The sequence below is a fragment of the Thalassophryne amazonica genome, chromosome 6 (genome assembly GCF_902500255.1).
Source record: "Thalassophryne amazonica chromosome 6, fThaAma1.1, whole genome shotgun sequence".
NCBI lineage: Eukaryota > Metazoa > Chordata > Actinopteri > Batrachoidiformes > Batrachoididae > Thalassophryne > Thalassophryne amazonica.
In genome coordinates this window covers 63,303,282-63,373,112 of record NC_047108.1, presented here as the reverse complement: position 1 = coordinate 63,373,112, position 69,831 = coordinate 63,303,282, and the positions used below count along the sequence as shown (strand labels likewise).

The 69,831-nt window shown below is 43.2% G+C and overlaps 1 protein-coding gene across 1 annotated transcript; it reads right to left on the bottom strand.

The window, feature by feature from the left end:
* Positions 1-9,231: 9,231 nt before the first annotated feature.
* On the bottom strand, positions 9,232-65,925 carry LOC117512293 (ATP-dependent 6-phosphofructokinase, muscle type-like). The gene is made up of 22 exons (XM_034172306.1): positions 65,749-65,925; positions 64,818-64,891; positions 49,386-49,463; positions 46,214-46,403; positions 45,823-45,988; positions 45,645-45,689; positions 43,480-43,588; positions 43,280-43,375; positions 43,120-43,212; positions 42,901-43,026; positions 42,479-42,543; positions 42,245-42,308; positions 41,967-42,113; positions 40,902-40,972; positions 39,180-39,267; positions 19,185-19,337; positions 18,942-19,106; positions 18,786-18,847; positions 11,494-11,605; positions 11,226-11,325; positions 9,678-9,783; positions 9,232-9,557 (listed from the first exon to the last, which is right to left on the bottom strand). The coding sequence occupies exons 1-22, from the start codon at positions 65,837-65,839 to the stop codon at positions 9,416-9,418; spliced, it is 2,343 nt and encodes a 780-aa protein (XP_034028197.1). The 5' UTR covers positions 65,840-65,925; the 3' UTR covers positions 9,232-9,415.
* Positions 65,926-69,831: the final 3,906 nt, after the last annotated feature.

Below are 69,831 nucleotides of genomic sequence, written 5' to 3'. Positions count from 1 at the left end.
ATTAATACAGGTAACAGGTGGAGGACAGAAGAGCTTCTTAAAGAAGAAGTTACAGGTCTGTGAGAGCCAAAAATCTTGCTTGTTTGTGGGCAACCAAATACTTATTTTCCACCATAATTTACAAATAAATTCTTTAAAAAAATCCTACAATGTGATTTTCTGGATTTTTTTTTTTCTCATTTTGTCTCTCATAGTTGAAGTGTACCTTTGTTGAAAATTACAGACCTCTCTTCTTTCTAAGTAGGAGAACTTGCACAATCAGGGGCTGACTAAATACTTTTTTGCCCCACTGTAAGTTCTGTGTCCATGTGTGAAAAGTTCAGCAGGTCACACTGTTGCAACCTGCTTGATAGCCGGTGCTTTTAAATGTGTTCACGGAGCTGATCATGTTGATGATGTGTTTGTCTTTACCCTGCAGCTTTAGATTCAAGTTTTTGAGCTTGTAAGTCTCTTGGATTTAGTCTATCAGTAAGAAAGACTAAATCCAAGAGCCATTAACTGTTTTCTAGCTGTGCATATTCAGCATGGTTTGAATGTTTCAGTAACTCTTTAATTTCGGGCAACAATTCAGAAAAACATTCCAGAAATTTGCCTCTGTGTGCAGCAGCAGATCTGTGTGTTCTGCATCTGTCTCCTCCAGTTGCACACGGAATGCTCACCTCTGCAGACTCCTGGCCCAAACAGAACATGCAATCTTGTTAGTCACATCCATCACATCTTCCATATTTATGGACTGTTTTGCTGCCTTCCGACTTTTCAATTCCTGGACTTTTTTTATGCGCAGAGGTGATTTAGCCGGAAAGCATTCATCGTAGGTCTTGTGGTTTGTATTGAAATACCACCACATTTGCATTGCAGGTAAGACAGATGGACTTGGCATTCAAAAAGATTAAAAAATCATCCTCCTCTCACTCTGAATGAAAATGATAAGGTTTAGGTTTTTTAGTTTCCGCCATTGTTGTATCCACTCGCTCTAGTTTAGCTTCTGGCACCCTTTCAAGCCTGTGAATGCACAGAGAGAAAGAAACTCGTGAGATTTGTTTTTTTCATGTGATCGACTGGAACTCAACCCGCGATCGAGTGGTAGACCACTATTGACTGGCTGAGCATGCTCAGTGATCGACTGGAACTCAACCCACAATCGACTGGTTGACCACTATTGACTGGCTGAGCATGCCAGATGTAGACTGTATGTATATTGCTCCTCAAGACAATCCTGTCTCAGTGGTCTACAGACAATTCCTTTGACTTCATGCTTGGTTTGTGTTCAGACATGCACTGTCAGCTGTGGGACCTTATATGTAGGCAGGTGTGTGCCTTTCCAAATCATGTCCAATTAAGTGAATTTACACTCCAATTAAGCTGTAGGAACATCTCAAGGATGATCAGTGGAAACAGGATGCACCTGAGCTCAATTTCGAGCTTCATGGCAAAGGCTGTGAATACTTATGTACATGTGACCTCTTAGTTTATTATTTTAAATACATTTGCAAAAAAAAAAAAAAAAAAAAAAAAAAAACTTTTTCACATTGTCATTATGGGTTATTGTGTGTAGAATTTAAAAAAAAAAAAAAAAAAACAATTTCTGCTGCTTTGAAGGTCCCAATGAGCACAGTGGCCTCCATCATGTGTAAACGGAAGAAGTTTGGATTCACCAGGACTCTTCCTACAGAGCTGGCCGCCCGTCTAAACTGAGCGATCAGGGCAGAAGGGCCTTAGTCAGTGAGGTTACCAAGAACCCGATGGTCACTCTGTCAGAGCTCCAGCACTCCTCTGTGGAGAGAGGAGAACCTTCCAGAAGAACAACCATCTCTGCAGCAATCCACCAATCACGCCTGTATGGTAGAGTGGCCAGATGGAAGCCACTCCTTCATAAAAAGCACGCGGCAGCCAACCTGGAGTTTGCCAAAAGGCACCTGAAGGACTCTCAGACCATGAGAAACAAAATTCTTTGGTCTGATGAGACATCGATTGAACTCTTTGGACTGAATGACAGGTGTCATGTTTGGAGGAAACCAGACACCTTCCCTACAGTGAAGCATGGTGGTGGCAGCATCATGCTGTGGGGATGTTTTTCAGGAGCAGGAACTGGGAAACTAGTCAGGATTGAGGGAAAGATGAATACAGCAATGTACAGAGACATCATGGATGAAAACCTGGTTCAGAGTGCACTTGACTTCAGACTGGGGGGACGGTTCATCTTTCTGCAGGACAATGACCCTAAGCACACAGCCAAGATATCAAAGGAGTGGCTTCAGGACAACTCTGTGAATGTCCTTGAGTGGTCCAGCCAGAGCCCAGACCTGAATCTGATTGAACATCTCTGGAGAGATCTGAAAATGGCTGTGCACTGACACTCAATAAAGTTTGAGCAAAGGGTGTGAATACTTATGCACACGTGATTTCTTGTTTTTTTTTTAATTCCTAATGAATATGCAGTTTTTTAAAGCTTTTTTTATGTTGTCATTATGGGGTGTTGTGAGTAGAATTTTGATGGAAAAAATGAATTTACTCCATTTTGGAATAAGCCTGTAACATAACAAAATGTGGAAGAAGTGAAGTGCTGTGAATACTTTCTGGATTCACTGTATACATATCCCAGATTTGCTTTCGCACCAAACTTTAATGAGTTCTTTCACTATTCCACTAAGCTTTGTGAGAATCAATCCATAGTAAGTTTTTGAGCAATCATTTAAACAACAAGTCAAATGTCCAATACAGGTAAAAATCTGTTTTGAGATAACAACAAAGGCACTCAGATCATATGCCACCACTTAGGTACAAATCATGGTCAAACCTTACTTCTACCAACCATAAAAAGGGAGCACAAGAAAGGACTTTTTCACCCATCAATGCTTTGTGAAGATATTTCATGTTTTGTGTAGTCATCTTCATTTCATTTGTTAATCCATTCCTGCATTTACAGCCTGCAACATATTCCAAGAACGGTTGTGACGCTGATACTGTTCCTTATCACAACAATTTAAAGCCATTTTGGTGTTAAGGATACCAGTAGATGAAACATATTGGGTGTTATTTTGCCCTATTCGTCTTGCAAATATGTCTTAAAGTGTAGGTGACACAATATGTAATTTCTTTTGAGTATTTAAGACTAAAATTAAACAATAGTTTGAAATGTATCCTTTCCTGGTGCTGAAGAGATAAATATTTGGATTTTGAACTGAGCGCCACTAAAAAGACAGGAACTTCCTGGCGAGTCCCGACATTGGAGAAGGAAGAGGAAGTGACATCGGCACCAGAACTATTGTCTTAATAGCCCCATTCATTTATATATTAATTTATGGATTTTTACAGGCTACTGACAGCCCCGTTGCCACCGAGTGGTTCGGGTCAGAGCATCGTGTTTTCGGTGTGGGAATGGTTAATTCTCACTGGCAGAATCCTTTTGATTGGCATTTGGCAAGTGGAAACACTTATATTGACAAGCGCGCACTTGCACAGTGACCGTGGCTTCTCCACTTGACACAGAGGCAAAACTGAGTATTTTCAGATTATTTATTTTATTGCTTTGTGGATCACGGCATAATTTTGTCGTGTGAGACGTTATGAGCAGATGAGGGACTCTGAGAGTCTTTTAACTTGCAGCACAAAGTGGCTCATTAAGAGCAAAGACTCTATCCATCAGCCGCAATAACATATTACAGCCGGCGAAGTGTGCATTACACAGAAGTGTAAATTACTTTTGCCAAGGGCACTGGCCCAGCCTCATACCATACAGACCCTTGCTTTTGGATTTGTTATTGATATCAGTCTGGATGGCCCATTTCATCTTTGGTCTGTAGCACATGGCATCCATCTCTTCCTAAGAAGATCTGGGCCTATCCACAAAGCAGCTTAAGGCTAAAAGTAGCTCCGAGTGATGTTATTCTAAGAAAAATCTTTGAATTCCTCGAATTCTTAGACATTTCAATCCTTTTTTTCCCCTGTAAATTAAGTAATTTCTTATGTTAATTTACTGTCTTAATGTATTTATAAATTGTTTAGGTTATTGTTAATATGTACCCACTTTTAATATTATTATTATTATTATTGTATTTTATTATTACTTCTGTTTTGTCATTTGATTTTTAAATGGATGACAATGGAAGTAAGTGTTTTCGCTTTGTTGTGTCATGCATGTATTTTTAACACATTTACAATTATGTACTTACAATTGACTTACTAAATAAACTCCCACATGCGCACATTTTTCATATATAGATTATCTGCATGTGAATGATGTACATTCAAACATTTAGAAGCTGTGTAACAAATCATTTAATTTTGCAGAGTTTCATCATCATGACATTAAGTTATCCTCACTATTACATGTCTTAATACATCCATCCATCCATCCATTTTCTTCCGCTTATCCAGAGTCGGGTCGCGGGGGCAGCAGCTCAAGCAAGCAAAGCCGCCCAGACCTCCCGATTCACACACACCTCCCACAGCTCCGCCGGGGGAACCCCAAGGTGTTCGAGACGTAGTCCCTCCAGCATGTCCTGGGTCTTCCCCGGGACCTCCTCCCAATGGGACGTGCCCGGAACACCTCTCCAGCGAGGTGTCCAGGGGGCATCCGGAAAAGATGCCCGAGCCACCTCAACTGACTCCTTTCGATGTGGAGGAGCAGCGGCTCGACTCTGAGTTCCTCCCAAGTGACCGAGCTCCTCACCCTATCTCTAAAGGTGTGTTTACACATAACCAAGACGTGTTACGAATGTCATTTTTCTGTCATTCGTGACACATTCCTGACATTTTTAATGTGACTTAACGCATCTCAATAGGTTTCTTAATAGTGCGTGTTGGTGCGTGATATTCTTGATATTCGTGGAGCATGTTTTTGCCTGTCAAAAAATCTTCCACGAATGTCACACACCACCCTCATTTTGTCTCACGTCGTGGAGGTCGCAACTGAGCGTATTGATCCGTCTTGATGAGTAGTGATCCTTAATAGAACGTGACAACGTTCATAGTGGTTCCTGTGATGGTTCTTGGAGCCCAAACTGTCACGCATTATTACAAAGTGACACGGAAACTGTCAAGTTTTGACACGACTTGTTATGCGGCATCACATTTCACTGCGCCCCACGACGAATCAGTTTTCTGTCACGTGCGCACAATTAAACTCGGCTCCAAGTGTCGTTCCACAGTTCCTGCTAAAGCTCCTCAGGACGCTCCTGCAGGTGTTCCACCTGCTGTTGTAACCGATGTGTGGGAGAACGAGTCTGAGCAACCAGAGGAGCGAGGCGAGACTCACATGCAGCCAGACATCTCTGCACCTCATCCAGTCCGGCGGAGAAAGAAGCGTGCGCACAATTAAACCCTGCTGCACCCCATTCAGTTTGATTGCTGACACCAAGTCAGCTAAAAGACTAATTTCAGTGCTCTTCAACGCGCTCCTGCAGGTGTTCCACCTGCTGCATGTGCCTGATGTTTAGGAAAATGCGGGAGACGAGACCCGCATGAAGCCACACATCTTGCTCTGTCCTCCTCCTCCTCTCTGTGCCACTCCATGGCACAGAGCCCAACTACGCATGCAGTCACAAAGTTCTTCTGAAAAACTGGAGCGATCTGAATTCGGTTGGATGAATATGGGTGTGTGTGTGGAGACAATTCATCTCATTCACAACGTGACAGAACTTAATGATGCGGTTACGCGCAATAGGGCACTATAGCGCGCAACAACGTGGAACACTATTCTTGACCGTGCGTAATGGTTCCTGATAATTCTCCAGCAACACGTGCCATTAAGAGTAACGTGTGGTAACAGGTTGCAGCAGTTCCTGAGGACACCTGACGCCTCTGCCCCGAATAATCACATTTGTGTTCAGCGGCCAAGAATGTGTACTTTGTGGCATTCATGACTTGTCGTCGTTATGTGTAAACGCAGCATAAGGGAGCGCCCAGCCACCCTGCGAAGGAAACTCATCTCGGCCACTTGTACTCGCGATCTCGTTATTTTGGTCATGAGCCAAATCTCATGTTCGGAACGTGGATCGATCGGTAAATCGAGAGCTTTGCCCCCCTACTCAGCTCTCTCTGAGTAGGGGGGCATTCCATTCGGAAGATTCAGACGGCTTTCGGTGGGTTTTCAGTCGAGTGAGTATCCGAGAAATTATGTAACAGCTGGGCATGCCACAACATGTCCTGTGAGACTTCCAACACAGAGGTGTTTTTTGTTGCACGCCATGAGCGGCTCTGTCCCGACGTGCGAATTCCTCCACGTCTTTCATTACAAAATCTCCTGTAACAGTGGAATGTGCTGCAAAAGTGCTGATGTCCACATTTTCTGCGATTTCTCTGGTAGTCACACGATATCCCGGATCAACACAACCTTCACTTTGGAAATGATCTGGTCGTTTCAGCCTGTCGATGGCTGCTCGAAGCGCGGCGCACTCTCCGCCGCTGTGGGCCGTCTTTAATCTGGTTGTAATCCTCCTTAATCTGTGTGACGCCGATAGAATCTTCACCGAAAACCATCTGAATTTTCCAAATGGTTTCCACCTGGCTGTCTCACACAGTTTCTGAAAAAATTTTCATGGAGCAAAGTGGCAGTCGCTCAGCCATTTCCCTGACAATGAAAATCCGATGAGGGGGCTGGACCAGTGCTCACTCAAAGCCTGCTCACAGGCGAATGACGCAACCGACAGGCGTGAAAAAACTCACGCATGCGCACGAAGGTTCAAGCTTGGCTGATGCAATCACACGTGATTCAAATCTATATAGTTTTTGAAAAAATAAAAAGGTCCTTTACTTTTCGGACAGACCTCGTAGACCTTACCAGGGAGGCTGAGGAGTGTGATCCCCCTGTAGTTAGAACACATCCTCCGGTCCCCCTTCTTAAACAGAGGGACCACCACCCTGGTCTGCCAATCCAGAGGCACTGTCCCTGACCGCCACGTGATGTTGCAGAGGTGTGTCAAGCAAGACAGTCCCACAACATCCAGAGACTTAAGGTTCTCAAGACGGATTTCATCCACCCCAGGAGCCTTGCCACAGAGAAGCTTTCTAACCACCTCGGTGACTTCAGTCTGGGTGATGGATGAGTCCGCCTCTGAGTCCCAGTCTCTCCTTCCTCTTCGGAAGACGTGACGATCGGATTGAGGAGATGCTCGAAGTATTCCTTCCACCGCCCGACAACATCCCCAATCAGGGTCAACAGCTCCACACCCACACCGTAGACAGTGCCGGTGGAGAGCTGCTTTCGCCTCCTGAGGCGTCGGACGGTTTGCCAGAATTTCTTCGAGGCCGACCAATAGTCCTACTCCATGGCCTCCCTCAACTCCTCCCAGACCCGAGTTTTTGGCTCTGCGACCACACGGGGTGCAGCATGCTTGGCCTGCCATTACCTGTCAGCTGCCTCAGGGGTCCCACTTACCAACAAAGACAAGTAGGACTCCTTCTTCAGCTTGATGGCATCCCTTACTTCCGGCATCCACCACCGGGTTCGGGGATTGCTGCCGCGACAGGTGCCAGAGACCTTGTGACCACAGCTACAAGTGGCCGCATCGACAATGGAGGTGGAGAACATGGTCCACTCGGACTCCATGTCTCCAACCTCCCCCGGGATCTGGGAGAAGCTCTCCCAGAGGTGGGAGTTGAAGAACTCGCTGACACAGGGTTCCGCCAGTCATTCCCAGCAGACCCTCATGATACGTTTGGGCCTGCCAGGTCTGACCAGCTTCCTCCCCTCCCAGCGGATCCAACAGCTCAGCCCCTCTCTTCACCCGAGTGTCCGAGACACATAGCTGAAGGTCAGATGATACAACTACAAAGTCTTAATCAACTGATCATATAACCCCCATTTCAGGTTATATGATCAGTTGATTTTACTCTCCATTCATAACTAGGAGTGCTTTTGTTTTGTTTTTATTTCTCCTTCCCTTTCTGTGACAACCAGTCACAGCTCTTAGAGGACTGCATCATACCTAGCAACTGGATATGATGCAGTCATCCCTCCTCCTCACAAAGATAAGAGTCTGTCCCCTCCTTGCTCAGACTTGCTCTCAGACACCTCTAGGACCTCTCTTGTGCTAGGAGTCCTTGCCAGGAAAATTTAGGCTAAGTTAGGAGCTCTTTGACAGGACTTTGAGTTGCTTTGCGGATACGGTGACTGGAATACTGTTTTGTCTAACTACACTACACTTTTGCATTGTGGAAGGTCCAACCCAGATGCCTCTTGAGCCCAGAGACATTGACACTGCTTCTGGACAAGGTTAACATAAGGCTTTTTTCCCCCCACAGTAATGTTTTAAAAGCCATTCATGAATGTAACTATGTGCTTGAGAAAGTATTCTCAAAGTAATGCCTTGCCCACGTGTTGATATCACCTGTTGAATGATGTCTGAGGGATCGGAGATCATAGGTGTTCTTTTTAGGCTTATGTCTTTGTCCTTCATGTACTGAAATTCTTCCAGATTCCTTGAATCGTTTAATGATATTAAGCACTGTAGAGGGAGAAATATGCAAACGCCCTCCCATCTTTCTTTTAGGAACATTGTTTTTCACCATTTCAAACCTGAGACTCTGCAGATCTTTGCTTCTCAGGCTCAGCCTTTTGAGGATACTGCTTTTGTACCAAATCATGATTGCAATCACCTTTTGACATGACCTTTTTGAAATAACTTAATCAATTACTTAATTAATGATGAATAAACAAGATGACATTTCCAGTCTAATACTATCCATCCATCCATTTTCTGTACCCTTTTACTCCAATTAAGGGTCACAGGGGGCCGGATCCTGCCCCAGTAGTCACAGGGCATGAGGCAGGGTACATCCTGGACAGGACGCCAGTCTGTCGCACGGCCAGTCCCATGCTAATATACAAGAAAATGGCTAGTTTTATGTACATGAGTTCACACATTTGATTGTTGGTGAACCTGAATGTTTAAAAGGCCATTTAATATTTTATGTGCCTTATACTTTGAAAGGTGGGTGGGTTGCTCGGATCTTTGAGCACTTCTATTTTCCCCCATGCTTGTGTTCAATGCCAAAGGTCACATACTTTAAAAATCAGATTGTACCCTGGGGGCTGGCTGCACAGCTCCTCAACTTTGATTTGGGACTAATCAATTATACTGTAGAGCAAAGATACTGGAGCTAGTATCTCTGCTGGACAGTGGTCCAACTGTGATTTGTTTATAATATAGTTTATACACAGTAAATAATTGACACTGGTGTTTCCTTTGGCTGAGGGCAATTCCCATACTTTTCCAATAAACACAAGTACATTTTTGAACATTATAATTTACTTCTTTAATCTGAATGAGAAAGCACACACCAGTGATAAAGACATCAGTTCTTTTACTGAGGCATGTGGTCAGGTCGTGAGACCAAAACAAATATTTTGGTAACTGAATAGAAAAATGAAATGCCTCCATCTGTCCAACTGCCCCTAGGGAGCAGATGAAGTTTACTTCATGAGAGGGCCCCTTTTCTTGATCACATGCTCCATGTCTGCACATTCAGATGTGTCCAGCTTGATTTTGTACTTGGCCAGGATTTTCATGATGGGCCTGATCTTCAACCACCACTGTGTCTTTGGGATACGGTGCCTGCAGCAAACAGCAACAGCGTAAAGGATCCGTAAAATCCAGAGGACTCAGTATGTCCACCTCATGTATGTAAAACGTTGTTTGTGGTAGCCTACTTTATAAAAAATATGCAAAGCTTACTCAAAATCTGTGTCTCCTTTCAGATCTGCAAGAGGCTGGAAGGTGAGGGCCCTCTTCCTCATGCCCAGCAAACAGACAGAATCTGGTGTGTTGGCAAAGATGCGACCTAAAGAACCCAGGAGTGAAGCCGCTTGGTGAGGAGTCTGTGCACCATTACCAACATTCAGCAGAAACAAGGTTACATTTGTTAAGGGTACACATAACACAATTGAAGCCAATGAGTGCATGAAGGAGGAATTGCATGCCATTCGTGAAAAATCTGAGCCGTCGCTAACACCTCGTACGCCTGCTGCTACTAGAATTCGCACACTGCAGTGGCCAAAAGAGAGTGCCCTGTGAGTGCCCATTTGATCCCTCTCTCGGCAGATGTCAGCCAAATTCCAGGTGTCACACATGAACATCCAATACCATTTGTGGAGCACTTAGGAAATGTGGTGTCATTCACGTAGTCAGCATAAAAACAGAGAGCAGACAACCATTTTCGAGTTGGCTGTGAAATTTGTCTTAGGTGCCCCACGAGTGTGGCGTCGGCAAGCAACACACGTGGTGTGCCAGAGTGTCGCTCCCCCCTCAACACGTGGCGTGCGTGTGTATCACACATGTGCGCATGTGACACGCTCCCCCCATCTCCCCGCAACACATGTGGCGTGTGTGTGTTCACACTTGCATGAAATGCTGATATGGATGTACAGACATGATCAAATGGGGGCCAGCCAGCCACGTCTGAGCGCACACAGCATAGCAAAGCCCCTCTCAGCTGATCACCACACACTGACAGCTGGAAATGACGGCTCAGTGCACACGACGTGTAACACTACAAACACAGAGACCACAGCCAGGACAGGTATATAAATAATTACTACAATAACTACATACACAATTACATGCCAAATAACTAAAATAAATGACCACATAACACAGAAACAGAGACTGACACTTTGGTCTGGGCGCTGAACGGACAAGGGCGCGTGGCCCCAAACAGCAGCAACTGTTGAGATCTCTGGTCCTGGACGTCACAGCTGTGGAACACGTACCGTGTTTTGAAGGACATGACCTAACAACTGTCCTCTGTGAGATGTGTGTCTGTGCCTGCTGTCCTCACGTGGAAATACATAAAACATCTTTAGCCTTTGTGCCTGGCTGCAGCGGCAATGCACACAGCACACCTCGTCAGGCTGCTCTATGTGACCATCAGGTTATGTGAACACGCAGCAGGTGACATGCCCACGGCCCCGGCCTGACATGACACTCTTGTCCTGTGAGCAGCACGCCACAGGACAGACACCGTGTCATGTAGAACATAGTTCACGTGGGTGACGTGACATTCAGATCGCCTGCTGCGATTATTAATTATTTTAGTTATTTGTTATGTAATTGTGTATGTAGTTATTGTAGTAATTATTTATATACTCGGCTGGACATAGTAAGACATAATAAGAGCACACTGCTTCATTCATGTTTTTTCATGACTGTGTGTCTATGACCATGGGTCATATACAGAGGCACAGACTGACAGCTCTAATGCACGTTTTAAAAGTGACTACATACCGTGTCTGTAGCATTCTTTGAGTTTGTCGGTCAGCCACAGAATAGCCTTAGCTCCCATCTTTGTACCAAAGTTTCTGTCAAATGGTGTTGGTGTGCCACCCTGAATATGACAGACAGATATATGAGTCAAGTAATTTGTTGTAACATAAAGAAAAAACATATACTCCTTAACTAATACAGTACTTTATACTCTGTATAAAACATAAACTATAGCTTTATTTGACACATTTTGACCCATATAGAAACTTCTACTACATTGTAAACAAACCTGTTGCATGTGTCCAAGAACATTCTTACGGCAGTCAAAGATGCCTTTGCCTTCCTCTGAATACAAGTTGAAGATGAAGTCAGTGGTGTAGTTGGAATTGCAGTTCTCATTCCTATGAAAGCACAAACAGAGATTATAGTTCTGCCATTGCAAGGTCAGATGTTTTGGGAGGCTGGAATAAGCAGGAGGATATTCATAACAAGGTGTGTACCTATGCATTAACATTGATTATTCTTCTCATAATGGATTCACTTGGAATTTATTCTCTACAGGGCGATGGAAAGTGCGGGCCATATTCTAAGAGTTTATATGCAAGTCATTCTGTTTGTCTGGAGCTACATCTCTGCAACTGTTTAATGAATTATCTTCATATTTGTTATTGAGGCTTTTGAGGTTTCAAATCCCGTAAAAACCTCGGAGAGGTCGCCACGCTGCGAGATCTCAGTAACATTGAGAACTGCATAGAGACGCTCTGATCACGCTGCACTAACCGCTGCACACGGGCAACAGCATTAACATCGCAACATAAAACTATTTTATATTGTGCCTAAAAATCTTATGAATATATTCTCTGGGTTTATAGACGTTGTTATTGTGTTTGTTTTATGTAAACATGCGAGAATCACAGGCTGTCTCTCCGTTATTTTCAGTGGGAGCTGCTGTGAGTTACGCTCGCTTCCTGATCATGTTGTTCTGGGGGAAAGTGAAGTTTGCTCTTTAATGTCTTGATTATTGTTCTTTACAACACTATTTGTCCTCTTTGTTCCAGACTAATATATATAATATGTCTGAAATTTGGTTTCCGTTTATTAAATTCCACGCAGATTAAACACAGCAGACACAGATTATTTGTTATAATTGTTTTAGCAAGTTTTCAGGGTATCATGCAGCAGTCTCTTATTAACGTGATGAAAAGCATAAAAAATTACATTTTTGTAGTATAATATTCATTTACAATTGTCACCATGTGGATTCTCTATGTTGTTTTGACTGCAGTGACTCTCTGGCGCGCAAGGGATTATGGGGTACGTGAAAACCCCGAATGATGCTAGTATCTAGCCCTCACTTGATTAGATTCATAATATAAAAATTTTGAACGTTTGTACCAGAACACTTTATGGCTATAACAAGTCACATTTCGCAAACTTTGACATTTAGTGTCCTGTACGGATTACAAGAACATTCAACAACCCTTACCCTTATTTTGAGGGACTCTCTGACTTGCTGTGTTCAGTGCATTGGATAAAGGACATAAAGTTTGCAGCTATATGGTGAGAGAGTTTAAAAAACAAAGGCACAATAAAGAAAATGCATAGCTTTGTGAAATATGTCCCATTTAATATAAACTCATGGTTCATTTAGAAGCTTAAAATGAAATTAGAATTAAACTAGTCTGTATTTGTCACAGAATTAGAATGTTAGAAAATAAGTATCATATTGTTTTCATGTTGAAACAATAATATGAAAAAACATCTTTGTGAAAACTGTGACATGGATATGCAATTTTTGCTAGATGGACAAATTTTGGTAAACAATAGTTGGAATCAGTATATGAGTTCATACAAATGAAAAGGATTTGTAGTTTATAATAATTACTTTCTAAATTGGTGATGCCAGTTGAATTGTTGTTTATTCATCCAACAATAAATATGAAAGTATAAGTTGCATATGAATGCCACACTTTTGTTTTTGCTTCCATTTTTCATCGAAGACTTCTATTATCCAAAAAAAAAAAAAGAAAAAAAAAAAAAAACAGGATTATTTCTCTCACATTGCCTGGTCTTGAGAACCATCCCTGATTCTCAAGACCAGGCACCTAAGTGGCTCTACTCTACTCTTTTCTACTCTCCTATTTTACTCTTCCTTTTTAGATATTTAGATATACCTTTATATACTAGCATAGTTCCACCTTAGAATTGGAATGTAATATATAAGATATACCTTACTGAATTTTCATTTAGTTCACAAATTTGTTAAAAATGCATGTTATTGTGCACTTCACCTTTGCCAAGATAATTCACTCACCTGGAAGCTGTGGCATAGCAAGATGCTAACTGATAATCATGATAATTATACAGGTGTGTTATGGACTGGACACACGCTCTCAAATGTACCATTTTATCAATTTTACCACAGATGTCACAAGTTTTGAGGGCGCACGCAATTGGCATCCTGACTGTGGAAATGTCCACCAGCGCTTGCCTGTGAACTGAATGTTTATTTAATTACTTTAAGGCACCTTGAATATTGTTTCTGACCCTAACAGCAGCACATCCAGCCGACCTCACAAAAGCCTGACTATAGTTTGCTGGCGTAAGTGACATGAATGGGGAAAAAAATGCTCTTCTTCGATGGTGTGTGGCAGTTTGGAGAAGTGATCACTTAATGGGTGAATCCTAATTTACAGTGTACCGGTGTTGCAGACCGAATGGTCCCCCCCAAACATCGGCCCACCCTGCCTTCCCTGCGCATCCATCATTAGCTGCAGTTCACGGATTATCACCTTGTTTCTGCTTCAGACTGCACACCAGTCATCATCTGCAGTGGGGCCAAAAAGTAGTTAGTCAGTCCCTGATTGTGCAAGTTCTCCTACTTAGAAAGATGAGAGAGGTCTGTAATTTTCAACATAGGTACACTTCAACTGTAAGAGACAAAATGAGAAAAAAAAAAAAATCCAGGAAATCACATTGTAGGATTTTTTTTTAAGAATTTATTTGTAAATTATACAGTGGAAAATAAGTATTTGGTCAATAACAAAAGTTCAGCTCAATACTTTGTAACATAATCTTTGTTGGCAATGACAGAGGTCAAACCTTTCCTTTAATTCTTCACCAGGTTTGCACACACTGTAGCTGGTATTTTGGCCCATTCCTCCATGCAGATCTACTCTAGAGCAGTGATGTTTTGGGGCTAACATGGACTTTCAACTCCCTCAACAAATTTTCTATGGGGTTGATGTCTGGAGACTGGCTTGGCCACTCCAGGACCTTGAAATGTTTTTTACAGAGCCACTCCTTCGTTGCCTGAGCGGTGTGCTTGGGATCATTGTCATGCTGGAAAACCCAGCCACGTTGTATCTTCAATGCTCTCACTGATGGAAGGAGGTTTTGGCTTAAAATCTCATGATACATGGTCACGTTCATTCTTCCCTGAACAAGGATCAGTCGTCCTGTCCCCTTTGCAGAAAACAGCATGATGTTTCCACCCCATGCTTCACAGTAGGTATGGTGTTCTTGGGATGCAACTCAGCATTCTTCTTCCTCCAAACACGAGGAGTTGAGTTTTTACCAAAATGTTCTATTTTGGTTTCATCTGACCACATGATATTCTTCCAATCCTCTTCTGGATCATTCATATGCTCTCTGGCAAACTTCATACGGGCCTGGACACGTACTGGCTTAAGCAGGGGGACACGCCTGGCACTGCAGGATTTGAGTCCCTCTCTGCGTAGTGTGTAGCCTTTGTTACTTTGGTCCCAGCTCTCTGCAGGTCATTCATCAGGTCCCTCCGTGTAGTTCTGGGATTTTTGTTCACTGTTCTCATGGTCATTTTGACCCCATGGGATGAGATCTTGCGTGGAGCCCCAGATCGAGGGAGATTATCAATGGTCTTGTATGTCTTCCATTTTCTTACAAATGCTCCCACAGTTGATACAGGGGAGGTGATGGTCTAGTGGTTAAGGTGTTGGGCTTGAGTCCAGAAGATCATGGGTTCAAATCCCCGCCTGACTGGAAAATCCCCCCCTGCTTCACTTTTAATTTCGTGCAGCATCACGGAATGAATTAGAATGAATTCGTGCTGCAGTGACGAAAATGAGGTGCTTTTCGTCACAATATCACGAACCAATAAATTAATGTATATTTCATGCTGCTGAATCACGACTTGCCGTGAGACCAGGTTGTCTGTTTCAGCAACACATATCTGAAGCTTTTGTACAACAATCATTTCCACATAAATTCAGCATTATTTCATCATAAAAGAAGGCGGAAGCAATCAGAGCACTGCAACCACACGAGCTGCTAGCTGATGCGTTCACTGCGCGTTGGTCATTTCAAAGCATCGCCGATTATCGCCTTGATTCTGCTTAAAAAGGCCTTGTTTCTGCTTAAAACTGACTTTAGAATGATTTGAGGTTTTACCTTGTCATCTGATGGTTAATACTGTAATCCCATTAATCCAAATGATTGTACTGGGTGAAGAAACTCTGTCTTAGACGAGCAGCTCAGCTCGGAAATGACGCATGACTTGTGGAGGCAGGGTGGACCAATTTTTAGGGGCGGACCATTCGGTCTGCAACACCAGATAGACAGTGAACAGCGTGTATTGTGGTGTGTGTGTGTGTATGTGTGTAAAAGTAAGTCCCTTCGGCTGCTCCCTTGTTTGCACTCGGGGTCGCCACAGCAAATCCAAGGTGGATCTGCATGTTGAATTGGCACAGGTTTTACACTGGATGCCTTTCCTGACGCAACTCCACATTACATGGAGAAATGTGGCAGGGGTGGGATTTGAACCCGGAACCCTCTGCACTGAAACCAAGTGAATTAACCACTTGGCCCCACCCCTATATGTGTGTGTGTGTGTGTGTGTGTGTGTGTGTGTGTGTATATATATATATATACGAGGTCTGTTAGAAAAGTATCCGACCTTATTATTTTTTTAAAAAACCATATGGATTTGAATCACGTGTGATTGCGTCAGACAAGCTTGAACCCTCGTGCGCATGTGTGAGTTTTTTCATGCCTGTCGGTTGCGTCATTCGCCTGTGAGCAGGCTTTGAGTGAGGTGTGGTCCACCCTCTCGGCGGATTTTTATTGCGAATAAATGTCTGAACGATTTGGAGCTTTGCTGCATCAATTTTATTCCAGAAACTGTGGGAGACCTCCAGGTGGACACCGTTGGAAAAATTAATATGGCTTTCAGGGACGATTTTATGTGGATTAAACAGATTACGGGGTATTACTGCCGCTTTAAGGACGGCCCACAACTGCTGAGAGCGCGGCGCGCTCCCAGCCCCCATCGACAGGCTGAAACCCCTCTGGAACAACCAGATCATTTCCAACGTGAAAGCTTTGTTGATCCGGGACCTCGTCTGACTTTCACAAAAAGGCAGAAGATGTGGACATCAGCACTTTTTCCTGCACATTCCACCGTTACAGGAGTTTTTTTCATGGAAAGAAAAGCGGAGGGAAGCGCCACGGCTCCGTTCATTACGTGGGACAAAACCACCTCGGTGTTGGTCTCTCAAGACAGCTTTCAGGTGGATTTCAGACGGATTCCGGTTGCTTTCCAGTCATGTGAATATCCAATTGTGATTGTGCATGAGCTGGACATGCCAGAACATGTCCCGTGAGGCTTCATCACGGCGTTGCTTTGTGCCGAACGGCTCCGTGGCGTGTCCTTCCGCTTTTCTTTCCATGAAAAAAATTCCTGTAACGGTGGAATGTGCCGGAAAAAGTGCTGATGTCCACATCTTTTCACAATTCCTGTGCTAGTCAGATGACATACCGGATCAAGACAGCATTCAGTTTAAAAATGAATGGCACATTTCACTGTTACAGGAGTTTTTGTCATGGAAAGAGAAGCTGCTCCACCGCGCGTCGCAGTGCAGCCGCTCGGGACAAAGCAACGTCGTGATGAAGCCTCACGGGACATGTTCCGGCATGTCCAGCTCATGCACAATCACAATCGGATATTCACACGACTGGAAAGCAACCGGAATCCGTCTGAAATGCACCTGAAAGCTGTCCTGAGAGACCAACACTGAGGTGGTTTTGTCCCGCGTAATGAACAGAGCCGTGGCGCATCCCTCCGCTTTTCTTTCCACGAAAAAAACTCCTGTAACGGTGGAATGTGCCGGAAAAAGTGCTGATGTCCACATCTTCTGCCTTTTTGTGAAAGTTAGACGAGGTCCCCGATCAACAAAGCTTTCACGTTGGAAATGATCTGGTTGTTCCAGTGGGGTGTCAGCCTGTCGATGGGGGCTGGGAGCGCGCCACGCTCTCAGCAGTTGTGGGCCATCCTTAAAGTGGCAGTAACACCCCGTAATCTGTTTAATCCCCATAAAATCGTCCCTGAAAGCCATATTAATTTTTCGAACGGTGTCCACCTGGAGGTCTCTCACAGTTTCTGGAAAAAAATTGATGCAGCAAAGCTCCAAATCGTTCAGACATTTATTCGCAACAAAAAATAGACGAGAGGGGTGGACCACACCTCACTCAAAGCCTGCTCACAGGTGAATGACGCAACCGACAGGCATGAAAAAACTCACGCATGCGCACGAGGGTTCAAGCTTGTCTGACGCAATCACACGTGATTCAAATCCATATGGTTTTTTTAAAAAATAATAAGGTCGGATACTTTTCTAACAGACTTTGTATGTATGTGTATATATATATATATATATATATATATATATCCACTGTCGATTTTGCAAGTTTTCCCACCTACAAAGAATGGAGAGGTCTGTAATTTTTATCGTAGGTGCACCTCAACTGTGAGAGACCGAATCAAAAAAAAAAAAAAAAGGAAAATCTTTAAATAATTAGTTTGCATTTTATTGCATGAAAAACGTGTTTGATACAGTTGGAAAAACAGACCTAAATATTTGGTACAGAAACCTTTAATTGCAGTTACAGAGGTCAGACATTTCCTGTAGTTCTTGACCAAGTTTGCACAGGGAGCAGGGATTTTGGTCCACTCCTTCATACAAAGCTTCTGCAGATTTTTCAGGTTTTGAGTTTTACTGCCCTCCAAAGATTTTCAACTCTAACCACAGGTGACGACACTTGGTATGGTGAATTATGTCCATTACATGTTGAATGTCCGCCACAATATACAGCTACTTAGTCATGGTGGAGTGGAACACAAGCTAATGACAGAACTCTTTTAACTCTGGGGTAGGTATGATTAAGGAGAACAATGATTCTATTAAAAGTCTTTCAACATTTGGCTCCTAAATGATTTCATACCAAATGTCTATATTATGTTGAAGTACAGGCCACATGGATGTTATAACTAGCTATCTAGTTATGTAAGCTAAATTGCAAGCACTTGTGTTCAGTTTGGCATAATACAAAAGATGATTCACACTGCTCTGAAATATGTTATGTTATTAATGTTAGTAGTAGCTAATTAGCTTATCTTTCTTTGTTGCTTTGACTTGTTGTTGGTCTGTCTAATTGTGTCCATTTGATCTGTGTCCATTGGTTATCAATGGCCCCATTGGAAATTGAAAGTGAAATCAAAAGTCCCTATGCCAGGATACTTTTTGGTCACAGCTTAACTAAGCATACCTGAGTACCAAGCCTCTCTTCACAGTTGTCTTCATTTTCTGCACAAGATGTTCTACATTCACCTGTAGATCAAGTCCACTGATCACATGCTCATAATACAACACTGCCTAAATTAAACAGTTTGTGTATGAAAATCTGTTTCTCCTGTTCTTTCACCTCCAGCTCTTTAATGTTGAATTTTTCCTCAAAGATGTAGGCAACATCAGCTCCAGCAGCCAGACCAGCCATGGTGGCCAAGTAGCCGCAGTACCCGCCCATAGTCTCAACGATGAACACACGCCGTTTGGTCCCTGCTGCTGACTGCTTGATTCTGTCACAGGTCTAAACAGAATACATTTTAAAAATGTTTCAGAGTCATTTTATTGTGTGTGCGTGTGTATTTGTTGCAAAAGCACTGACTGAGGTGATGGTGTTGAGGGCTGTATCAGCACCAATGGAGAAGTCAGATCCGGGGACGTTATTAGAGACGGTGGCTGGGATAACCACCATAGGAATGCACATCTCTTCATATTTCTCTCTGGCCTGCATCAGTTCCAAGCCTCCTACATATCCCTGAAACAAAGAGATGATTTATTACTGTCCTGTAATAAATGGTATTTGCAGAGCAGGTGGTGCTGTGGGATAGGAGTGTGAGTACCTACATACAGACTATGGTTTGATTCCAGGTGTGTGCTCCAGGCCACCTGTCTGTGTCCTTGGACAAAACACTTCATTTGCTTTGTCTCAGTCCACCCAGCTATAAATAGGTACCAGCCTTGACTGGGGAAGTAACCTGTGATTGACAGGCGTCCTGTCCAAGAGGAGCCATATACTCATCTGCTTCAGGTTACAGCAGGGACGAGCACTGGTTTGATGGGCTTCAGAGCAGGTGTAGGGTTTACAAATACACTCAACAAAAATATAAACGCAACACTTTTGGTTTTGCTCCCATTTTGTATGAGATGAACTCAAAGATCTAAAACTTTTTCCACATACACAATATCACCATTTTCCTCAAAATTTGTACACAAACCAGTCTAAATCTGTGATAGTGAGCACTTCTCCTTTGCTGAGAAAATCCATCCCACCTCACAGGTGTGCCATATCAAGATGCTGATTAGACACCATGATTAGTGCACAGGTGTGCCTTAGACTGCCCACAATAAAAGGCCACTCTGAAAGGTGCAGTTTTGTTTTATTGGGGGGGGATACCAGTCAGTATCTGGTGTGACCACCATTTGCCTCATGCAGTGCAACACATCTCCTTCGCATAGAGTTGATCAGGTTGTCAGTTGTGGCCTGTGGAATGTTGGTCCACCCCTCTTCAATGGCTGTGCGAAGTTGCTGGATATTGGCAGGAACTGGTACACGCTGTCGTATACGCCGGTCCAGAGCATCCCAAACATGCTCAATGGGTGACATGTCTGGTGAGTATGCCGGCCATGCAAGAACTGGGACATTTTCAGCTTCCAAGAATTGTGTACAGATCCTTGCAACATGGGGCCGTGCATTATCCTGCTGCAACATGAGGTGATGTTCTTGGATGTATGGCACAACAATGGGCCTCAGGATCTCGTCACGGTATTGTCGCGGCTCGTCTTTAGTCTTCTCAGGATGTCGTCTTTTAGATAACACAAACTAATTGCAAGTGATATGCTAGAAAATGACACAACACTTTAGAATAATTCAGCCTTAAGCAAGATAAAATGCACAGAGTTTTTAAGTTTATTTAAGCCTTCGACACAAAGCTTAGACAAACTGAGTCCTCTAGAGAGACTGAATAGGTGACAACCGCGCTCATCTATTTATTGGAGACCCGCGGGCATCGCTCCTCCTTCGACTTTTTTATTTATTTCATTCCCAAGACATGGTTTTCTATTGGAAGCGTCCTCTAGTGAACCCTAAGCAGGTGTTAGGCCATTATTTCAATGTGACAAACGCTCCCATTAAAACGTGAAGGATTTACAACTGATTTTTTTAAAAGACCTTCAGCCACAGGTGCAGCTGGCCTGAGGCCCCCTCCGCACGTGGCCTCAGCCACACGTGCAGCTGGCCTGAGGCCCCTGCACGTGGCCTGCGGGAAAGCACCTAAAAGGCCTTGGAAAGCCCCTGACAGACTGAATGACTAATAGAGCCCTTTTTTTTGGGTTGAACACCTGCTAGTTCAACCAGAGGACATACAGTTCGGATCAGGACACTTGATAGTTCATCACAGTTCAAATATGGACCTAAAAATTCTTCTACAGTCCCTCCTCTGGGACTCGAAAGAGTCCCATTACATCAACTATACTCTTGGGTTGTTTACCGACAAGACATTTGTGCATTGCAATAAAAAAGAAAAACACATCACTCGACTTACTGATAACTCTGGTGCGGATATGAATATCAGTGATACTTCACACGGTAAATATATTGCAGTGCAGGTGAACCTACATACTAAGGCACAAGGTGAGCAATTAGCCGGATTATATCAACGCCAGGTGACATTCAAACAATGAGTTTTGGTGTAATTCAAGGCACTTAAAATGGCCACATAAAACAAGTTACAGCAACTTCTTAATCATGGCAAAGTAAAGGCTTTACATTGACATCAGTGCAACCAATCATCTTCTGGCATCTATTGACTCACTCAACCAGAGGCTCCAACCCATTATACTTGGTTCTACATATTATTTTGTTAAAGCGTCACACATTTATTATTTAAATGCATCAAATAACCCCTATGTTACCACTATTTAGTCAACCAATCAAGAAACTATTCTAAGGTTAGCGCAGCTATGTCTAGTTAAATGATAAACACAATAAATGGTTTCCCTTCATGTCCGTCCTTAAGTCATTTGCCTTAGTCAATCATATAATGGTTTTCATTATAGGCCATTTCTCAACATTCTCCACTTTGTTTTTCTTCTTTTTCAGCTTGTTTTCTAATGCCCTTTTTTTGGCCAGACGCCAAATTTAGGCGATGCATGTCTCTTGAGACATGCTATAATTTAAGAAAAAAGGGGTCCCTATGGTGCATCTTTACTACTAAATCTACAAACACGCCGTGTAAGGGTCCCCTTTTTATAACTTTGCAATGTGATATCTATGTGTATGCATTTAGCTTTATCTGTGTTACGCAGATGATGGTAAGGACAGACATTTACCCAACTTTCGTTACTAACATATATCCTTCTTTGTTTTTATTTACACTCAGATTTCTGAAACCAGTCCGCAATTCAAACTCAAGAACCAAGATCATAGTCCGTGTTCAGTGCCATTACGTCAGTCCGCGCTCCTCAGCATTTACTCAGCATCTGAAGTTTTGGGAGAAGTTGGGGAACATGGGGAGGTTGGCCTTTCAGGGGTAGTGGGGGAAGGATCAGGAATTCTGGCTTTCAGACAGTCGTGCAGTTCTCTGATGGATCTTTCCAGCTCCTTGTGCTGCTTGGCCAGGTTGTACAGGGCCCCCAGAGAATTCTTGCCCACATTCAGGGTGGTGGTGGCCAGCCCTAGCTGTTCCCTTTGCATATGCTCCATCATGCAGGCTAGCATGTCCATACTAGACTGAAGACCACACAGTTGAGTATGGAGGCCCTCCTGAGCACAAGAGATGTTGGCATTGTCACGGTGTATCCTGAACAGGTATGCAGCTGTCTGACTTAGTTGTGGCATGATTTCCTCAAATAGCTCATGGGGAATGTGATTTGTGAGGGGCAGGAGCTGCTCCAAGGTTTTTGGAACAGACTCTTGTGGAAGACGAAGCTCTCGAACCAAGATTGCCATGTCCTGTGGGGTGACCATGACCAGATTAAGGTTGTGCAGTCCAGGGGACAGGAAGTACAAGGGGGAAGGCATTTCGTGTGTGGGGGGAGTATTGTTGATGTCGCACAGGCAAGTGGGTGGGACACTCTGGGCATTTAGCAGCCTGTACAAAGCTCCCCTCTGTCCTGGTGGGTGAGTTCGGCTAAGGTCTACCCCTGCTGATCCTCCTCCAGAGGTACTGGGCTGATCAGAATATCTCTCCTGCCTTGGGGGTGGAAAGCTGGGGACAGGTCCTAGCAGCGAATTGGGTCTAGGATGCACTCGGGCGGTTGCTGCATATGGCCGACCTTGGCTGCCTCCCCTGGAGGGTATCGTTGCCACTGGCACATGTGACTGTCTCCATGGCATCTACGGAAGGGGTGTGTTCCTGAGTCCAAAGGGTCCTTCAGGTGATGGTGGAGTCCTCGGGCCGACTCTTGCTGCAGGCAGATTCTGTGAAGCCGTCATCGCCAGGTGCTGGAACGATGAAGATCCTTCTGTTGCCAACTGGTTTAGCTGCTGGATGGAAGGCGGCTGTGGCGACCAATCATGTCTCGACCATCCCTCCTGTATATCCTCTTCTCCAAACAGTTCTGAGAGTCCAATCAGACTTGATAGAGGCAGATCAGGCATAGGTCCCTGATCAGGGGAGTCTGGTCTCTCAGCCATACTCCTGTGTCCTAGTAATATACATATACGTTCATTATTACAGCTCCATGTCATTCTTTCAGATATTGTCTATCCTATCCCTCATTTTTGTGGGTGCATGTGTGTGAATGTAAATGTGCGTGCATGTCTTCTTCCTCGTCTACAATATCACCAAGCACGGTCCATCCCAGTCCTCCCTATCTGGGGTATACGCCACAATATTAGGGAGCTGGGGGCTGTCGGGGAGGATAATTGGTATTTCATCCATTTCCATATATTCTGGTTCTCTGTCTGTTTCGTTTGTGCTTTCATCTAGGGCTCGGATGGCTAGCAGTGGGAGCTGTCCTACTGTGGATGAAATCAATTTATTGACCAGAAATTTTATCAAGGGAATACCACAACATATTACCAGCAAGACCGCCACCCCTGTTAGTGCCAAGATTACACCTATCTGGTATAACCAGTCTTTCCATGATATCCACCCTCTCCTTAGAGTCCCAAACAGTGAAAATAGTGGGCCAATATTCATTCCATTCCCTATAATGTATCCAGAATCGTCAGTTTCATTTCTCCCTCCTATGGAGTTACTTAACAGTTCCTGTTGCATCTCTTCAAGTGTGATTAAGAGCTCTGTCAAATTTCCGTCTTCCCCTGTACGCATGGGAATAGCTGTGCAACATTCGGTGGCTTTGATCATAATACAAACTCCTTGTTCATCAGCCATCATCATCTCGATAGCTAATCTATTTTGCATTGTCATTAGCGAGGTGGCGTGCAGTTGTTCGGTTAAGGCTCCTACAGCTGCCAATGTCCAATTCAAATATCTTTGTTGATTATACCACAAGTAATTAATCCACTGCACCTCCTGGAACCTAGAACGGATTTTTGGAGTAACCCCGAACAGAGCCAATGCCCATCCCCATTTATCCGCATCTTCATCTGCTTTAACTCTGCTACTGTCTATGGCTTCTAACTGTCGGGGTATCCCTTCTGGTATCCCGTTTCTTACTGTGATGTTGTAGTCTGTTTTAAACGTCATTATTCCTCTTTTCTTACGAAGTTTCTGTGGCATGGGTTGTATTGAGTTCGGCATTTCAATTACTGTTATTGCTCCTGTGAGCATCACAGGAGCACAAAGGCCTTTCCAATTCGGGGACAGCGATGACAGGAGTTTCCTTTTTTGTCCGCATATCCAAAAGATGTCAGCTAAGGGTACCGTTCCCTTAGCTAAATTTGGAGTAGATACCCATGAAGCATGGGTGAGATTCAGTCCAATTACAGACCCCCCTGTGGCCGGTACTATTTGTTCACACTGTATGCCTGCTGCTGGCAGGGTGTGACAGACGGTAATGTTCCATGCTGTTTTGGCCGGTTTGTATTCTTGCTGCTTTTGCATACACTGTATGTGGTGTTTTGGCTGGGTCGTCCCTACCTGCCAATCGCTTATGTATTGTGCTACTAAGCCTTTAGCTATACAGAATGGGTGTATCATCCCTTTCTCTATTTTAATCATAGGTGGAACGGTTCCTTCTGTACTTAGGGGCACTGGACAAAGTTTACTGTCGGCAGCATATTTTTCATCACCTACTGCCATTTTCATAACACATTGTGTATAGCATTCTGCTTGGTCTGAGTTATGTTGGGGACTCCTATAACAGTTGTTGATATCAGGTAGGGGTTTAGCCTGAGGTATCACACCTTTCCGGTGACAGGCTATGCAAGGCTTTTCACTGATCTGCCTAGCCGAAAATTTCAACCATTGGTAAAATAAATTGGTCTTCAACCCTTGTGTGCGGGCTAGGTCTGTACTGGGATCCCATCTCCCTAAGTGACTGCTTGTTTCTAGGCTTCTAATTGTCCTCTTTTTCCTTGGTTTGATTTTTACCCATTTTGTGGCTTCATGTACTGTAACAGTTACGTCTTGCTTGGTTTCCCTGCATCCTCTTTTATCACAAATTACCTCTATGTTGAGTGTTCCCTCCTCTTCACATTTGATGCTAATGGCTTCGCCTAATATGTAATCCCCCAGCTTTCCCTGTATTCCTATGTTCTTGTAGGCTTTTGATTTAATGTATACCAAATTATATGTTTTTCCTGTGTTTAGAATGCCTTATTTAGCTGCTATTGCGGCCATGGCCACGGCACAGTCCGTTGTATGTTTTGGATGTCTATTTTCTCCCATACTGACCACCAGTAGTATTGTCAATCCCTTGAATAATTCCTTAATCATTGCTCTGATGACTGTTGAGATGTGCTACTAGATGTGCTACTAAGTGAGCCGTCACTAGATGAGCTGTCACTAGGGATGTGTGGTGTATCTGTGCTTTGTCTGGGTTGTACTTCCTGCGGTTCTTCTGTCGGTAAATCTACTGAGTTGCTGTCCGAGTCTGATGTCTCCTGTGGCCTGTCTATCTGTCGGTCTGTATTTCTGTCTGTCTGTTGGCCTGCGTCTCCAGTTGTCTCTGAGTCTGCATCTGAGTCTGTTGCTGCTCTATCTGGCAGGGATCCACTACTCTCTGAAGCTGTGCGTCGTCTTTGTTCAATCAGTCTCTGTGAGCGCTTTGGCCAGTGTTCGCCTGGCTGCAGGGAGGCGTGGCCTTCCCTCGGTGCTTCTTCTGGCTGCAGGGAGGCGTGGCCGTCCCTCGGTGCTGCTGTAGGGTCTCTGGCTTCTCCTGCTTCCCCCCTTGGCCCGGCGGCTCTGCCAAGACGAGCTTGCCGAGGCCGCAGGGGCGCTGGGCCACCAACCCTACAGCAGTGGTTTAAATGAAACCAAGTGTCCTTACCGTCTACTTTGACTGCTGTACGTGAGGCAAGAATAACTTTGAAAGGACCTTCTCGGCGGGGCCTGTCCCACTTCTTTTTGAACACCTTGACGTAAACCAGATCACCAGGCTGGATGCTCTGATTTTCAAGTGGAATCTCTGCTTCTCTGTCTTCTGTAGCACCTTTGACCTGCAAAAAGATAGTTTTGTGTATTTGGGTTAACTGTCTCAGATAATTATGCCATTCGTCTTGTAGCTGCTCCAGCGATGGTCCTTCGTAGGGTCCTCTCAGGTATGGAATAGGCATCGGCCGACCTGTAAGAGCTTCAAATGGTGTCAAATGGGTTAGTCGGTTAGTTTGTGAGCGTATTGACAATAAAGCAAGCGGCAACGCATCCAGCCAGGTTAGTTTGCCATTGCTGTCTGCTATGATTTTTGCTAGTTTGTTCTTTAAAATGCCATTAGCCCGTTCCACCGCCCCATTTGATTGGGGGTGATAAACACACCCAAACTTCTGTTTGATACCCAATTGTTTGAATGTTTCTTGTGTAACCTTGGCTACAAAAGCCCTACCGTTGTCAGATGAGATAGTATCTGGAATGCCAAATCTTGGAAAGACATCTCGGCACAAGAATTTGGCTACCGTTTTATGGTCTTGATTTGCAGAGGCTACTGCCTCAATCCATCGGCTGAATCTGCATATCACTACCAAAACATATCTCATTCGTTTAACTCGATTTTCAGCTCCCATGTCTATGAAATCCATCATAAGATGTCTGAATGGCCCATCAGGGACCGGAATGTGGGCTAAAGGGGCTGTGAATGATTTCCGGACATTGTACTGTGCACATACCTCACACTCATTCAACAAACGGTCCACTGTTGCTGCCATATATGGTGACCACCAGACAGCTTTTAGTTTGTTCATAATTTGGACTCGCGAACAATGATCGGGTCCGTGGGCCCAAATGATTGCATGTCGTAATAAATTGGTGGGTAACACAAAATGTCCATGACTACTGCGCCACAGCTTGTCCGCTGGCCCCTGACTGCGTGTCTCAATAGCGCCTCGTTTAACCCACATTCGTTTTTCTTCTCCACTGGCCCTACTTTGAGCCACTATCAGTGCGTCAAGTGAAACCAGTGGGGCACAATCTTGGATGGTTAGCAGGGGAAACATATTTTCTCCTTGTGCTCCTTTGCGCGCTGCGTCATCTGCTAGGTTGTTACCTTGAGCTATGATGTTATTATTCTTTTGATGACCTGCACATTTAATGATGGCTACCTCAGACGGTAATTGGAGAGCTTGTAACAGTTGGGAAATCGCTTCTCCATGAGTGACAGGGGTGCCATCTGCTCTCAGGAATCCCCTTTGTTTCCAAATGTTTGCATGTACATGACATACGCCATAAGCGTAGGCTGAGTCTGTGTAGATATTAACACGTTGATCTTTAGCTATCTGGCAAGCCATAGTTAAGGCTTTGATTTCTGCCAGTTGGGCTGAACAAGGCTGATCAATTCCTTGGGACTCCAGTAATTCAAAGGTCTTGCCATCCGTGTTTAGTTTAACAATCCCCATACCCGCATGCAATCCCGCGGAATCCCGAAAGCATGAGCCATCCACGAACAGGGTTAGATCTGCATCTATGGCGTGATTATACAAATGTTCTCTGGCTCTCAAAAATTTCTCTGTCTCTGCCACACAGTTATGTGGAGTACCATCTAACGGTGTGGTCAATTTGGTGGCGGGATTCACCGTGTGACAACGTTGTATTGTTATTTCTGGAGCGGACAACACAACTTCATATCCAGTGCGTCTAGCTTGTGTTAAGACAAAACGTTGACTGGTTAGCAGGGCATGTAACTGATGCGACGTGTACAACGTTACTGCATGTCCCATGATTATGGATGATGCTTTTTGAAATGCAAAAGCAGCTGCTGCTAGACCCTGATAGCATGGTGGCAATCCTGTTTCAATGTTGTCAAGCTTTGTACTATAATAGGCCAATGGTTGTTTTCCTTCATTTGTTTCCTGCACTAGTACAGCACAAGCATATCCAGTTTTTTTCAGTAACATACAAATGGAAAGGTTTCCCATAATCTGGGTTACCTAACGCGGGAGCAGATTGCATATCTGTTTTTAGGGCCTCAAAAGCTCCCGTTGCCTCATCTGTCCAGACGAGGAGAGCTGCATTGCTTGTTTGCCCCACTGCTCTAATCATGGCACGCAAAGGTGCAGTTTTTATAGCATAATCACAAATCCACGGCCGACTGTACCCTGCCATCCCAAGGAATGAAAGCATCTGTCCCACTGTTTGGGGTTTGGGAGCCTTGATTATAGCCTCCACTTGGCTTGGGGCTATACATCGCGTGGTCCCACACAACTGTCTTCCCAAGTATTCTACTTGTTGTTTGCAGAACTGCAATTTGTCCTTACTTACTTTATGACCTCCATCTGCCAATGCATGCAATACAATTAATGAATCTTTTTCACACTGTTCTTGAGTCTCTGATGCAATAAGGAGATCATCCATATATTGCACCAATGTACTGGGTATGTCAAGGTGTTGTAAATCTTCAGCCAGGACTTTGTTAAAGATGGCTGGGGACAGGTTCAGTCCCTGAGGTAGCCGTGTATACGTTAGCTGTTGTCCCAGAAATGTGAATGCAAACAAATGTTGTGAGTCTGGGTGCACAGGCACACTGAAATAGGCTGAACACAGATCAATTACTGTGTACCATTTTGCTCCAGCAGGGATGCTTGATAGTATAGTATGCGGATCAGGTACTATAGGTGCATCCATTTCTATTATTGCATTGATAGGACGCAAATCATGTACCAGCCGATACTCTTTGGTATTGTTTTTAGGGATAGGATAGATAGGAGTATTGCATGGGCTTGCAGTTTTTATTAGAACTCCAGCTGCCATTAGTCCCTTAATTACTGGTTTTATGCCTTCAATAGCCTGAGGTTTTAATGGATACTGCCTTTGGTGAGGCAGTTTTGCTCCCGGTTTTACTTTTATTTTTACTGGTAAGGCTGTTTTTACTAGTCCTACATCCGTTTTGCTTTTGGACCACACCACTGGTGGTATTTGCTCTAACAATTTCTCTTGTTGGGCCGATAACACCATCTGTCCCTCTGGTCTAGGATTGAGCTCCACTTTTTGAGCTATAGCCTCATCATTTACTTTTAAATTAATTTGTACAAACTGCTGGTCTTTTGACAGATGTACTTGTGGACTTTCCATGTTTTGCCATTCTTCAACTTCTGAGGCTGTCTTTACCATTGGACCTAGGTCATGGGATTCGTACTTTTCAGAGACTAAAAGGGTCACATGAGGTGTGGCATTCGGCACTTGATACCATTGTTGTTCAGCTGAAGTTAGCTTGACAGAAGCTGCGGCCCCTTGGGGGCCTAAATAAATTTCTGTGGTGGTTATGTGAAACAGCCGTTGATTCATCAATGCATCCCAGCAGCATGCATAGTCAGTTTGTTCTTGTTTGGCGTCGAACATCAGGGTGACATGTAAAGGTAAACTAGGTGTACATACTGCTTCATAGTGTTGTTCTGCCCAGGGCTTCCATTTTTCCCATTCCAGTTGGAGATTTGAATTTTCTGGTTGTAACTTCAGCCAGTATACCATGGGTTGCACAGGTCGGCCCTTGTTTTCCATGTCAATAAGCACCATAATGTTGGTGAGTGCTTCGTCAGGAAAGTGTATTTGCAGTCCTTGATGGGTACACACTATCTGGGTTTGTAGCTTACATAAAATGTCTCTTCCCAGCAAATTCACAGGTGTATTTTGTGAGTATAACAGGGGTGCTTCAATTGTTTTTCCTGCAATCGTTACAGGAAGTGGGCGTGTAAAAGGTATTATTTGAGTTTTCCCAGAGAAGCCGATGGTCTTAATTACAGACCCAGAGAGGGGGAGATGAGCGCCCATTTTCCCTATGCAAGAGTATGTTGCCCCTGTATCCACCATGAAAGGGAAATCTCTGTTTTGTATATTAACAGTGACGGTTGGCTCTTCCTTAGGTATCATCGAAATAGCCAATGCCACTGTTTCCCCCTCTGTCTTCTCTAGGCCTCCCTATTGCCAATAGGCAGAGGGTCCAACCCAAGGTCGGGCCGGACAATTTCTCATTCGATGTCCAGGTTGTCCACAGCTCCAACACTCATTAGAGGGTTGATCCCCTATTGGGGGTGTTGGTCCCATAGGCGGTCCCGCTTGACTGTTCCTGGGAGCTGAGTTCTGGAATCTGCTTCCAAATGAAGGTTGGCGAGATCCTCTTCGCCACCCTCCTCTTTGACCTTGAAAGTTCCGTGACTCTCCTCTCCACCCATGACTGTAGGTGGGTCCATTTCCGGGTGTGCCAGTGCTATGGTAGTGATAGTGATGCTCCACTGGTGCTGAGACTTCTCCTGCAGCAGTGCTCCCTGCTGCTCCTTGGGGGCTCTGTGTGGCTGTTACCACAGGTGCCTGTATGGTGGCAGCAGTGTTTGCTGTAGGGCCTGTGCTTGCCGACTCAGAAGGAACAGGGGTCATCATTGGTGCCTGGGTCTTTGTTTTTTCTTTCTTGACTTTGGTTAGCTCTCCCAACTGCATCTGCACCAATTTTTTCGTCAGGGATTTTGCTGCATCTTCTTCTTTTTGTTTTTCTTTCTTGTAGATTTCAAGATGGTGACAAATATGCTCAGAGTATAAAGCCCAATTCATTTTCGATAGTTCCACGACTCCATCTAGGGCTTTCTGAACCTCATCTGGTAGAGCCTTTTTTACAGTTATTTTAAACAGGATTTCAGTTGCTGGAGAATGGTTCCATGCATTTCCTGTTTCCTCCGCCCATCTCTTCTGGAATCGATGCAGGAACTTCTTTGGGCACTCTTCAGGTGTCCACTCCTCATCATCCAATTTAGAGGGATCCAAGACCTCAGGGTACTTTCTTCTCAGTCCTTCCCACATGGAGTTTCTATAGCGATTAAAGGGGACTTCATCATGTTGATTAGTGCCCATCATTTGTGTTAGTCCAACCTTTCCTGCCAATTCTTCAGTGTCATGTTTTCCCATGACATGCATTAGCAAGGCTTTTATGTCACCTAAAGACAAGGTTACCCCTGCAGTGCCTTCTTCTAAGGCAGTTATCCATCTCCCAGCTCCTTGGGTGATGTCTGGCAGCCTGTTGGCCAGCCCCACCATGTCTGTCCAGCTCCATGGGGTATACACATGATGACCATTTCTAACCACCAATGGGCATATGAGGTCTTCGTCCTCCTCTTCTTCTGTGGGGGCTCCATACTGTCTTCCAGATCGAGTGCGACTGACTGGTTCCAGGCAGTCCATCCAGTCGGTTATATTCTGTTCTAAAGCCGCTATGTCTTTGGCTACACATCGTTGTCTTTGCCTGAGTCGGGCCTCTTTTGCACTCTCAATGATGATCTCACCAGAAATCTTTCGGGTGGGTGGCTGTATAATGTGATTCCCTTGATTGGGCGTCGATTGTTGTAATATTCTTCTTTCCTCGGCGTCCCTATGTCTTTGTATTCTTTCCTTCGCTAGCCGAAGTTGCTCAGCTAGTTCTTCATTATCTCTTCTGGCCAGATCCAGTGTGTCACAGAAGCTCTTGTGCCACTCTTCGGAGCCTCTATAGCCTGTGAAGGTCCAGTCGGCTGACTTATGGTGGGAGGGGACGGTTTTCAGTGGACCTCGATGTGCAGGCGGAGCCTTCAGGTCTCTCTCTTTATCCTCGTCTGCCTCCGTGTCACTGTTATTTGTGGCCCCCCCTGCTGGTCGTGGTGTGCGACCACTTACTTTCGGACTTGGAGACCTTGTATGATCCATTTGACAGACTGAGGACCTGTCTCCTTGTGGCTCTCGAGCTTTTAGTGTCAGTGTGAATTTGCCCTCCACATCCATGCCTTGGTCCTCTTCACAAGTTCCTAATACAAATTGTCCAGCTGTCTTTCCCATATCATGACGTTTATATGGGGGTGGCTCTGATTCCCAGCTCGGTGCACTGGCTTTAGTCTCTTTGGATCTTTCCTCTGTCATTTTTTCTCTTTTCTGCTGTAGCCTCTGTGCTTCCTGCTTGAACAAGGCCAAAACTTCTTTTTCTTCAGTGCGTTTTTTGTTGTTTTTTACGTTCTTCTGCTGATCTTTAATTTCTTTTTTTCTGTATTTCTACCGCAACTGCTTCACACATCACCGGATCAAATGATCCCTCCAAAGGCCATTGCCTGCCCCCATGTGACCTTTTGTGCCACTTTCTCATACATTGGTTGGCCTTAGTGCGTTTTCCTGGATATTTTCTTAGTACTAAGTCTAGCGGGGTACTTTCCCGACCTTGACCTTGAGAGTTACCCATGTAACCCTGACAAACGCTATGTGAGGTGTTTCTATGGTGTTCTGGTAGTCCCTCAGGGGCTGTCCTGATCCAGACCAATAACTTGCTGGCTGTAACACCTGTTTTGTATTTTAAACCCTTAAAAGGATTAAATTTCCAACTGTTATGCCCGTCTTCTTTTTCTTTAACTAAATATGAAAATTTACCTGTTTCCCACCGAACCTTCCTTGGGACCACAGTCAGAGTCAACCTAGGAAACAGTTCTTCACCTGGATCGGTTGGTAGTGTTACTAAATGATTTAATGGTATGCTAAGTTCTTTATTAGGGTCAGCACAAAGCAGCTCCAGCCACGGGGTTAAACCCTGATGCCACAGACGTCTTATCAGCAGCTCCCAATTAATTAGAGGGAATTGTTCTTTCTTTTGCTTCAGATTGATTACCTTAGTAATCTGCCATAATTTCTGATTGATCTCTTGTTCGTCCTGCCAATGTTCTGCTCCTACCCTGTCAAAATAGGTCCTTTCCAGCCAAAAATGTGTCCTGATTCCCTGGGTTTCGATGTCTCCGTCAGTCAAGTAATGTTCTGGGAGTATTATTTCATCATCACTTAAGTCTCCCATCAATGACTGACCCAAGCATTGATCAGTCTGTCAGCTTTTTCACTATAATCTAAGCTTTATCTCTTTTGATTTATAACCAATTTTATTTATTTAATCCTCTTACAACCCTAACACCTCCTAATGTCTTTGCTCCCGACTTTCTATTTCCCTTCTAATTTAATTTTTTTTTTTAACTTTCTGCTTCTCGTCTTTTCTGCTATGTTTGTTTATTAGTTTTCTCTCTTTTAAATAATATCTACCTTCTCTGTATTTACATAGCACTCTTCTCCTGTCTTTTTCTTCACTGTCTCTGTTTCACACTTTCCTCTCTGCCTGTCATGCACCTCCCAAGTCCTCCTGTTGGGTCTAAATACCTCCCCCTCGTACTCTTTCACATTAATCTTGTATGTCAGCCAGCTTGCAAGCCCTCACAGCTTTTTGCTTGCACCTCCCCGCTTACTCTCCACTCTCCCACACACAATTTTCAACAGCTTTATACACAAAAATTATTAAAAACAACTTTCTATATATCTCTATCTAGACTTCTGCCACTTTTCACTCCGCGGCTTTAAACAACCTTTTTATTCACTTAACACCAATGTGTTCTGTTTAAGCATGTATCTCTTCTTCACGTTAGACAGCTTCTCCGGCGCTGTCAGCAACTTCATATATTACTTTTTTACAAGCCCTCTTTGAGCGTACAATATTTCATTTACATCTACGCCTTACCGCGCCTCGCGTGCGTATCCTGTGCTTAATATATTATTTTTCACCAGCTCCTTTCTGAGCATACAATATTTCATTTACTTCTACGCCTTACCGCGCCTCGCGTGTGTATCCTGTGCTTACTATATTATTTTCACAAGCTCCTTTCTGAGCATACAATATTTCATTTATTTCTACGCCTTACCGCGCCTCGCGTGCGTATCCTGTGCTTACTATTTTATTTTCACAAGCTCCTTTCTGAGCATACAATATTTCATTTATTTCTACGCCTTACCGCGCCTCGCGTGCGTATCCTGTGCCTTTCTGCACTTTCTTCTACCTTTTTTTTTTTCACTTACTGAGCTCCTCGTGAGCTTAATGTGCCTTTGCACTGAAAATACTCTTTTTCTTGTCTTATAAAAAACTCATATTACTGTGTACTTAATTACTTATTCTTCTCCCACGCCCCACAAGCGTGTATCTGGTGCCTTACTGCACTATTTTCTGCTTCATTAATTCTCATGTATTCTGCACTAACTCTCTATTTATTTTATTATTTTTTTTATAGTTTTTCTCTTTTCTTAAAAAATGACGTCCTTTATTGAGCTCTTTTACTTACTGTCAGCTGTGCCACTTTGCACTTTTAAATCTCTTTATCACGTACGGTATTTCTACTGCGCCCCCTCAGGCGCTTATCTTGTGCTTCCTCTGCACGTATTCTCTGTTAAACTCTTTTTCTCACTTATTTCACTTCAGTCTCTGTTAAACTCTTTAAACAACCTTGTATTACCTTGTATCTATTTGTCAGTATACTCCCCTAAATTAACCCCTACAGCGCATGCTATCAGCCGGCACGTTAGTAACGAATTTCAACACCAATTATTCCCCAAACATCCAGGTTAGTTCTCCATGCACTCTTTCCGCACCAGAGTTCATGAACATTCCTGACCTTTCACTCACATAGACATTCTTTTTCCCGGGAACACACACACCTTCTGAGCATTTTATCTACAAGGCCTGATAATTTTCAATCTTATCTTTTTTAGTCTCTTATCAATTTTCTTAGTCCAGGTTCTTTTGGGTAAGAGGCAATTAAAAAATATCACCTGTCAACTTGGGCGGAAATCCCGACTCACTCCTCCAGATCGTGCAGAAATTATAAAAGGTTTCTGCTTACCTTTTAGTCGTGATCACTGTTATTTACGGTCTGGAGGGATGAGCTGGACTGCCCCAGGCTGCCGGAATGCCCCTGGACCCTCCTGAAGCTGGCTCGCCAAGTTCTGTCGCGGCTCGTCTTTAGTCTTCTCAGGATGTCGTCTTTTAGATAACACAAACTAATTGCAAGTGATATGCTAGAAAATGACACAACACTTTAGAATAATTCAGCCTTAAGCAAGATAAAATGCACAGAGTTTTTAAGTTTATTTAAGCCTTTGACACAAAGCTTAGACAAACTGAGTCCTCTAGAGAGACTGAATAGGTGACAACCGCGCTCATCTATTTATTGGAGACCCGCGGGCATCGCTCCTCCTTCGACTTTTTTATTTATTTCATTCCCAAGACATGGTTTTCTATTGGAAGCGTCCTCTAGTGAACCCTAAGCAGGTGTTAGGCCATTATTTCAATGTGACAAACGCTCCCATTAAAACGTGAAGGATTTACAACTGATTTTTTTAAAAGACCTTCAGCCACAGGTGCAGCTGGCCTGAGGCCCCCTCCGCACGTGGCCTCAGCCACACGTGCAGCTGGCCTGAGGCCCCTGCACGTGGCCTGCGGGAAAGCACCTAAAAGGCCTTGGAAAGCCCCTGACAGACTGAATGACTAATAGAGCCCTTTTTTTTGGGTTGAACACCTGCTAGTTCAACCAGAGGACATACAGTTCGGATCAGGACACTTGATAGTTCATCACAGTTCAAATATGGACCTAAAAATTCTTCTACAGTATCTCTGTGCATTCAAAATGTCATCAATAAAATGCACCTGTGCTCTTCGTCCATAACAGATGCCTGCCCATACCATAACCTCACTGCCACCATGTGCCACTCGATCCACAACATTGACATCAGAAAACCGCTCACCCACATGACGCCACACACGCTGTCTGCCATGTGCTCTGAACAGTGTGAACCGGGATTCATCCGTGAAGAGAACACCTCTCCAACGTGCCAAACGCCAGCGAATGTGAGCATTTGCCCACTCAAGTCAGTTACGACAACGAACTGGAGTCAGGTCGAGACCCCGATGAGGACGACAAGCATGCAGATGAGCTTCCCTGAGGTGGTTTCTGACAGTTTGTGCAGAAATTCTTTGGTTATGCAAACCGATTGTTTCAGCAGCTGTCCGAGTGGCTGGTCTCAGACGATCTTGGAGGTGAACATGCTGGATGTGGAGGTCCTGGGCTGGTGTGGTTACATGTGGTCTGCGGTTGTGAGGCTGGTTGGATGTACTGCCAAATTCTCTGAAACGCCTTTGGAGACGGCTTATGGTAGAGAAATGAACATTCAGTACACGAGCAACAGCTCTGGTTGACATTCCTGCTGTCAGCATGCCAATTGCACGCTCCCTCAAATCTTGCGACATCTGTGGCATTGTGCTGTGTGATAAAACTGCACCTTTCAGAGTGGCCTTTTATTGTGGGCAGTCTAAGGCACACCTGTGCAGTCTAAGGCACACCCGTGCACTAATCATGGTGTGTAATCAGCATCTTGATATGGCACACCTGTGAGGTGGGATGGATTTTCTCAGCAAAGGAGAAGTGCTCACTATCACAGATTTAGACTGGTTTGTGAACAATATTTGAGGGAAATGGTGATATTGTGTATGTGGAAAAAGTTTTAGATCTTTGAGTTCATCTCATACAAAATGGGAGCAAAACCAAAAGTGTTGCGTTTATATTTTTGTTGAGTATAGTTTGAATAGAGGACAATAGTTGTCAAGTGACAGATAATTAATCCAAGTTTCATTTGAAGGGTGACCTTGGCATCATTATATATATATATATATATATATATATATATATATATATATATATATATATATATATATATATATATATATATATATATATATATATATATATATATATATATACGAGGTCTATTAGAAAAGTATCCGACCTTATTATTTTTTCAAAAACCATATGGATTTGAATCACGTGTGATTACATCAGACATGCTTGAACCCTCGTGGGCATGCGAGAGTTTTTTCACGCCTGTCGGTTACGTCATTCGCCTGTGGGCAGTCTTTGAGTGAGGAGTCGTCCACCCGCTCGTCGATTTTTTTCATTGTTTAGGAATGGCTCAGAGACTGTTGCTTTGTTTGATAAAAAAATTTTCAAAACTGTAAGGCACAACTGAGTGGACACCATTCAATAAATTCAGCTGGTTTTCGGTAAAAATTTTAACGGCTGATGAGAGATTTTGGTCTGGTAGTGTCGCTTTAAGGACGGCCCATGGCGCCTGACGGCGATCTGCGCTTCGAGGCAGCAGCGTCTCGCCGTTTCAAGTTGAAAACTTCCACATTTCAGGCTCTGTTGATGCAGTAAGTCGTCAGAGAACAGAGAACTTTCAGAAGAAGTCGGCATGAGGAGTTTATTCGGACATTCCATTATTAACGGTCATCTTGTAATGAAAGAACGTGCCGGCAGAGTCGCATGTCGGGCTGGACCCGACCGCGGGGGGTCGCGGCAGGAAAAACACCTCCGTTGGAAATCTTAACGGGCAAGTTGGAACATGCCCAAGCTGTTAAACAATTTCTCAGTTACTCACTTGTTGAAAGCCATTAAAAGCCGCCTGAATTCTACAAATGGTTTTCAACACGGAGGTGTTTTTCCTGTTGCGGCGCACACAGATTTGCCGAGTCGTCACGGAAACGACTCGGCGAATTTGCGCGTACGTCTTTCATTAAAAAAATGTCCTTAAACAGTGGAATGTCCGCATAAATTCCTCATGCCGGCCTCTTCTGAATCTTCTCTGTTCTCTCACGATGTCCTGGGTGAATTAAGCCTTAAATTAGGATGTTTTAAGCTCGAAACAGGCCGACGACAGCGCCTGGAAGCGCTGCAGGACGTCCCGCTCCGTGGGAAGTCCTTACACCGACAGAAACACCCCATAATCTCTCATCAGCCGTTAAACTTTTCACAGAAAACCAGCTTAATTTCTCGAATAGTGTCCACTCGGATATTCCTCACAGGTCCAGAAAAAATTTTGATAAAGCAACGCGCGCCGTCTCGAGCAGCGTGTGAAACAAAGGAATTCAGCCGAGAGGGCGGGACCACATCTCACTCAAGGCCTGCCCACAGGGAAATGACGTCACCGACACGCGTGAAAAAACTCACGCATGCGCACGAGGGTTCAAGCATGATTGGTGTAATCGCATGTCATTCAAATCCATATAGTTAAAAAAAAAAATAAAAGGGTCGGTTTATTATCTAAGAGACCTCGTATATATATATATATATATATATATATATATATATATATATATATATTCTCGTAATTATGAGATCATTCAGCTGACAAGACAGCGCGGCTGATCATTCAGCTGACATAACAGCTCACAGTGCGGCTCTGCGATGCAGTGCCTGCAGTGTAGCACATTTGACCGGGGTGTTACAGCCATGTCAAACATATTATTACAGATACATTATCTAACCCATAAATGGGGATGACAATGTATCTGTAATATGATGCTTATTATTGGTGTAACAGCCTGGTGTTCAGCCGGCCATGCAGTTCCATGTCTCTGAGACATTTTGAATCGCAGTGACACACAGTGTTTTTGGTGTGCTTGTGCAATGTTCATGCCTTGTGCATATTATGATTGCGTGCCACAGTCTTTGCACATTATTATATTTCGTTTGCGCACCCTGAATAGGATGCACTGGGATGAAGTCCAGCACAACTGAGACATGCCTGCAGGATTTGGTATGCCTGGACCATTTCGAGGTTCACTCAAATGCGATCAGAATGCTTCGAATGCTGTTGAATGGCCATTTCGAATGCTTAGAATGCAGTCAGACTGTGGTCAGACTGCACTTTGACCACCTTTCAAGTTTTTCCACCTCAAACGAACCTCGCAGTTGGGTGCATGTGCTCTACATTCAGGTTGGTCGCGCGAATGTGCCCAACTGTTTGGAATGCACTCGGATAGCTGCCAGAGGCTTTCAAATGTGGCTTGACTTTGTCCGAATGAAGGTCGAAATTTCATTCGGTCCCCATTCAGGCTCATTTGGCCTCTGGTGTGATGGGGGTGTTAACCACAGCAAGGACACACACAGAAAGGCACAGAGTTTGAAATACAAGAAAAGTTTCTTCAGTATCTTTGCTCTCTGTGTCCTCACTGTCAGAGACACAGAAGGGAACTCTTTTTTTCAACTCGTACCTGCTGTGCAAAACGCTGATCTAAACACAGGTAGGGATTACAGGTGCATGTACCGAAGTTGTTACTCTGGTACAATCTGGTTGAGCCCCCGAACAGGCACCAGTATGAAAATCATGGCAAAAGTGGACGGTTCATCCAACCACCCACCCCAGCCTCTCAACCCCACTCCCGGCTATGCGCCAGATCTTACCTCAAATCCTCCGATAATCACCAAAGCATGGATATTGTACTTGGCAATGTTTTGGCTGATTTCCTCCAACATTTTTCCTGGCAGAGATCTTTTAGAAGAAAAAGGATTTTACAGTTATATGACAAACCCATTTCATTTTCTAAGTAACTCACACACACACACTATATATATATATATATGTATATGTGTATATATATATATGTATATGTATGTATATATATATATATATATATATATATATATATATATATATATATGTATATGTAGTGTTCAGAATAATAGTAGTGCTATGTGACTAAAAAGATTAATCCAGGTTTTGAGTATATTTCTTATTGTTACATGGGTCACAAATCCAACAAGACCAAGCATTCATGATATGCACACTCTTAAGGTTATAAAATTGGGCTATTAGTAAAAAAAAGTAGAAAAGGGGGTGTTCACAATAATAGTAGCATCTGCTGTTGATGCTACAAACTCAAAACTATTATGTTCAAACTACTTTTTTAGCAATCCTGTGAATCACTAAACTAGTATTTAGTTGTATAACCACAGTTTTTCATGATTTCTTCACATCTGCGAGGCATTAATTTTGTTGGTTTGGAACCAAGATTTTGCTAGTATGCTTGGGGTCATTGGCTTGTTGAAGCACCCATTTCAAGGGCATGTCCTCTTCAGCATAAGGCAACATGACCTCTTCAAGTATTCTGACATATCCAAACTGATCCATGATACCTGGTATGCGATATATAGGCCCAACACCATAGTAGGAGAAACATGCCCATATCATGATGCTTGCACCACCATGCTTCACTGTCTTCACTGTGAACTGTGGCTTGAATTCAGAGTTTGGGTGTCGTCTCACAAACTGTCTGCGGCCCTTGGACCCAAAAAGAACAATTTTACTCTCATCAGTCCACAAAATATTCCTCCATTTCTCTTTAGGCCAGTTGATGTGTTCTTTGGCAAATTGTAACCTCTTCTGCATGTCTTTTATTTAACAGAGGGACTTTGCGGGGGATTCTTGCAAATAAATTAGCTTCACACAGGCGTCTTCTAACTGTCACAGCACTTACAGGTAACTCCAGACTGTCTTTGATCATCCTGGAGCTGATCAATGAGTGAGCCTTTGCCATTCTGGTTATTCTTCTATCCATTTTGATGGTTGTTTTCCGTTTTCTTCCACGCGTCTCTGCCTTTTTTTTTTTCCATTTTAAAGCATTGGAGATCGTTGTAGATGAACAGCCTATAATTTTTTGCACCTGTGTATAAGTTTTCCCCTCTCCAATCAACTTTTTAATCAAACTACGCTGTTCTTCTGAACAATGTCTTGAACGTCCCATTTTCCTCAGGCTTTCAAAGAGAAAAGCATGTTCAACAGGTGCTGACTTCATCCTTAAATAGGGGACACCTGATTCACACCTGTTTGTTCCACAAAACTGACGAACTCACTGACTGAATGCCACACTATTATTGTGAACACCCCCATTTTCTACTTTTTTTTACTAATAGCCCAATTTCATAGCCTTAAGAGTGTGCATATCATGAATGCTTGGTCTTGTTGTATTTGTGAGAATCTACTGAATCTACTGGTACCTTGTTTCCCATGTAACAAAAAGAAATATACAAAAAAACCTGAATTAATCTTTTTAGTCACATAGCATTACTATTATTCTGAACACTACTGTATATACACACACACGTAACATGGTACAAACTTTTCACCTCTTTGTGCCCAACATTGACCCTCCTTTTCCAGTCCAGCCACTCACATCCGTCCAGTTGATGGGCTCAATCTGGAACAAGACAAAAATCAATGGCTGCAACATAATTTATCAACACTAACACTGACTTCAATATTACATGTAATAATAATGTATTATCCTTGTTGCTGTTAGAAATTTACTTATCCCACAACCACTTATGGATTTGTTTGCAGGATTATTTATAATAATCAAACAATATGATAAACAAACAACAACAACAACAAAAAAAAACTTGGAAATGCAGCCACAAAAAGGGGAAGAGAAGAAAATGAAAAACTTTTGAATTGTAAGACCGTACAACCAATTTTTATGTAACTTGGTCAAAACGTTAGACCAATGTGCCAGATGTGGATAAAATCACTCAGCCATGTGTTTCAACCTTCGAAGATAGGAATTTTTTAAACAACTTGAAGGAGCTGTTGAATCTAACTCAGGATAGAAACTACCATAGACAGTTTTGGGATTCATCCTTCAAAGGGACTTTATTTAGTTATTTTATTTCTTTAGCATGTCAAGAAGGGGTGTGATGGGGCTAACCAGAGATATGCACCAATGATCACCATTTATTTATTGATCTCTGTCTGTTGATTAGTTTGTTTGCCACAATGGTTACTCAGAAATTATGGCCCAACAGTAATGGTACTTAGCAGATGGTCAGACAAGAGTTGGGTGATACACATACACACACACAAACAAACAAAAGAATTGGGCCATCAATCAAATCACTCTGTCCTTGACTAAACCTTAATTACAATAACTTGAGTCCAAATTGGATTTAAACTAAGTTATGTTGTTCGCACACAGATGGACATACACCTGCATGCATTACCACTAGTGTGTGTGGATATTAAAAAAAACATTTAGATTCATAATTTAAATGTCCTCTTTGTAAAGGTTTTTTGAATTTCATATTCTAATGAGGGAACTTTGCAGTGTATCGTCTTTTGCGTGCCAATTAGCAGCATTTGCAGAAAATGTCCTCTTTAGCATAAACACGTGAATCAACAGGCACATTTGCAGTCACCTGTCCTTGTGCCAGACCATCAAAGCCATCATGGACTGCCCACATGGTGTGGCCCTGGATGATACCCATCCTGACTGTGGCACGGACAGCAGCGTTCATCCCAGCACAAGGAGCACCAATGTTCATAACGGCCACATTGATGTTACTCTGATAAAGGGAAGAGTTCATCGACAGATTAGTAAAACAAACAAACAAAAAGTTTCTGCTTTATTCAATCTTTAATTTGTGATCAAATCTTCACGAATGTGGATAGAGAGTGAAGTTTGGTGGGTTTTCACCTTTACTTCTGGGGGGTTAATGTGGGCAAGCAGCTTGTACGTGTTCCAGTTGTTCTCAAAACTCCTGAACATCAAAAAAGTTTGTATTTTTACTCCCAAATTAAAAACATCCAGCTTTCTCTTTTTAATGAATTTAATTTCATTCATTAGCCACAAAAATACCATTTAAGATTTTGCTGGAATTGTTCACATGGCAATTGCCATTAAACATCCATATGTTTAAAATATTCTTACTTTCCTCTGAGCTTGATAGCATCCTCAAATCTGCCCTCAGCCATGGCTGCAGTCACATCCTTCGTCTATGAGTGAAGAAGCAAAAGAGGTCATGTGAGCGAGAGGGAAGAAAACGGAAAAAAGAAAAAAATCTATAGTGACTGTAGTATGTATTTGTCTATGAGCTGAAATGTTGCAGAATTCACAGCTACACCTGTTTAAATGTCTTTTTACAAAACACTGAACCCCAAATAGGTCCCCGTGATCAGACTGACACCTTACAGGAAGACTGTGGTATAAGTGTGACTCCAAGAGAAAAACATCTGTCAAATGCATAAATATGAATGTTTTGCAGAAATGTCAGTGTGCATCTGTCAAAGTAACCCAAGCAAGAAGCAGACAACTGCCAGCAACTTTAACACCTGTGAAATATTGTGACATACCACTTGCACACACTCCATAAGTGGCAGTCTGACAGCGTGGTTACCGGACAGAGTGACTACACAGGCAGGAGTGTCTGGAGTGGCCTCTAGCAGCGCCATCACGGCCTCCACACCCATCCTGCTGCCCTGGATCACACACACACACAGGTATCACCACCATACATTTGTGCATAGAAGATAAATCTGTATACTGGCCTTTATATTTCAGAATTTACCTACCAGGATTCTATCAAACGCAGAGGGTGTGCCACCTCTCTGTACATGTCCAAGGACAGTGGTACGGGTATCAAAGCCGAGACTTTCAGTCACCAGCTGGGGACAGATAAACCTGTGAGTATGTTGTGTTGCATTGTTGCACGCTTTTTCACTGACATCTTGCCTTTTTGATCTGGTCAGATGTAATGGGTTTGCCATTTTTGGATATTGCTCCCTCAGCCACGATGATCACATTCAGACGACACCCTCTGGTCCTTTGCTGAAATAAGATAGCAGGGTAGAAAATGTGTTCTACATGGTATATTTTACAATGTTCAGAACAGATCAGGATGCTTCTTGGTGTGTAAATGGCAAGCCGCTAACATCAGTGAGCCTCCTGCACAGGTGGTTTTCCCAGTCATCATCTGGTGGCATCTCAGGAATGAACACCCAATCAGCTCCACAGGCCAGAGCTGTCACAAGGGCCAAGTACCTAGAGACAGACACACATAGGTCACTACTATGTTTTTTGTGCCATTGGCGTCCTGTGGTTTCTCAGGGTTGTCACAGAAGAGCTGGTACATTTCCACATTGGGATTTGGCACAAGTTCTGCATTGGATGTCTGGCATAACTCCAGTTCTACATGGAGAAACCTGCTCACTGCTCCCCAGCGGTCTCCCATCCAATTCGTACTCTGCTTCCTATCTGAGACAGGATCAGTTATGCTCAGAGTGGCATGGCTGTGGCACATAGATCCCTACCAATAAACCCTTTCAGCTGACAAAATCATGCTTGAGCTGTCAAACTAACAGAATAATTATAGCAGTAATTACAGCTGTGATGGTGTAAAGGTAAGTGGCACAGGTTCACTGAATGAGAAATTTGCCTAAAATTAAGAAGTTAAAGCTATAGGACCTTTCAAATTTCACAAAACTGACAAAATTTTGTTTCTATTTCAATTTTTCAATTTATTTTCATTTATTTAGCGCCAAATCACAACAGAGTTGCCTGAAGGTGCTTCACACAAGTAAGGTCTAACCTTACTAACCCCCAGAGCAGCAGTGGTATGGAAAAACTCCCTCTGAGGAAGAAATCTCAAGCAGACCAGACTTAAAGGGGTGACCCTCTGCTTGGGCCATGCTACAGACATAAATTACAGAACAATTCACAAAACGAATATACAGGAAATGCTGTTTGTGCACAGGACAGGAGGGGTCTCCAGCACAAATACCACACCCAACTCTGGATAGAGCTGCACCTTAAACAGAGAGAAAAAAAAACTCTACTGAAATCCAAGCATCATAATGTACTTTAATTTTTGTAACATTGCAAAATTACAGCTCATTTTAATGAAGAGGAGATATTTATTCCACAGTGAAGATTGTCTTTTCCTTCATTGCCGTCATGCAGACTAACTACAGGAGGAAGTACACATGCACATGCGTGAGGGTTTGAGATTATGGAAACAGCCATCGTATGTTAACATCCATGAGATTTCTTGTAGATCACTTCCAGATCTACCAAAAACTTTGGTCATAGCATCTGATCCCTTGAATTTCTCCTCTTCAGGGGTTGAAATTCTAAATTGTTTCCAGACAACATGAATTTTGATCATGTTGCCATCAAATTGCTGAGCTCATCCCATCTGCTCAAAGTGTTAATAAGTTAAATCAGCTGGTGGAGTTGGTGGTTACAAAGAAAACCTGCACCCTCTTGGCCCTTTCTGGAATCAGTTTGACACCTACGACTTAAATCTTAAAGAAACCCAGTGGCACTATACCTTTAAGTTGAGTTAATTATGTTGTCACAATTGTCACATTGTTTACTCTTGTTGACTCTTCTCCTCTTCACATGTGGTAATGAAAAAAAAAACTGCACCTCATGAAAACTTAACTGGAGAGTAACAACCTATTTGTTGTTATAGCAACCATCTTTTTATAATTTTTAAAAAGTTGAGGCATAAGAATGGATCCAAACTAAAGGTTTATTGGCTATTACACAACCAACGCTGAAGCACTGGGGAGGTGATGGTCTAGTGGTTAAGCTTTGGGCTTAAGACCAGAGGATCCTCCGTTCAAATCCTAGCCTGACCAGAAAATCTGTAAGGGCCCTTGGGCAAGGTCCTTAATCGCCCGGTTCCTCCCGGTCTGTAGTAAGCACTTTGCATGGCATCAGCCTGTCATCGGGGTGTGAGTGTGTCTGTGTGAATGGGTGAATGTGAGGCACAATTGTAAAGTGCTTTGCGCATCTGATGCAGATGGGATAATGCTATATATATATACAATCCATTTACCATTTATGGAACCTGTTTAAAACCACTGTATTCGAGCCTATAGGACTATACATCTTGCAAATAACTTCACAGCACATTAAAGAGGAAATAGCATAACATCTCACGAAGCACAGAGAATGGAGTTGTTCCACCATCTACTTATTTTATTGAGGGGTCAGTATGCATTGTGCACAGTAAGATTTCTGAACTATGATGTTGAATGCAACGTGTATGCACAACGCATTCACAAACAGAGGAAACATAGAAGAAACTCACCCGCAGTGTCTGCCCATCACTTCCAAGATGAAGGTCCTCTGGTGGCTGTGAACACAGAATATGTTGCTTACACCAAAGAGGAAGAAGGGGCATGATTTTGCACTATTCTGGAAATTTAGAGAGTCACAGGGTCCATCTGACAATACATTCATGCAGATTAATCTGTCAGGTGTCTGACCTCTGTGCAGTGGTAGTGATGGCATCCACTACCTCCATGATACGATGCAGGGCGGAGTCAGTGCCAATGGTCATGTCAGTGCCACAAAAGTCATTGTCAATGGACCCAACCATGCCCACAATGTTCAGGTGTGAAGACCTCTTGGCCTCCTCTGCTGTAATCTGGCCTGGAAAGAAATAACTGTGACCTGTTTTATTTCTAATGAACCACTTGACAGTTTTTGTTTTACATTTGTGTTTAATAAATACATACGTATTTCCTCACTGCTGTTGCTCACTGCTGTTTTGCAGTGTGACATGAAAGAGGGTCAAATACTTCCTCATATATTCACTGTGAAGCTACAGGGATTTTTATAGCATCCAATGAGGAATCATTATTACAGCATCTTTACCAGCTCGGACCAAGTCAGCCAGCAGCCCGCTCCACTCCGTCCTGAATGCGTTGGCACCGGTCAAACTGCCATCACCGCCGATTACACACAGGTTGGTGATGCCCAGCTTCACCAGGTTGCAGGCTGCCTTCATGCGCCCCTCCCTGCTCCGGAAATCCTTGCAGCGCGCGCTGCCAATGACTGTTCCACCCTAGTTCATGAAAGGTAAGACTGTGACTCACAGATATCTTTTGGCTTTGAAATACAGTGAGCATGAGACATTCTCCAGTAGGAGATATCCAATATTATGTTAAGCTTTATCTGCAGGACATGCAACACTGGATACTAAAGACTCCACAAGTTATATTCTTGAAAACCCTGATGGCCCCCAGCCATTATCTCTGACCTATGGCTCAGTTTAAATATGTTTCCTAATTCTTAAGTTACCATACCCTCCTTTCTGCCAGGCCTCTTTATTTGGACAACAGAGATTATCAGAACAAATGTGACTGAGAAGCTTCAGAGCCTTAAAATGCCTTCCAAGGCATCACCTATCTTCAGTCAGAGCAGAGGAAAGGCAAAACGACTTCAGCTGTGCAGCATCATAGTCCATCTGCCCAATAGGTTTTTGGTACTTGGGTGATTCTTTAATTATGGGCACTATTGGCCTTGTAAATGTAATTTCCACCACACCATTGCCTTACACTATAAAGCACCTTGGGGCAACTACACTATAAAGCACCTTGGGGCAACTGTTTGTTGTGATTTGGTGCTATATACATGTGCTCTGATGTCACTGTTTATCTCCATAGAAACTACCCAAACAATCTTTCATACAAACTGTTTAAAGGGACATTACAGTGCTGTGGTGGAAATTACGGCAATAGTGTGGGACAACTACATTTTGTTTAAAAAAATCACAACAGTTGTATGACATTGAATACCCAAATTATGTTTTGATTATTTTACTGATATTTTATTCAGAGATATTTTAAAACATTAGAAAAACGTTTCTTTACCATTCATTTTTATCATTGAAGATCAAAAGTCTGGGTGTGGGACAAGCACAAAACGGCAATATTTGCATATAATGATACTGAAAAAAGGTGAAAAAGTCATCATAGACTACTAGAACAAAGTTCTTAACACACTTTCATTGTAAAGATAACTATAAAAGTGTGAAATTTCCCCTTTTTTCTGTTTTTCATGCAATATGATCAAAGGACATAATAAGTGCCCGTAGTCTAAGAATCACCCACTTATGGTGACTAAACAACACTTACAATAAAGCCTCAGTATACTGTGGTCTACAATTTATGGTGGCCAATGGCCATTCCAGGGTGGTAGCTTTAGATAGGGGTTAACATTTAAAAATGGTCCAATCATATTGAAAAGTATACCACATTATTTGTTTGATCATAAATATTTCAAAAAAGTATCTATGACTGAATCTTATGGGGTAAAAACAACAAAAATAATGAAAGGTGAGTTTAATTTTGCATAGAAAAGTTTTACATATAATACTGATTTAAAACAGTGATGCAAATTGTTGGTTGAGTTAATAGGGATTCAAAAAGGCACTAGCATGTAGCCCGTGGGGATCCATGGGCTCTAGATTGGGTAGTGTTTATAACATAGGTAGCTGACATTTTTCAAGGGTGGTAAAAATTATGCAAAGTTTCTATAATGAATGGTGTGTGAATCCAGAATGTTCTTAGAACCTTAGACCTCAACAGTTTTTAGAAGAGGAACTCAACCCTTTTATTTCCTGTTAATGATGTAATTTTGTTATATTTTAATATAAAGATGGTTTAGCGTCCCCTGTTGGAATGGCGTTTGAGTCCAAAATGTAGTTAGCAACGTCCATTGTTCAGTGTTGTTAGCTAATATTTGTAGCTTGTCCAAAAATATTAGTCCTATCAACATTCCATTTTGGCGGCATTGATCCTTGACCCAAAATACATAAACCTGCTAAATGGCATATGTCAGCTCTCCACAGTTTCTCTGCAATCAAACTTACACACACACGCACACACAGAGAGCTTTTTGTTTTTTCCGTATTCTGCCGCAAGCAGGTGCTTCTGTTTTTAGACATGCAGAAACAGAGACGATGGCGGAAGACATTAAATGTAGTACAGTTTTCATTCATAGTAACAGCAACATGACACTTATCTAAACTGACTAAACCAATTGAACTACAAAACACAATAAATCAATAACACTAACAACACTGTTAAACTAACATGAACCACAATAACAACATTTAACCCCCCCAAAATCCTGAACCCCCATGGTGCATTGCAGCACAATGTCCATTGTATACTGGTTAGCTAAAATTGCTAATTTCTCCACAAATACTTGTCCTATCAACTTTGCATTTTTGGAGCGCTCATCCATGACCCAAAATACATAAGCATACCAAATGACAAACATCAGCTCTCCCCGGTTTCTGCATGATCAAAGCCATACGCATGCACACATGCATGCGTGCATGCATGCACGCATGCATGCAGACAGAGGCCACTTAGCTATTATAATATAAATAGTTTCCACCATCTATTATGCTTAGTTATCACATTATGGAGAACCATATGATATATCATATATCATAGAATCCAATGGACATCAAACGTGTTTGACCATTACTTTAGAGACTAAGCATTCAACACAGTGAAAACTATTCCAGTTATTAATCTTTTTTAAAACCTTTTATGATCAGTCAAATAATATAGTGTACAATTTGATTGGAGCATTTTTGAATGTTGACCCCTTTGCAATCCTACATTGACCCATACATAGCTATAGATACCACTCTGCAATGGCCATCATACATTGTTGTGTAAACTATGGTATACTGGGAGTGGATTGTGTGCATTGTTTAGTCCCCTTAAAGTAGTACCAATTAGGTCAAAACTGGCTTCAGGCAGAAAAAAAAAAAAAAAATCTGAAATTTAAAAAGTGAATGAACTTCATATCAGACTCATATTCATATCAGGAGCATTAGACTCATCATTCTTTCAGGAGATTAGTCCTTGTGCAACTGACACATAATCACCACAATGTCACATTAACGGTAATTTAGCTCATGCTCTGATCTACAGTGGCTTTCTTAAAGGACACTTGGCTATTTGGGGGGGATTTGAACCTGAAACCTTTGTTCACATTACTGTGGTTTAAAAGACTGCCAACTCACCAGCTGCAGCATCATAGACACACTCTCCCATGTGGCGGGACGAATATTGTCTCCCCCGTCCACCAGTCCCTGGTAACCCTGCAACACACAGTGGGAGAGATGAAGACAATGTTATCACGCAGTCCCTCCCAATCAACACCACCATTTACCTTAATTACAGAACAAGTTTTCAAGATGTAACATCAGTCCAAAGGCCCCCCCGGACCTGTGTCAAACTTTTCTCCTTCTTCACAGGCTAAATGTTATCTCTTTAGTATGATCCCTATGGCAATATCACAGCATGTATCTCCTGGGTTATTCTGTATCAAATCTGACAAAATTTAGGAAATTTGTTGCAGAACTGTCCAAAATTTTGTTCAACTTCCACAGTGCCCTCCAAAAGTATTGGAGCACTTGTTATTTCACACATCTTAATTTGTTTATATCATTTCAAATACAAAAAATACAAAAACTAAAAATGTCTAAAATTATCTTCCTTAAATTCAAACTCAAAACAGATCTCTACAACTTGATTTAAATTAATTAAAAATATAAAAGCCAATATGATGGATTGCATAAGTAATGGAAAGCTTTGGTATAACGCCTGTAAATAATCAGTTTTATTGCCAGTTTTCTTCAAACAAGTCAAGGGATGGATACATGAACATTTCCAAGTCACTGAATATGTCTTGGGCTTTATGTACATCAATTATGAAGAAATACAAACAGTATGGTACTCTATGGTAAATCTGTGTAGAGTAGATAGTTCTCAAAAAAATGAGTGACTGTGCAAGGACAAGCATGAGGAAAGCCACCAAGACACCCAGACAACCCAGGCTTCTCTGGCTGTGATTGGAGAAATTGTGCAGCTTCATGATGAGGTGGTATAGAGGAGGATTTTCTTTCACCAAAACATCAAATCTAGGCTTGCATCTCAGATACCTTCGGGCAAATTGTAGCTGAACTTTCAGGTCTTCTTTTTAAGAATCCTTTTCAGTCTGATTTTAAGAAGCAACATAGCACTGTCACTGATATTCTAAAAGTTTCAAATGATGTGTTTGAGGCATTGCATTCTAAAAAGATTTGTGTTGCACTGTTTCTGTCAAGCCGGGCAACAGCCTGGCACCAGGAGCGGCTGGACCCGCAATACAGACTCCCAGACTTGACTTAGGTGTAAGAAAAAACATGGTCTTTATTTCAGGCACAGGTTTAGTACACGTGTGGTCAGTCAGTGGAGCAGAGGTACAATCAGAACCAGGCAAAAATGCAGTCAATGACGAGCAGGGTTCAGTGGCACAGGCAATCACAGACATCAGAGATAAGGCAAAGGCGAGGTCAAAAATCAGGGCAAAAATACGGTACATGGCTGGACAAAAACAGGGCTGTGAACAAAGGCTGGAGAGTGTCGTAAGACAAAAATAAACTGGAACAGATTGAGAAATAACAAAACCTGATATTAAAGTACTACAGATAACAGAAATGAGAACAGCAAAAATAAGCAGATGATAACTGGAAGATAATGAAAACACAGACTGGCTATACAAAAGAATGGAACTGAAACATGGCTGAAGTATAAAAGAAACAAAGTGACAAAGCAAAAATAGAACATAGAATAACCACATCATGAAAGTAACAATGAAAAGTGACACAAGAAAATAAACCATGATGAAAATAAACAACTAATGAATCAGAGCTGGGGCAAAGAGAAAACAACAGAAAGGCGGAAAAAATGGGCTCAGCCCCCTGATCAGGCCAAAATCATGACAGTTTCTTGATCTTTTGAAGACATTTGATATTGTGGATCACATCACAGTCTCCACACATGCTGTCTCTTGGTTTGCCAATTATTTGGCAAGTAGGATGCAGTGTGTTCAGTTAATTTCAGCTTCCTTGAAGTCACAAAAGGTGTTCTCAAGGTTCAGTTTTAGGACCTATTTCGTTCACAATTTATGAGGTCTATTAGAAAAGAAACCGACCTTTTTATTTTTTTCAAAAACTATATGGATTTCTTATACATCTTGGAAATCTTATACATTGTTAAAATGACCAAGTGTCATGATCCGGCTGTTTTGGGCTAGTTGTTATGGTTCTGTGCTCTGAGCCTTTTGTGTTTTTTGTCATGTCATGTATCATGGTCATACTTAGGTTATGTGTGGTCTGGATTAATTTTCAATCTCATTCTCAATTTATTTATAAAGCACTGTAAAATCAATGCCAATGACCAAAGTGCTGTACACAAATAAGAACAAGCAAGTTAAAATACATGTAAAAAAATAAATGAACCACAGTTAAAACAATAAATAATAAGAACCAACAATAGAGTACTAACAGGGACTAGAAGGAGAGAGCATATCTCACCCATATTGGCCTCTCTTCATTGGCTTCCTGTTAATTCTAGAATAGAATTTAAAATTCTTCTTCTTACTTATAAGGTTTTGAATAATCAGGTCCCATCTTATCTTAGGGACCTCATAGTACCATATCACCCCAATAGAGCACTTCGCTCTCAGACTGCAGGCTTACTTGTAGTTCCTAGGGTTTGTAAGAGTAGAATGGGAGGCAGAGCCTTCAGCTTTCAGGCTCCTCTCCTGTGGAACCAGCTCCCAATTCGGATCAGGGAGACAGACACCCTCTACTTTTAAGATTAGGCTTAAAACTTTCCTTTTTGCTAAAGCTTATAGTTAGGGCTGGATCAGGTGACCCTAAACCATCCCTTAGTTATGCTGCTATAGACTTAGACTGCTGGGGGGTTCCCATGATGCACTGAGTGTTTCTTTCTCTTTTTGCTCTGTATGCACCACTCTGCATTTAATCATTAGTGATTGATCTCTGCTCCCCTCCACAGCATGTCTTTTTCCAGGTTCTCTCCCTCAGCCCCAACCAGTCCCAGCAGAGGACTGCCCCTCCCTGAGCCTGGTTCTGCTGGAGGTTTCTTCCTGTTAAAAGGGAGTTTTTCCTTCCCACTGTCGCCAAGTGCTTGCTCACAGGGGGTCGTTTTGACCGTTGGGGTTTTTACGTAATTATTGTAAAGCGCCTTGGGGCAACTGTTTGTTGTGATTTGGCGCTATATAAATAAAATTGAAATTGATCTCAAGCTGAGTTAAAAACCAAAGAGAAGAAATATGTTTTAAGAGAGGATTTAAAAGCAGAGAGAGAATCAGTCAGTCTGATGTGCAAAGGAAGATCATTCCACAGTTTTGGGCAGTGGCTGAAAAAGCGCGGTCACTGCTTAGCTTCCTCTTTGACTTTGGAACAACTAACAGTGACAGATCAACTGACCTGAGTGAGTGTGAAGGGATGTATAAATGGAGCAGGTCAGACAGATATGGTGGAGCAAAGCCACGAAGACATGTAAAAACAAATAAAAGAATTTTAAAATCAATTCTAAAATGAACTGGAAGTCAATGAAGTGAGGCCAAAATCGGTGTAATGTGTTCGCATTTTGTTAACACCAACTAAAAGTCGAGTAGTAGCATTTTGCACCATCTGTAGTTGGGTAAGCAGTGTCTGATTCAGCTCAACATAAAGTGCATTGCAGGAATCTAGGCAATTAGTGATAAAAGCATGGATTAAAATCTCAAAATGATGCCGTGAAAGAAATCGCTTCACCTTGGCCAGTTGTCTAAGTTGATAAAAGCTGGACTTGACTACTGATCTAATCTGAGCATCAAATTTAAGTTCACTGTCCAGTTTTACACCCAGGTTTATTGCTGTGTGTGTCAGATGCTGACTCGTAGGACCCAGTTCAACATTCATTTTGGAGGTGTCACTAGGTCCAAACAACAAAACCCCAGTCTTTTTATAGTTCAGGTGTAAAACAAATTATGGATAGCCATGTCTTAATGTCACCAATGCACTCTAATGCTGTGTTCACACCGGGCGTGACCAGACGCCACAGATTTGCGTCCGTCGTCGCCACCATCGCCTGGTGTGTTGCTTTGCTTTCGCTGTGAAAATTCGCCCCAGTGCGTCATAGGAGGAGCTTCCATTCCGCTTGACGGCTCCGGTTGTCAGTCAAGTTAACATGGTGGACCTTGATTACACGGAGTGAGTTACTGTGCTCTTAATTGTTGTGGAAAGCTGACAAACGTCACCAGCGGCGCCATCCCTGGGTTCACAACATCCTCATGAGACATTCCCAATTTGGGGAGTATCATTATTTGCTGCAGGAGCTGCATCTGGATGACGGCTGCTTTCAGCGGTCTTTCCGCCTCTGCAGGACCCAGTTTGAGGACCTCCTGTCCCGTTCACGCGCGCACATGTAAACAATTAAAAACAAACTGTCCACTGCCGCTCCTGCGGTGCTGCTGCTCGCTCTCTGTCATAATTGTATTTATAAACCAGTCACCATTTGTTTTATTATACATCTGTATAGTTAATAAATAAAATATTCTTCATGGACGATTCGCTCATGCACGCTTGTGAAAAAATAAACTGTCCTCTGCCCCTGCTGCAGGGCTGCAGCTCACTCTTCCCCCAAACTCTGTCATAACTGTGTTTATAAACCAGTCACCATTTGTTTTATTATACATCTGTGTAGTTAATAAATAAAATAATCTTCACAGACGATTCGCTCGCGCGTGCACATGTGAAAACAAAACTCCACTGCCGCTGCTGCGGGGCTGCAGCTCGCTCTTCCCCAAAACTCTGTCATAATTGTGAAATAAAGGACAAAAGGGACATAAGTCCTGCTCACAGGCTGGCTGCCAGAGACAGGACATGTTCACATCCAACTCAGTCAAACTCCAGACATCTCCACATCACTACATATCCAGTCCCTGATTGTCACTGCGGTGCAACAAGATGAAAAAGTTCAGATTTTTCAACTTGGGGAGGAGGGCAACGTGAAGCGATATCGCGTCACAAATGCGCTAATCGCTCAAAATTGCTTCACTTGCGTCGCTTAATTCGCATCTATTGCGTCGCGTGGCTTGGCACCACAACGCCTCCTTCCATAGGGATTACATGGCAACCTGTCACTGCTGTCGCTCACGTCGCGCCCGGTGTGAACGCGGCTTAAGAGATGGTTCACAGAGTATGCATTTTGCTGCTTCAGTGACACATAAATTTGACAGTCATCAGCATAAATATTAAATGAGATGTCATGTCTCCTAAAAATTGATCCCAATGGGAGTAGATATAGATAAAAAAGAAGAGGACCAAATATGGAGCCTTGGGGCACCCCACATGTAAGCGGCGCGGCATAAGATTCAACAGCTCCAATGTGGACACAGAAACTTCTCTTTGATAGGTAGGATCGAGACAAGAGGATCTGATGGTGACTGTATCGAAGGCCACTGTTAGGTCCAACAGGACCAAAACAACACAATGACCAGAATCAGTGGCTAAAAAAGAAATAGATAAAAACCCACAGCAGTGCAGACTCAGTACTGTGATTTAAAACCAGACTGAAACAACTCCAGGGTATCCTGGAGTTGTTCCATCAGTAAGAAGTTGGATGTCTAGAAACTTCCTACTTTTAAACTCTGATAAGACTGAAATGATGGATCTTGGTCCAGTGAGACATCAGCATCAATTTGACCAGGAAACACTTAACCTAGACTCATGTGTCATACATCACAATGACAAAGTGAGGAACCTTGGGATAATTTTTGATCCCACATTGTCCTTTGACCTCCACATTAGAGATATTACGAGGACTGCTTTCTTCCACCTGCGAAATATAGCGTAGATTTGTCCCATCCTGTCTATGGATGATGCTGAAACCCTGATCCATGCGTTTATCTCTTCTAGAATGGAATACTGCAAAGTTCTATTTTCTGGTTTACCGCAGTCCAGCATTTGGGCTCTTCAATTGGTTCAAAATGCTGCAGCCAGACTTTTGACATGAAGCAGAAAATTTGACCACATTACACCCATTTTGGCATCCCTTCACTGGCTTCCTGTCCCACTGAGATCAGATTTTAAGGTTCTGCTACTAGTCTATAAAATTGTTCACGGACTGGCACCTCCCTTCCTAGCTGACCTAATTAAACCTTACGTACTGGCCCGGGCTTTACGTTCTCAGGGTGCAGGACTACTTTGTGTCCCTAGGGTGAATAAGAAGTCTGCGGGTCACAGAGCTTTCTCTTATCGTGCCCCTGTTCTGTGGAATGATTTCCCTGCATCAATAAAACAGTCGGATTCTGTGGAGACTTTCAAGTCCAGACTTAAGACGCACTTATTTTCACTTTCGTATGGCTAGCATACTGGTATAATTTTGTTTTACGCTTTTTACTCTTCATTTTATTAGGAAACTGAGTGGGCTGCAGCCTCAACTGTACCTAAATACTGTGTCTTTTAGGGAAGCTTAGGGCTAGTGGCCAATGATCACCTTAGTATTTCTTGTTTTTTTTATTGTTGTTTAATGCTGACAAATTTTACTGTATTTCTTGTCTTTCTGATACCTGGTTCTGTTTTTTCTCTCTGTTTATGGTGCAGCTCCATCCAGAGATGGGAATTGTATTTGTGCTGGAAACCCCCCTGTCCTGTGCACCAACAGCATTTCCTGTATATTCGTTTTGTGAATTGTTTCTGTGAATTGTTCTGTAATTTATGTCTGTAGCATGGCCCAAGCAGAGGGTCACCCCTTTGAGTCTGGTCTGCTTGAGGTTTCTTCCTCAGAAGACCACTGTTGCTCTGGGGTTTGGTAAGGTCAGACTTTACTTGTGTGAAGTGCCTTGAGGCAACTCTGTTGTGATTTGGTGCTTATAAATGAAAATAAATTGAAACTGAAATTTGAATTGAAAATTGTCCTGATTATTTAAAAATGAGCTCTATTGGCAGTAAACAGTTTTCTCCAAAATTTTAGAAAGAAAAGGAAGCTTGGAAATTGGCCTAAAACTGGAAAATTTCATGTCAGGTTACCATGCTCATGCTCAGTTTATTATTGGTTTTGTTTCTTTATCTTCTGTGTATTATTTGCTGGCCACGTATATAGTTTTGCTGTATTATTTATTGTTTGCTTTCACTCTTGGTCCCTTATAATGCTTTAGTCTTAGTTTAATTCTGTTTATCACATTTATTGTATTATACTTTAGTCAAGTATAATACAATAAATACTTTAGTCACTCCCCCTCTAGCTGCCACCTTATCGTGGTGGGGGAGTTTGCGTACCCGGATGATCCTAGGAGCTATGTTGTCGGGGGCTTTGTGCTCCCTGTAGGGTCTCCCAAGGCAAACAGGTCCTAGGTGACGGGTCAGACTAAGGGCAGTTCAGAACCTCCATGACCAGCAAAAGATCAAGGACTGAGACGTCGCCCGGTATGGAGCCAGGCCTGGGGTTGGGGCTCACGTGCGAGCGCCTGGTGGTCGGGCCTTAGCCCATGGGGCCCGGCCGGGCTCAGCCCGAAAGAGTGACGTGGGCCCGCCCTCCTGTGGGTTCACCACCTGCAGAGGGGGCCATGGGGGTCGGGTGCAGAGAGGATTGGGTGGCGGTCGAGGGCGGGTGGCCCGGTGGCCTGGTCCATGCTCACAGCCCCTGGCTGTTGGGACGTGGAATATCACCTTGCTAGGGGGGAAGGAGCCTGAGCTTGTGCGGGAGGTTGAGAGATACCGACTAGAGATAGTCGGGCTCACCTCCACGCACAGCTTGGGCTCTGGTACCCAACTCCTGGAGAGGGGCTGGACGCTTCATTTTTCTGGCGTTGCCCACGGGGAGAGGCGGAGAGCTGGGGTCGCATTGCTTATTGCTCCCCAGCTCAGTCGCCAAGTGTTGGAGTTCACTCCGGTGAACGAGAGGGTCGCGTCCCTACGCCTTCGGGTCGGGGACAGGTCTCTCACCGTTGTCTCGGCCTACGGGCCGAGTGGCAGTGCAGAGTACCCGACCTTCCTGGAGTCCCTGGGAGGGGTACTAGATAGCGCTCTGACTGGGGACTCCATTGTTCTCCTGGGGGATTTCAACGCCCACGTGGGCGGCGACAGTGAGACCTGGAGGGGGGTGATTGGGAAGCACGGCCTCCCCGATCTGAACCCGAGTGGTGTTCAGTTGTTGGACTTCTGTGCTAGTCACAGTTTATCCATCACGAACATCATGTTCGAGCACAAGGGTGTCCATAAGTGCACATGGCACCAGGACACCCTGAGCCGGAGGTCGATGATCGACTTTGTAGTCATATCATCTGACCTTCGGCCACATGTCTCGGACACTCGAGTGAAGAGAGGGGTAGAGCTGTCGACTGATCACCACCTGGTGGTGAGTTGGATCCGCTGGGAGGGTAGGAAGCCGGTCAGACCTGGCAGGCCCAAACGTATCGTGAGGGTCTGCTGGGAACGACTGGCGGAACCCTCTGTCAGCGAGGCCTTCAACTCCCACCTCCAGGAGAGCTTCTCCCAGATCCCGGGGGAGGTTGGAGACATGGAGTCCGAGTGGACCATGTTCTCCACCTCCATTGTCGATGCAGCTGCTCGTAGCTGTGGTCGCAAGGTCTCTGGTGCCTGTCGCGGCGGCAATCTCAACCTGGTGGTGGACACCGGAATTAAGGGATGCCGTCAAGCTAAAGAAGGAGTCCTACTTATCTTTGTTGGTAGGTGGGACCCCAGAGGCAGCTGACAGGTATCGGCAGGCCAAGCGTGCCGCAGCCTGTGCGGTCGCAGAGGCAAAAACTCGGGTCTGAGAGGAGTTCGGGGAGGCTATGGAGGAGGACTATTGGTCGGCCTCGAAGAGATTCTGGCAAACCGTCTGACACCTCAGGAGACGGAAGCAGCTCTCCACCAGCACTGTTTACGGTGCGGGTGGGTGGGTGGGATGGAGCGTGAGATCGATAGACGGATCGGTGCAGCATCTGCAGTGATGCGGTCGCTGTATCGGGCCGTCGTGGTGAAGAGAGAGCTGAGTAGGGGGGCAAAGCTCTCGATTTACCGATCGATCTACGTTCCGATCCTCACCTATGGTCATGAGATTTGGCTCATGACCGAAAGAACGAGATCGCGAGTACAAGCGGCCAAGATGAGTTTCCTCCGCAGGATGGCTGGGCGCTCCCTTAGAGATAGGGTGAGGAGCTCGGTCACTCGGGAGGAGCTCGGAGTCGAGCCGCTGCTCCTCCACGTCGAAAGGAGTCAGTTGAGGTGGCTCGGGCATCTTTTCCGGATGCCCCCTGGACTCCTCGCTGGAGAGGTGTTCCGGGCACGTCCCACTGGGAGGAGGCCCCGGGGAAGACCCAGGATACGCTGGAGGGATTACATCTCTCGGCTGGCTTGGGAATGCCTTGGGGTTCCCCCGGAGGAGCTGGGGGAGGTGTGTGTGGATCGGGAGGTCTGGGCGGCTTTGCTTGAGCTGCTGCGCCGCGACCCGACTCCGGATAAAGCGGAAGAAAATGGATGGATGGATGGATGGATACTTTAGTCACAGGTTTTGGTTATCATTTATCTTCAAGTGTTTCTTATCTGATTATGTTCCATTTGTTATTTATTGCATTCACTGGTTATCGGTTAGTTCGTTTTGTTTATGGCATTATTCTGTAGTCTCTGGTTTTGTTGTACTGTTCATTTATTTTCGGTGTAGTCTTAGTTTATGTTGTCACCTTATTATCAGTTATTGCATTTACTTTTATATTTTATCAGTTCGGTTCTAGTGTTGATTATAATCATTGATCTTCTTGTTTCCTGCTATTTACTTTAGTCACTTTATTTCCTAGCTTTTCCCCTTTTGTTTTGTTCATGTTATTTATTGTTTGTTGAGCATCTCACATTTTGCACTGTTAGTTTTTCAGTCACTTAGTTATCTTGCCCCAGTTCACTTTGCTGTTGTCTCACTGCACTCTCTTGCACTTACCTTTGTCTTCCCCGGCCAGGCCCTTCCACACATCTGCACCTCATCACACCTTGATTAGTCTGCTCCCCATTTAAGCCCTCACAGTCTCACAGCTCACTGCCAGATTGTTGATTTTGTGTCACTTTCCAGCCTTGTACCTTGCTCCATTCTGCCTGCCTGTATTTTGACTCTGGCTCATTTTTTGACCTTGATTTTGCCTTGTCTCTGATAGCACTTACACTGTGTTTTTGACCTGTGCCTATTTGTTGAACTACGTCTCAGCCTCTTGCTTTTGTGTTACCTTTGCTTCGCTGCTGGACCACCCGTGTACCGAACCCCTGCCTGTTGCATTTATTAAACTTTTTGAACTCTATCAGTTGTGTGAGCTTGCATTTGTGTCCACTCAGTTTGTGCCACTCCTGATTCCAAGCTGATTGTTTTCTTCTGTATATTCCTAGTTCTGTAGATTCCTGGTATTTTATTTCTTATTAATGTTCTCATGATGATGTTAACCTGCCTTTCTTGGCAAGGTCATTCTTGTACAAGAAGTTTCAATCTCATTGGGCTTTATATCCTGTTAAAATAAAGGTTATTACACTCAACAAAAATATAAACGCAACACTTTTGGTTTTGCTCCCATTTTGTATGAGATGAACTCAAAGATCTAAAACTTTTTCCACATACACAATATCACCATTTCCCTCAAATATTGTTCACAAACCAGTCTAAATCTGTGATAGTGAGCACTTCTCCTTTGCCTGAGATAATCCATCCCACCTCACAGGTGTGCCATACCAAGATGCTGATTAGACACCATGATTAGTGCACAGGTGTGCCTTAGACTGCCCACAATAAAAGGCCACTCTGAAAGGTGCAGTTTTGTTTTATTGGGGGGGGATACCAGTCAATATCTGGTGTGACCACCATTTGCCTCATGCAGTGCAACACATCTCCTTCGCATAGAGTTGATCAGGTTGTCAATTGTGGCCTGTGGAATGTTGGTCCACTCCTCTTCAATGGCTGTGCGAAGTTGCTGGATATTGGCAGGAACTGGTACACACTGTCGTATACGCCGGTCCAGAGCATCCCAAACATGCTCAATGGGTGACATGTCCGGTGAGTATGCCGGCCATGCAAGAACTGGGGACATTTTCAGCTTCCAAGAATTGTGTACAGTCCTTGCAACATGGGGCCGTGCATTATCCTGCTGCAACATGAGGTGATGTTCTTGGATGTATGGCACAACAATGGGACTCAGGATCTCGTCACGGTATCTCTGTGCATTCAAATGCCATCAATAAAATGCACTGTGTTCTTCGTCCATAACAGGACTCCTGCCCATACCATAACCCCACCGCCACCATGGCCACTCGATCCACAACACTGACATCAGAAAACCCGCTCACACCACACGACGCACACAACACGCTGTTCTGCCATCTGCCCTGAACAGTGTGAACCGTGATTCATCCGTGAAGAGAACACCTCTCCAATGTGCCAAACGCCAGCGAATGTGAGCATTTGCCCACTCAAGTCGGTTACGACGACGAACTGGAGTCAGGTCGAGACCCCGATGAGGACGACGAGCATGCAGATGAGCTTCCCTGCGACGGTTTCTGACAGTTTGCGCAGAAATTCTTTGGTTATGCAAACCGACTGTTTCAGCAGCTGTCCGAGTGGCTGGTCTCAGATGATCTTTGAGGTGAACATGCTGGATGTGGAGGTCCTGGGCTGGTGTGGTTTCACGTGGTCTGCGGTTGTGAGGCTGGTTGGATGTACTGCCAAATTCTCTGAAACGCCTTTGGAGACGGCTTATGTAGAGACATGAACATTCATACACGAGCAACATCTGGTGACATTCTGCTGTCAGCATGCCAATTGCACGCTCCCTCAAATCTTGTGACATCTGTGGCATTGTGCTGTGTGATAAAACTGCAACCTTTCAGAGTGCCTTTTATTGTGGGCAGTCTAAGGCACACCTGTGCACTAATCATGGTGTCTAATCAGCATCAGCATCTATCTAAATATAATTGATGATTGATTGATCTGGTATGGCACACCTGTGAGGTGGGATGGATTATCTCGGCAAAGGAGAAGTGCTCACTATCACAGATTTAGACTGGTTGTGAACAATATTTGAGGGAAATGGTGATATTGTGTATGTGATAAAAGTTTTAGATCTTTGAGTTCATCTCACACAAAATGGGAGCAAAACCAAAAGTGTTGCGTTTATATTTTTGTTGAGTGTATTATTATAAAACTATTATTATTATTATACCAAAGTGTTCCATTACTTATGCGACCCATCATCTTGCATTGTTTAATTTAGAATATGTGTGCCAAATTTCATGCTTTAGTTACAAATTCCACAATCATTTTACCTGTCTGCTGCACTAATGAGGAGATTCTCAATTCAATTCCCTGTCAGACTGGAAATCGCTAAGGGCAAGGTCCTTCATCCCCAAGTTGGTCTTGGTATGGGTGAATGTGAGGTGTCATTGTAAAGTGCTTTGAGTGTCTGGTTCAGCTGGAAAAGCATTGTAGAAATGCAAACCAGTTACCTCATACTTATTTAAAAATTGTAGTTAAAGATCAATTCATTTCAGTTTGTCTTCACTATGTCAGATTTTCAGAAGGCTGACAAGTTAAATACACCAAAGGATGTCTCTTGAAACAGTACTGAAGCTTTCATAACTCAATGGGATTACTATTTAAAAGACTCAGAATGACTATTTGACATAGTTAGGGAGTAAATGGGAAACCCATTGTCTCTCTCACACATCAACGTGCTGTCATGCAAAGTGCTTAGCTGTACAGTTGGAGCAATTTAAGGATTATCAATAAGTTATTTTCCTCTCTGATTGGGGAATTGAACCTGTGACCCAGTGATCACAAGCTCACTTGTCTAACCATTAAGTGAACACCTCTCCAACGTGCTAATTGTATAACAAAAAACAAAAACAAAAAAAAAAAACAATCAAAAAAGGCTCAGTCTTTGCCCTGGTGATATAACTTTTGTCTAGATTTTTTTAATGCCACTTTTGGATTAACAGCTTCCTCCTCAGTCGAAAGCCTTTTAGGTCATGGCGTGCTCACTTAAAGGTGGAAGATGTTACATTTCTATCTGGTGCCTCCAACTCCATTAATTCCTTAGTGGTGATTTTGTGGTTCTGGTGGACAAGAAATATTCATTCATTCCTGGGTGTTAATTTGGGCCTCCTTCCTCAGTGATGATGTTTACATGGACAGCAATAGCAGTGGAGTATAGGTTGCACATTTTTCTTTATATTATCAACTCTCTAATTTGGGATTTTTGTGCATTGTTGTAGTGTATTTTATTTTTATTGACAACTATTATTATTAATGTTTATTTTGTTTAGTTCTTTAATTCCTGGGAAACTACTATACAGCCATTGTAATTATTGTCATTAATAATGAACATGTGATTTTTCAGTATATAAATTGCAGCACGTTCCAAAGTAGTAAAAAAAAACCCAACACCCTGCAACTTACAGTGCAGCGGACAATATCACTTTTTACACATTTTATGTTACAGCCTTATTCCACAATGAATAAAATTCATGTTTTCCTTAAAATTCTACACACAATACCCCATAATGACAATGTGAAAAAGTTTTTTTTAGATTTTTGCAAATTTATTAAAAACTAGAGGCACTCAGAGAGTGCAAACCTCCGCCAAGGCCATGAGGTCACTGACGCCATAACATCTACACACCGTGGAATCATTGAACCTAAAAAAGTCTAACAATGATGTTTGCTCAGTAGTAAAAAAAAGTTTCATCTGCTGTGACTGGATAGCATGTATCCTTAGCGCTTGGCATCACAGTTTATTGCAACTTGCACCTTTCCCAGAAGCTACTGTCATCTGAGCACTGATATTGATATTACATGTGCTTATAGACAAAAACAAATAAGAGACAAAATTCAATTTATTATTCAACTAAACTGCAAATATATAAATTTTTTTTAACATTTATGAAACACTTCTCTAAACAAGGCCATAGGGTCACTGACCCTAAAGAGATTTCCTCCTTGCCACAATGATCTATTTCTTTTTGTCTGTTTCTCTAAAATTGTATATAATAATCATTAGATTATTAATATATAAACAAAAATAAATTTAAGAAATATTACAATTTGAAAACAAATGCACCCGAACGTGATGACAGCTGCAATTGCTTAATGCTAATGTTTAACATTGAAAATGTCATAGACATGCTAACGCGTTAGCATCAGAATCCGGATCGTGAGCCGGATCACCACTAAAATTTAATCACTTGTTCCTCTTGTCATTTCCAACCATTCCACAAAATTTCATCAAAATCCGTTCAAAACTTTTTGAGTTATCCTGCTGACAGACAGACAAACAAACGCGACTGAAAACATAACCTCCTCCTTGGCGGAGGTAATAAAAAAATAAGAAATCACATGTACATAAGCATTCACAGCCTTTGCCATGAAACTCAGAACTGAACTCAGGTGCATTCTGTTTCTACTGATCATCCTTCAGATGTTTCTGGAGTCCACCTAGGGTAAATTCAGTTGATTGGACATGATTTGGAAAGGCACACACCAAATCTTGTTAAGGGTACAGAAACATTTCTGCTGCTTTGAAGAGCCCAGTGAACACAGTGGCCTCCATCATTTGTAAATGGAAGAAGATTCACCAGGACTCTTCCTAGAGCTGGCTGCCCATCTAAACTGAGCGATCAGGGAAGAAGGGCCTTAGTCAGGGTGGTGACCAAGAACCAGATGGTCACTCTGTCAGAGCTCCAGCACTCCTCTGTGGACAAAGGAGAACCTTCCAGAAGGACAACCATCTCTGCAGCAATCCACCAATCAGGCCTGTATGGTAGAGTGGCCAGACAGAAGCCTCTCCTTAGTAAAAGGCACATGGCAGCCTGCCTGCCAAAAGGCACCTGAAGGACTCTCAGACCATGAGAAACAAAATTCTCTGGTCTGATGAGACAAAGATTGAACTCTTTGGTTTGAATGCCAGGCGTTATGTTTGGAGGAAACCAGGCATAATCCCTACAGTGAAGTATGGTGGTGGCAGCATCATGCTGTGGGGCTCTAGCAGGGGTACCCTTCAGATGGCTCAACACCAGCCGTTCTAAAAACTTCATGACTACAGATGTCATGGTGATGGGCCTACAGTCATTTAGTTGTCTTATGGAGGGTTTTTTTTGGGACTGGGATAATAGTGGAGCTTTTGAAGTGGGAAGGGACCTCGCACAGCTCCAGAGATCTGTTGAAGTCCAGGTGAATATAGGAGTCCACTGATCAGCACATGCTCTCAGACATGACAGGGAGACACTGTCAGGTTCAGGAGCCTTTTGTTTGCGTTTTTTTTTTTGTTGCAGATCTTTTGCAAATCTTTTTGTAGTTCTTTTGTTTTATGGTATATTGTGTCATGTGTGCTGTCTTGCCCTCAGATGTCCAGCACACTCAAAGCCACACTGTGGAGTTGTGTTGTAGAATTTTGAGGGGGGAAAAAAATGAATTTACGCCGATTGGCAATTAGGCTGTGACATAACAAAATGTGGAAAATGTGTAGCACTGTCAATACATTCCAAATGCACTGTATATTCCAGAAAATATGGTATGTCAATTAAACAATCGGAAGCGGTACAACAGTTCCGTCTGAAGTTTCCCAGACTGATGCTTCGTATAGGTGATACCTCATGAACAAAGTAGACTTTTGCTCCGGTGTAGAGGCCGACTCTGACTGTGGCTCTCACTGCAGCGTTCATGCCTTGGAGACACAAACAATTATAATGTTTAATCTGCAATTAATTTAATTCACATCATTAAAACAGTATCTAATCCTAACAGCAATATGTATCAAATAGAATCTCTATAAAGTCACCTGACCTGTGCAGTGGCACAGGATTAGACAAAAATAGCCCCATGGAAAAGACAGATGTTAGTTTTACGGTATTGTGTGTCGTGTGCTGTCTCGCCCTTGGATTTCCAGCACACTAAAGGCCACACTGGAGTTGTGTTGTAAAGTGGAACAGCTCTTGTTTCATCAGACAGCAGCTGTGGTTGGGGGTGTTTCTTTTGGTCTATTCCAGAAAAAGGTCACAGCCACTAAAATTAGCCCCAAAGATGTGGGAAAAAAAGGAACCCAAGAGGTGAACACTGGGCAAATTCTGCATATGCACAAACTGCTGAGCAAGAACAAAAGCAAAAGACACCATGACATCATCAGCTGATCTGGTTGGAGTTGTTTACTCACATAATTCATGCGATGTGCTGTTTTATTCAACTTAGATTTATATCACATGCCCCAGGAGGTGTCAGCCCAAGATGTTATCTTGCTCTTCTCATCACTCTGACTTCTGATGTGATTTTGAGCCAAACGTGTGACAGCCTCCAACAGATGGCGACTCACTGGCATCGTGCACAAATGTTGCTTGCCCTTTCTGCAGTTTTATCAGGATGCTGCCCAGTCAAAGTCTATCCATTAACAGACAGATCGCAGTGCCTCTAGAACAGCTTGTTTTACTCAAAGACACATCAGTAGAGCACATGGGGTGCCGAATAAAGCTGCAGTCGCAATGGCAAAAACGAAACAAAATTGCCTGTCACCTTCACCCCTCTGCTTACCTTGGGCATCTCCTCCTGATGTCAGCACAGCTATGGAGCGTCCAACACCCATCTTTGTGGGGTCCACGGTCGGCTGCAGGACCTGGGACATGTTTCCAAAGGAAAAGCCGTACAAACAGATGACACAACAAAGGAAAAGGGCAAAACACTGCAACGCAGACTGCGGCTCCTATTTTTAAAACTCTGTTTCTCAAGGGAGAGACAACGAGAGGTGTAAGCTTTATAGGCCACTGTCCCCAATCCTGCATGGAGTCCACACCCACTGAGCCCCTCTACTACCCAGTCACACAACTCATCTAAATATACATCAGGCTCCATCTGCAGCAGACAGTGACAGAGAAGAAACCACAGAAATCACCAAATTACATCACTTTAATCCAGGATAAATAGAGAGCAATGACATTTTATTTAACTTGTGCACAGGATGTACGGTGGTCAACAGAATAGATCAGTTGGCTCCTTCCGTCTCGAGAGACGATGGTCTGTGCCCCTAGTTTGGACGACTTAATTTCCTTTGTTGCCTCTTCTCTTTGTTGCAAGTTCTTCTTTGTAGCTCAGCATGTTTTATTCCAGTTAATATGGCATGACGCCAAGTGTCCCAGTTGGGTGCAAGCTGTTCTCAGGTCTCCCAGTCTATTCCAGCAGATTTCATATCTCTTTTACAGACATCCTTGAACCTGAGGTGTGGTCTGCCAATCGTACCTCTCCCCTCTGCCAGTTCTCCGTATAGGAGGTCTTTGGGGATTCTGCCTTCAGCCATTCTGTTCGTGTGTCCCAACCATTTCAGTCTGCGTTTAGATAGCAGTGTATGTATGCTAACAGACTTGGCCTTCTCTAGCACTTTATTGTTTGTGACTCTGTCCTGCCACTTTATGTTCAGGATGCGTCTGAGACACCGTAGGTGAAAACTGTTGAGACGATGTTCTTCTGATGCATATGTGGCCCAGGTTTCACTGCCGTAGAGCAAGGTGCTCAGTATGCATGCCTCATAGATACGGATCTTGGTGTTTATTGTGAAATTGGAGTTTGTCCATGCTCGCTTAGTTAGTCTAGCCATTGTGGCCGTGGCTCTCACAATGTGAGTGTTCACCTCCAAGTCTAGAGATGCGTTGGAGGTTACTGTTGAGCCCAGATAGGTAAAGCTGTCTACATCTTCTAGTGGTGCTCCATCAATCAGTATGGTAGGTGATGTAACAACTCCTTGATAGAGGATCTGAGTTTTCTTGCTACTGATCTGCAGGTCCTGCTTGCTGTGTGTCACAAGGGCAGCATCGTCGGCAAATAGCAGCTCACGTATCAAAACACGATGTACTCTAGTCTTGGCCCTAAGTCTGGCTAAGTTGAACATCTTGCCATCAGACCTTGTGTGTAGGTAGATGCCTTCAGGGCGGGCATGGAAGGCATGATGTAGTACACATGAGAAAAATATTCCGAAGAGAGTTGGGGCTAGGACACAGCCCTGTTTAACGCAGCTGGTGATGGTGAATGGTTTGGCTCTACTTCCATCAGCTATAATGGTGCATTGCTGATTCTCGTGAAATGATTGCAGAACACTAAGGAGCTTTGGTGGGCATCCTATCCTGTCTAAGATCCTGAAGAGGCCTCCCCTACTGACAAGATCAAAGGCCTTGGTCAGATCGACAAATGCTGTGTAGACGGGTCTATGCTGCTCCCTGCACTTCTCCTGCACTTGTCGCAGGGAGAAGATCATGTCAATTGTTGAGCGGCCGGCTCTAAAGCCACACTGAGATTCTGGGTAGACTCGAGCTGCGAGCTTTTGAAGTTGAGAGAGTGCTACTCTGGCAAATGCTTTTCCTGCAGTGACTAGCAGTGATATCCCTCGGTAGTAGTCACAGCAGCTGCGGTCACCCTTGTTTTTTTACAGATTGATGCAGTTTGAGTCCCGCATTTCCTGTGGTACTGAACCTTCCCTCCAGCACTGTTTGAGAAGGTTAGTCAGTGGTTCTAACAGGACTGAGGATCCACACTTTATGACTTCTGGTGGAATGTCATTGCTACCTGCAGCTTTGCCACTGGCCAGCTGCTTGAGGGTCTTGTTGAGCTCCTCTTCGGTTGGCTTGTAGTCTAGGTCTAGGTTGACTCCCTTAGCCTTTATCCAGTAGGCCTTGAGCTACAAGGCAGCAGCTGGATTTGATTTCAGAGTTACCTTCTCCTAGCCTTTGCCTAAAAAGACACCTACAAGGCAGCAGGTGGTTGGACAGTTACCACGGTGCGCCGCGAGGAGGCACTGTGAGAGTCTTGATGCATAGCAGTGTAAAACCATCAGGGAGGACTTACGCACTTGGCCTCCTTTTTTCTCCAGGGAGCTAGGTGGTGGCTGTAGCTGGAAGCGAGAAGACATGCAAAGCAGGCAACTACAACTATGCTACAGCACTACAGTCTATACACCCTGTGTCCAAGGGACACTGCACCATAACAGAATAGATACGGTGTCTTAATTCATGAAGAATACTGCCAAGGCCTCATGTTTCAGTCAGTCTAGCTCTCAGGGACCAGTGCACTTCATGTTCTCGGTTTCTTCCTGCTTTACTCAGACCTGCCCCAGGTATTGCCTGACTGCACACGCCAGGGGTCGCCATCAGATAAGCTCACCAAACTCTGAGTGTAAACCTGAATTCTGGGTGGACTAAACCCTTTAGTTTGTCCACTTACATAGGATCTCTGAGAATGGAGCAATGATGTACAAAACTGGCTGCAATTCCTAAATGATAAATCTGACATTTTTGTTAAATTCTTTGAAGTAAAGATGAAGGTTGACAATATAAGAGCCAAATAATTATGGACCTGACTGTACGTGCTTGTGCATGTTCAGAACCTGCATTGACTGTAACGTTTAAATTTTAAATTCTATAACTAATTAATTAATTATTGATGAACATTCCTGAACTGTTCAGCAGGTGGCAGCACAAGATGTGTTCCTTCTTATGCAGAATCTGGAACAATGTTCAAAACACGGATGTTTCAAAGGTTTTGAATTGAATTGTTTCAAAAATAGTGTTTGGAGTTTACAATGAGTTTGCAGTAACAAAGAAAATTTTTGTTGTCTGTTTAATTCCAGTTTTACTTTCCTATTCTGTGGTATATTTTGTCCTGTATTTGGTAACATAGTGACATCAAATTTTCATGAACCTAAGTTGTTAGCAGGTGGCAGACATGTCTATGGGACATAACATAGGATAATTGGAATTGTTTGTTTTTTTATTGATCTGGTGCATCAAAGTTCACCAGATTTCTATCATTTTGTCATTGTTATATGCTCTTTAAAACCGGAGATATAAATGATGATCACATTCATTGTTTCTGAGTAACTGTTTGCACAAGTTGGCAGGGATGGACTAACCCATTCATCTACATTTTTGCTGCGGGAGCTCTATGTTGTTACTAGTGCAGGAAATACTCACATAGCTGGTAAGCATTAATACAACAAGAAACCAAAGGTTTTTGTACAAATTTCCAATATTTCTAATATGTTACAAGATGTTACGTGCTTTTATTATATATATATATATATATATATATATATATATATATATATATATATATATATATATATATATATATATATATATAAATACATAAAACAATATAAAATACAAAAAACATTTCATCTGTTCATTTTTATTGATTTATTTTTAAATGTAAGAAAATGATCAAATATATCTCAATAAAAAACACTATGTCAGAAGTTTTCATTTATGTTTATACTTCGATCCAAACTGTCTTTACTGAGGAATAAACTTCTGCAGACTGAAGTTCATCTTCAGGTTCAGCCTCTCCTTCCAGTTCTGGTTCATCCTTAGGATCAAGTTCTCCTTCCAGTTCTGGTTCGTCGTTAGGATCAGGTTCTCCTTCCAGATCTGGTTCCTCTTTGGGATCAAGTTCCTCTTTAGGATCCGGTTCTCCACCCGTTCTTGGTTCCCCTTCCACCATCACAGTGACCTTATCCAGCAGATGGCGCAGCAGAGTGTTTGCATGGTCCTGCCGGGTTCTGATGATTAGGGTGCTGCCAGGTTTCCCAGTTGGGATCTGGATTTCTACGAAGTCTCTGTTGAAGCAGAACAC

What these genes read in the sequence shown, in the direction of transcription:
- LOC117512293 (XM_034172306.1), bottom strand. Translation starts at nt 65,839, where the DNA reads ATGTCCCAGGTCCTGCAGCCGACCGTGGACCCCACAAAGATGGGTGTT. An exon ending in ATCAGGAGGAGATGCCCAAG is followed by an intron (nt 64,892 to 65,748) that starts GTAAGCAGAGGG and finishes TGTGTCTCCAAG; the next exon opens with GCATGAACGCTGCAGTGAGA. An exon ending in TCAATGTTGGGCACAAAGAG is followed by an intron (nt 39,268 to 40,901) that starts GTGAAAAGTTTG and finishes TTCTTCTAAAAG; the next exon opens with ATCTCTGCCAGGAAAAATGT.